This window comes from Podarcis raffonei, chromosome 1, assembly GCF_027172205.1.
Source record: "Podarcis raffonei isolate rPodRaf1 chromosome 1, rPodRaf1.pri, whole genome shotgun sequence".
Lineage (NCBI taxonomy): Eukaryota > Metazoa > Chordata > Lepidosauria > Squamata > Lacertidae > Podarcis > Podarcis raffonei.
In genome coordinates this window covers 133,909,857-133,980,932 of record NC_070602.1, presented here as the reverse complement: position 1 = coordinate 133,980,932, position 71,076 = coordinate 133,909,857, and the positions used below count along the sequence as shown (strand labels likewise).

The 71,076-nt window shown below is 42.3% G+C and overlaps 3 protein-coding genes across 10 annotated transcripts in view; 2 read left to right on the top strand and 1 right to left on the bottom strand.

The window, feature by feature from the left end:
• CREB1 (cAMP responsive element binding protein 1) overlaps window positions 1-17,672 on the top strand; it is a 26,705-nt gene extending 9,033 nt beyond the window's left edge. The window contains exons 2-10 of one of the 6 annotated variants that reach the window (XM_053363187.1): window positions 4,959-5,013; window positions 5,679-5,740; window positions 7,382-7,502; window positions 9,214-9,360; window positions 11,795-11,895; window positions 12,560-12,702; window positions 14,616-14,798; window positions 15,935-16,085; window positions 16,771-17,672. In XM_053363187.1, the coding sequence (XP_053219162.1) occupies window positions 7,389-7,502; window positions 9,214-9,360; window positions 11,795-11,895; window positions 12,560-12,702; window positions 14,616-14,798; window positions 15,935-16,085; window positions 16,771-16,915 (984 nt within the window). In that variant the 5' untranslated portion in view covers window positions 4,959-5,013; window positions 5,679-5,740; window positions 7,382-7,388 and the 3' untranslated portion in view covers window positions 16,916-17,672. Of the gene's footprint in view, window positions 1-4,958; window positions 5,014-5,678; window positions 5,744-7,380; window positions 7,503-9,213; window positions 9,361-11,794; window positions 11,896-12,559; window positions 12,703-13,265; window positions 13,723-14,615; window positions 14,799-15,934; window positions 16,086-16,770 lie in introns of those variants that run through there. The other 5 variants (XM_053363196.1, XM_053363177.1, XM_053363170.1 and 2 more) reach the window with 5 other exon arrangements.
• An 8,096-nt stretch (window positions 17,673-25,768) lies between these two features.
• On the bottom strand, window positions 25,769-32,353 carry METTL21A (methyltransferase 21A, HSPA lysine). 3 transcript variants are annotated; one of them, XM_053363147.1, is made up of 4 exons: window positions 32,167-32,353; window positions 29,551-29,705; window positions 28,186-28,297; window positions 25,769-27,032 (listed from the first exon to the last, which is right to left on the bottom strand). In XM_053363147.1, exons 1-4 carry the CDS (start codon window positions 32,237-32,239, stop codon window positions 26,635-26,637), a joined length of 738 nt encoding a protein of 245 aa, XP_053219122.1. In that variant the 5' UTR covers window positions 32,240-32,353; the 3' UTR covers window positions 25,769-26,634. The 3 variants fall into 3 exon arrangements, with proteins under 3 accessions (XP_053219122.1, XP_053219130.1, XP_053219139.1); XM_053363155.1 differs by having other exon boundaries at window positions 32,153-32,249; XM_053363164.1 differs by lacking the exon at window positions 32,167-32,353 and adding an exon at window positions 32,088-32,153.
• Window positions 32,354-34,905: 2,552 nt separating this feature from the next.
• On the top strand, window positions 34,906-67,999 carry CCNYL1 (cyclin Y like 1). The gene is made up of 10 exons (XM_053363133.1): window positions 34,906-35,272; window positions 47,744-47,818; window positions 48,649-48,683; window positions 50,274-50,374; window positions 52,448-52,483; window positions 54,453-54,504; window positions 55,127-55,246; window positions 57,000-57,166; window positions 63,084-63,246; window positions 66,008-67,999. The coding sequence occupies exons 1-10, from the start codon at window positions 35,026-35,028 to the stop codon at window positions 66,122-66,124; spliced, it is 1,113 nt and encodes a 370-aa protein (XP_053219108.1). The 5' UTR covers window positions 34,906-35,025; the 3' UTR covers window positions 66,125-67,999.
• Window positions 68,000-71,076: the final 3,077 nt, after the last annotated feature.

Below are 71,076 nucleotides of genomic sequence, written 5' to 3'. Positions count from 1 at the left end.
ACAAGCGTGCATAGGATTACATCCTCAGGTGTGTTAGATTTAAACAGGAAGTGGTTCAAAAGAGAGGCATACAGGTGAGCAACTTCAGCATCACAATCATACTGTGGATATTGTGATCAGTATTCACAATCTCCCAAGTGTGGATATTACTGGTCACAAAGGGTTACCAGCACAGTGTTTGAGTAACAATGAAAGCAAATTCACAGTAAACTGAAATCTGGGATGAATGTAATTAGAACCCAAACCTGTTCCTAACTGGCTAATTCCCTCTCTCATTTCCTGTCAACTGACCAAATTTCCCACTACCACCCAATTATCATCCTATGCCCTTTTCAGCCTCCCCCTCCCCTTTTAACATTCTATACTCCCAATGGATTTCCTTCCCCTACCCTCAAAGCTTAAACCCAAAATATGGTTCATTACACCAGTTTTGGACTATGCTGCCCTTGCTAGTCCCTGCCCTGCCTCCTGGACTGGCAGTGATCAGCACAGAAACTGATGCTGCCCATGTGTGATTTATGGGTCTGTTTGTCATTCAGAGAAGTCTCTGTCTGGAAACAAGATTAAACAGTATGTCAGAAGAGTAATAATGTGATGAACACTCCTTTAGCTTGTAGTGTATCACTGAAGGAGGATGTGAATGTTTCCGCCTGTACTTTGAACCTTAGCGGTGGGGAAGATTAAAGAGAAATTATTTATGTTATTACTTTCCAATTCGTCCATTAACCAGAATGGCTAACTTCTCATCTGGCTTGTAATCCAGTCATCTCATGTGCTCTTGGCCGGATTGAGACAGCAATTCTAGGTCTTCATTTTGCTTTTAATAATCAACAATATAAACTAGGACCATGGTGCACCATCAAGTACCTATCAAAATGATGGCAGTGTGCTGTTAATGAGTAACCACGCTAGGATTATAAAACTGATTTATGAAAGTCAGTTCCCAACATTCTGTTGCACTTTAAGTGTCACCAAGGGATGAATCCAGGTTCAAGGTGTGCAGATAGGAACAAGCTTTACTAATAGCTGGGGTTACCAGCCCCCTATTCTAATGTTCTTGAATGTACCCTGACCATCTTCCACATAATAGCTATTGTTCATTCCACAGGGACAGGTAAAGTTCTGCCATTGACATCCTGTAGCACTGCTGATTGCCCCTGATATTGGCTACAGCCAAGAAGATGAGGGGGAGAAATGTTTCTCCTGAGGTTCTGAGGGTAGGATGGCTTTTCCAATGCCTTCCCCCACAGGGGACAAGTGGGAGTGGGGGTGAAGCAAAGCTGAACATTGTTTCTTTCCCCACAAGTCCTGGTTGGAGATGGGGTAGTTTTTCCTCCTTGGCTTGCTTTGGTTGGTTGGTTGGTTTTCGATTGGGGGAAAAGATGTGTCTAGGGCAGTTGCCTTGGTGATGAATGGGAGAAGAAGAATGGGGCTGGAATTATTTATCCTTCCCTGATCCTCTTCCACTGGGTAGTCAAAGAGGAAAGTGGTGACTCTGCCATACTTTAGCACAGGAATGGGGAACCTGTGCCCCCCCCCCCGGTTTCCAACTCTTATCTTTATGTGCCCCCTTGCCCAGATTGTCCAGAGTTTGGAGCTGGGTTGTCATCAATATGCCGATGACACCCAGCTTTATCTGTTGATGGACAGCCACCCTGACTCGGCCCGGACACACTGACCAGATGCTTGGAAGCGGTGGTTGGATGGCTGCGTGGGAGCCGGTTGAGGTTAAATCCTTCAAAGACAGAGGTCCTTTGGCTGGGTTGGGACGATATGGGATTGGGGGGGCAACTCCCATCTCTTGCGGGGGCGCAATTAGTGCCAGCACCGTCCATTAAGAGTTTGGGTGTAATCTTCGACACCTCCCTTTCCATGGAGGTGTAGATTGCAGTTATAACAAAGGCGGCATTTTTCCATCTCTGCCATATCAAGCAGTTGGTCCCTTACCTTACCCATCCCAACCTGGCCACAGTGATCCATGCAACGGTCCCCTCCAGGCTTGATTATTGTAACTTGCTCTATGCAGGGTTGCCCTTGAAGCTGACCCAGAAACTCTAGCAGGTGCAGAATGCCGCGGTGAGGCTCCTTACGGGGTCCTTGCCCGGGGATCACATTCATCCAGTGCTTTACCAGCTGCACTGGCTCCCGATGGAGTACAGGGTCAGGTTTAAGGTGCTGGTTTTGACCTTTAAAGCCTTATGTGGCCTAGGATCCTCATACCTATGGGACCGCCTCTCCTAGTATGCCCCGCGGAGGACCTTAAGGTCCACAAATAACACTTTGGAGGTCCTAAGCCGCAAGGTGGTTAGATTGGTCTCAACTAGGGCCAGGGCCTTTTCAGTACTGACCCCGACTTGGTGGAATGCTCTGTCACAAAAGACCAGGGCCCTGTGGGATTTGACATCTTTCCGCAGGGCCTGCAAGACAGAGCTGTTCCAACTGGCCTTTAGTTTGGACATAGTCTGACCCTTATGTTTCCCTCCCCTTCTGGTTTTGATTTATGGGCTACTACTAAAATGAGGCTGCATTTTAAATTGTATTTTAACCCGTATTTTAATTAACTGGTGTTTTTTTCTTTTTCTTTTACATTTTATTGTAATTTTATTGGTGTTAGCTGCCCTGAGCCCGGTTCTGGCCAGGGAGAGCAGGGTATAAATATAATAATAATAATAATAATAATAATAATAATAATAATAATAATAATAATAATTACTATTATGAACCCCAGCCAGCATGACCAGTTGTCAGGGGTTATGGGAGGAATAGTCTGGCAATATCTGGAAAGCCACATTTTTAAAAAAAAACACCTTTATTTTAATTTGATAATGCATATATTACAATAATACATACAAATTACCAGGCACATTTGGGTTTTAATTTCTTACCAGACTTTAAATAGTCTGTGCATAGAAGTTATTTTTCCAGAGTGTTTGCCACATCACTTCTAGCATGGCCACCTACATCAGATCCCTTCTTAAGTGCATAATCTCCCAGTTCTTCACTTGGCTGCTCTGTAACCAGCTCTTAATCTTGGTTTCAAATCCTAGCTAAAGAGTGAACCTTGTTTTACATTAACCCAGATATAACACTGCATTATATTTAAAGGCAGCCTTGGAAACAACACTGAGCTTTTGAATGTCAGGAGGAAGGCTTCCTCAATGCCTTCTTACCTTTTGCATTCCCTGCAGGCCAAATCTGACAGGTGAGCAGGGCTGCTCACCTGGCAGGTCACCTGACATCACTGTTGTGTCATCTAACCCATTTTTCTTTGTTGGTGAGATTTTAAATCAAACTGGGCAAAGGCTTAGCACTTTGCAAGCACCAAGGATCAGCTGATGGTGCTTGCAAAGCTGTGTATCTTTGGAAGCACTGCCATGATGGGCTGTTCTTGCAAAGGCAGAAAGCTTTGCAGGCTCCAGCAATCAGCCTGTCATTGGCATTTGCAAAATGCTATGTGTTGAATAGTGGGTAGACATGGCAGACGACACAGCGATTCTCCAAAGCAGCTCTTTATTTTGTAAGCTGGAACAGAAACTGAACAGCAAACAGCTCAGCCGGCCTGCTTTTATAGGCAGCCAGCTCAACATTGTAGCAACAACAACCCAGGGTTTCCCGCCTAAAATAACTGACGTGGACCTGAGTGAAAACTATCTACAGTATCCCCCTGCTGGCCCAGGGTGAGAACTTCAGTACATAACACTATGCACTTGTGAGCACCACCAATTAGGTGCAAACTCTGCTTTCAGCAGGGAGCCACATTTCTACTTGACCCGTCCCTGATGTGGCCAGGTGGGCATGGCTTGCTGGAAACAGTCTTGTTAGTTCAATGGGGAGACCTGGCAGGTTCAATTAAACCTTCAAGGGCCCCACACCTTGTTTAGAGACGCAGAAAGATCATATCTGCTGTGGGAAGTTGTCAACCATAGAATGGCAACCCAGCTTCGTGGGTTGACAATAGTTTTTCTAACTAAGAAAAAAACATAGCATAGCTTACATAGCAACCAGGAAGTAGACAAACTAAAGATGAGAGAATCCAGAGACACAGTAGCTGGAGGAAAAGGGCAGGGCAGAGCACAAGTGTAATGGAAAAAGAGATAAGGAAAGAGGGATAGGAAAGAAGAAGGGTCTGATAAAGTGAGATCTGTGGGGAAAGCTAGCATGGCCTACAGAAATGAGAATTTTATATTGTTGGCAGGAAGAGGAGAGGGGAGAGTGGTGAGCAGACAGGGAAGGCGAAGCAAGTGAGAGCTGATAGAGGTAAGATACCGGAGAAAGTAGGGGCCTAAGGAAACAGTTGGTGATAAAACGAAGTAGGAGATGCATGTGAAGCAAACAACACATCAGGCCTAGGGAATTTTTACAGCCTTTGAGGCTCCAGTACCTTTTCCCTGCGTGGGATGGAAAAGTATGCTTTTGCCCATCACAACAGAAAAACCACATTGGTGTAATTCTTCTATGCAACTGCCAGAGGCACAGAGGCATTCTCAGCGCATGGATCATAAAACCCCAAAGGGGCAGCCATCCTCTGACGCAGGGGAGACCAAGTGAGTGAGCAGAATTTCACAGATGTAGCTGAACTATTTATCTTTAGGAAAGAGATTCAAAAATAAAAATCTGCCCATATCATAACTATACAGTTCTGGTTGCCACACCTCAAAAAGTGGAGCTGGAAAAGTTGCATCACCTCAAAATTTTGGAAGGGTCAAATCCTGTGCCTCTTGTATAATGCCAACCTAGAAGTATGAAATAATTTGAAGTAATGGCAACAAACAGCTTCCCTGCAATATTTTTCCCCTGCACTTTTTTCCTCCCTCATTATCAGAGAATTGGGGGGAAATGAGCAATAACATATTCCAAATAATTTCAGAAGTAAAAATGTTCTACTGTTAATGCACATCATGCAGTTAAAAGTGTGTTAAACATATTTCAGGGTTTCCTTTTCTCATTAACATTTTTAGAACTTGCCTTGCCCAAGAATGTGTGGTTTCGAAATTCAGTTCTTGCGTTACAAAGGTAAGAACCATGTATTTGACTCTGGTGATCTGTCCTTAGTCTCTTGATCCAAGTGCAAATCAAAATTTATTTTAATTTAATTTATGAATTCACAGCCCACTTTTCAACCAACATTCTTAAACAAATATAAGAATTACAAAATTAAAAAGTTAAAAAATAAACCATTAACAAAATTACTGTTGCAATTTCCTCTTCAGCACAAATCATAGTTTGCCATGACATCTAAATTAGAAAACCATTTAAACTATGGTTTCCCTTTCTGGTTTGGAGGGATTAATGAATCATTGCATGGCCTTCCTAGTTTGCATTAAAAGTGAGGCAGTATGCAGGACAGGGGAGCATGGTTTGGAGGTTTTCTGAAAAAGCCAGTGACAGCCTTTGCAAAAGATAACCAGACAAGGATTCAGAGTACATAGGCAGACTTGGTGAAAGGATACTCAGGGACTTAAATAGCTTTTTCTGTTCTAAGCACTTCATAGGGACGGAAGGTCAGGTTACACCAAGAGAAGGGTCGGCACAGGCAGGAATACATCCTTGTGGTGTTTTCATAATCCTTTGAAACCATGAGGGCTGAAAACATTTCTTATAGGCAAGTTGAGTTGCTGAGATTTAAACAAGAGAATCAAAGATTTCCTCAACCCAGTGGATCATGTTCCCATTCACAGCCAGGTGGACTGGAGGTGGCCATCTTTGTGAGAGCAAGTTGAAGGAGCAGACATCATTCAGGAAAGTAAATCAAATGCCTTAGTTTGTATATTAATACTTGTGCGGCAGTCATTTCACTTTTACATTTCAGGTGCAGTGCTAATACAAAGTCATAAAGTGAAATACAAATTGTATAAATAATGCTTTATGATCTATACATTAGCCTAAGAGATAGATACATGGCGGGGGGGGCATTCTCTTTTCCTTCATAAAAGTTGTTTTATTTGAGGGACATGTGCTTCATTGTTCACATAGGTGGAGCTTACAATCAAATAATAAGGTAGTATCAAGAAACTATAACGCCGCCAGCAATATACACTTTTTAATGTACTTTTCAACAAATTTCCTTGGTTAGCTGCTGATCACCTCAAATCTCAACATACTTTCAGTGAAAATGCTTCTTGCCAACTGGCAGAGATGTTTCTGACACCATTTCTCCCTCCCAAGTTTGGTTTCACTTTTATTTCAGGGGGAAACACTCTTAACATCTGGTTACAAGACCCACTCATCTTTCCTACAATGGCTAATGTGCACAGTGAAATTCTGTTGTTTCTAGTGGACTAATGTACATTCCAGCTAGATCACAAACCTTTAGGTTTGCTAAATATTAAAAACAGTTCATCAAAACCACTTCCTATCTAATTCTGTGGTTCATAGATCATTCCATTTAATTTTGGGGGCCATCAGATATTGCATTAAGGTGGATGCTGTGAAAGGAGGCAAGCGTTTGTTACGGATAGCCAACCAGTCATAGAGAATCATCGTTTCAATTGTAAAGCTCAGGCCAGAAAGTCTTGAGTTGGCATTAGCTGTAACTCAAACTTTCCAGATATATTTTTGCCATATATGCTGTAAAGTATTTTGGTACTTAACATTACTTCAGTCTTTATTATGACCAGCCATGTTAAGTGTTCTGCTTCTGGGGAAACAATCTTAAACACACTTACTAGGGAGTAAACGTTGCTGGGTGTATTTCTGAGTAAACGTGCAGAGTTGTGTTACAGCAGGAGCTGCCCATCTTTTTTTGCGTGGGGGGGGGGCGTGCTGCTTATCAGGGAACCTGATAAACCTGGGTTCACCAAACACACATACAACCTAACACATTCACTCCCCAACCATGACTCTGTAAATGCCTCTTCCACACTACAGTTAGGCTTGAAAGAAGCCGCCTGGTGTGGCCAGGAGAAGACTGCTTTCAAGCCTAAATGTCTGTGTGTGATGTTTTCAGTGGCTAGGAGTTGCAGCTGAAGAGGTAAGAGTTAACCCTTCCCCAGCTGGGACCATTTATATATACACACACACACACACACACACACACACACACACACACCTGCACTGCGGCAAAGGACAGAGTGAGGGAGAAAGGCCTTGGCAGGTGTATGTTCCTCCGTGGATGCTGGGTTGGCAGTCCTTGTGCCATTGTTTGTACTTCCCATTAGTTTGCATTATTTGCAACAAGAACTGTAATCGTTGTTACTTTATGTTGAAAGCAATCATGTAAATTAGAGGGAACTTACAGCATATCGTAAGATTTCTGGCAGATGATTGGGAATTTATTGTGCAATACAGATTCTGTAGTTGAAACTTAAGAGTGGAATATACAGAGAAATGGCAAGAAGTACACCTGCCCTGTAATAGTAATGCAAATCATTACCGTTGTAGGTAACTAAATGACCATGGAATCTGGCGCAGAGAACCAACAGAGTGGCGATGCAGCTGTTACAGAGGCAGAAAACCAACAAATGACAGTACAGGCCCAGCCACAAATCGCAACGTTAGCGCAGGTACAGAGTTGTTCTCAACTGATCTGTTGTGTCCTTAAGCAAATGTTTATAAGAGTAACTTGAACATCTCTTATGGAATCTAAAAGGTTTAAAGGTTGTCATGATTTGTTACAACTATTGCAGCTAAGAAACACTGAGGTACCACAGCAGAGAATCATGGGGGTTTTTTTTACCTCTACATGCATCCCTGTCTCTCTTCCCTTCGTGATAGACAGCAATTAAACCTGGAAGTCTCCTGCTTCATCCAAAAGAGAAAACTGTGTTTATTCACTACAGAAAAAGCTAAACACAGCTTGTTCCAAAGCTGGCAACTGTAATTTTTTCTATGTTTGGATAGAACAGGAAACCATTATTCATTGGCAGCTTCTTAATTTAGTTGCTGCATGACACAAAGGGAGATGAGAAGGAGCTGAATGCTTGAGCAAAAAGCTTGATCTTAAGCAGCCTTTAATTAACGTGTGTTTTGGTTGGAGAACAAAAAAAGACCTTATTTAAAACCACCAGTATCAATTAAATCAGGTTTTTTAAACAAATTCAACATATTAATAGAATTATGAATTTGTTATTACACAAGAGGTCTGGTTAAGCTGTGGTTTGTTAACTGTGAGTTATCTCACAGACGCCCCAACAAACAGTGGTTTGTTTCATTAATATTTGGTTTCTTTGGTTCTTTTGTTGTGCTTTTGTAGCTTAATAAGCATTAGAGATAGGTGGCCAAAAAAAACATGGTTAAGAAAGGTTCCTGGGTTTGCACCTAACAGCAAGCCATAGTTAAAACAAGTCAAGGCTCATAAGTCAATAGTAAGTCGTGCCTCCAGATAGTGGCTTCTTGTCAGTAAATAAAAAATAGTTAAGTCACTGGACAGGGTTCAGACGCTCAAACAAACCATGGCTTAATGAAAAATAATTTAGTGCACTATTTGTTAGTATATAAACTCCCATTATACATGGGAGTGCCTCTGAAGAAGGCTCAGAAATTTCAGCTGGTGCAGAATTCAGCAGCCAGGTTGCTCACTGAGCACATAACACTGATCCTGTCCCAACTGCAGTGGCTGCCAATTAGTTTCCAGGCCCAGATGCTGGTTTTGACCTATAAAACCTTCAGTGGTTCAGGACCGCAATACTTCAAGGGTTGTCTCTCCCCATATGAATTGATCCAGACTCTGCGATCATCATCTAAGGCCCTTCTTTGTATTCCTCTGCAAGAGGTCAACGGGGAGACACACAAGAATGGGCCTTTTCTGCGGAGGCTCCCCATTTGTAGAATGCTCTCCCCAGGAAGCCTCACCTGGCGCCTTCATTACCTATCTTTAGGTGTCAGACAGGTATTGCTTTTGTTTGCTACTTTGTTATGTATTTTTATATTGTAAACTGCCCTGTGATCCTCGGAAGAAGGGTTGTATGGAACATAAATAAATAAATACTAATATGAAATCTGTAACCATGTAAGTTCATTATTTGTCATAAATACATAAGATGGAAAAAGTGAAAGAGGTGTACAAAGTAAGTGTAGTCATTTATTCTTCATTAGTACCTTCGAAGAAAAGAAAATATGATATGATTGTTATAAAAAAATTGTCAACCCTTGTGACATCCTGATTCTTGTGTTGAAAAGGTTTGTTAACTCTATTAGTACATAAAAGGGAAGAATGAAGGATTTAAGACATTAGTTCTGTCGTTTTACCATAACGATTCCTACTTTCTTTCCTAGGTATCTATGCCAGCAGCTCACGCAACATCTTCTGCTCCCACCGTGACCTTAGTACAGCTGCCTAATGGGCAAACAGTTCAAGTCCATGGTGTTATCCAGGCAGCTCAGCCCTCAGTTATTCAGTCCCCACAAGTCCAAACAGTTCAGGTACGTGAAAATGCCTTTCAAATAACCATGTTATTTCCTGAAAAATAGAAACATGGCCTAAACTGTTGTATCTTGAGCTTTATTATCAGCATGCACCGTTTTAAGTTTCTGAAAAGAAATTCTAAACAATACCAATTTGCCTTTGCCATTTCATAGTTTATAGGTAGTTCATGCTATGCAAGATGAAAAAATGACTTCAAAACTGCCATGTTCAGGACAGGTCTAAAAAGTTCAAACAGGCTCTCTCTCTCCATTTCCATCTCTTCCGTTTAAAGTCACTGCACTCTTGTTTTTGTTCTTTTCCACCTCCACTGATACAGCCACAAAAATTTGGTTTCTACTGGACATAGGCATGGTCTGGCCTGAGCCACAACAGTATTTCTTGAGATAACTATTATAGCGAGAGAAGGCTGCTTGCTGAAGGATACCTGGAAGCTGTTTGGTTAGCCTTGTAAAGGAGATGTTGAAAATGTATGTATGAGGGAAAAGAGTGTTCAGGGTAGACTTCAGCTTAGTTCCAAAGAGCATCTAATCTGGCCCGTCCAAATAACCATGAAAAACCCTAAAGCCTAGCCAGTGAAGGACACAAGGCCTTGGTGGAGCGCCTGCAGCAACAGCACCGCAGGTTTAACAGAGTACAGCCAGGACAGGCAGCATTTCAGACCTCGGAGGCACCAGCTGAGGAGTATTCCCCTGTGGTTCAGTTATAGGGCCTGGCTTTATAACTCCTCCTTTTCATATCTGAAACCTTCCAAGGGGAAGCAGTCCACCATATGAGAAGAATAGCATTTCATTTAGTTTCTGCTGAAAAGGGATGTATGTTTAGGTGATTGGAAGACCTGCACATACATAGGTGTTTTCTTGAAAGAGGTGTTCATATTCTGATGTGAATCAATAACCAATTTAGAACAGCTAGTGGTGTATCCTCTACAGCAGAAAGCAGCTGCCCACCCTTGGTTTAGAATAAAAGACTTAAGCAGTTCATTATGCTGCTTAATTAGGGGTATTTAATATGGTTCTTTCCCTAAGCAGGTTCCAAAGCACTCTCAAAATCTTTCGCTATTAAGCATGACAATAGGAACAATTTAGATTGCCCTGGTGTCTTCTTCCTACAAGCATGTAGCTGGCAATTCTTGGAAACAGAATGCTGAACTAGTTGGAACTTCGGTCTGATCCAGAAGGGCCCTTCTTATGTTCTTAAAAATGTGAGATAAATGTAGGGTGCAGCCCTAAGGTCACCAAGGTGGTGTCCCGTAGGCCATAGGCTAGATCCTTCAAAGCCCTGGCCCAGCAAACATTGGAATTCTGAAGTCAGCTGGGCGAAAAAGGGGATAGCAGCTTTGATCCAGAGGCATCCTGTTCGTGTGACTTACCCTCAAATGAGGGAGAAATTTAGTCACACTCCTAAGCAGAACTAAATCTTTCCTCCTATTGTTTCCAGTGGTATGGAAATATTTTTTTAAAAAAACAAAACCAAAGTGGGAAACAGTCAAAGGGGTACCAGGGTTTTCCTCCGCCTTGTACTCCTGCCCTGCTGCCTTGAGCCATTGTGCATCCACCCAGGATTGCAGTTTTAGAGATTTCTTATTAAGAATCAGTAATCAGCAGATAGACTTCATAAGTCTGCTTATACAGTTGTGTAAGCAGTACTAGGTTTTTTAGATAATCTTGATAAGGATTGCTGTTTGCTGCTTTACAAGTCCTGTAGTTTCTTCTGCCTATACTTCCAGTCACTAAAGCTAGGTTTATGCTGTTTGTCATGTAAAACCCTCCAGAGTTCAGATGACACACAGGAATTTCTAACCATAGTGAACCAAGATAAGAAACTGATAACAAAAGTGCTTGGAATTTAGGAGGAGAAGGTTAAAGGCAAGAATGCAGTAGGAATGCTGAAATATTAAGAAGTGTTTCACAATCCTGAAATCCTGGTTATACTGAATGTTGACGACGTACCTATAGATCTTTGAGCAATTTATGTTCCACAAGTGAAGGCACCTGATAGCCTTGCCAATATCTACACATGTTTGGATTTTGCTTGTTTGTTTTTTTTAAATTTAAAAACATTATTTTCTTTTTGGGGGAAACAGACTTTTACTTACTTTTTCTTTATTGTGTTTTCATATTCACCACTCAACCAGGTTAGCAAGTGCTGGCCGGACACCACCTATGGATCCCATATCTGCCTTCTGCTACCAAGAGCGTCAATGACACCCCCTTTTTGCAGAGGCCAGGTTTTATAAAGTTCCATGTTCCTCTGAGCATGTTTGTTCAGAGTAGATAGGAGACCACAGTTTCTTACACTACTTAGGTCTTCAGATTTTCATATATAGAAGAGGACCTCATGGTGTGGGTTTGCTGACCATATTCTCACCTTTACATCTGCTTTTACTTAAATATGTTTAAAACGGTAACATTACTGTGCTCTTATACCTAGATCTCCACTATTGCAGAAAGTGAAGATTCACAGGAATCCGTGGACAGTGTCACAGACTCCCAGAAACGCAGGGAGATTCTTTCCAGACGACCTTCTTACAGGTAGGAATTTAATTTCTCTTACACACATACAGCAAATCAGCTTCTTATAATTACTGTCTAGTGACATGTCAGACAAAAGTCATTTAGCTTTCAGTTTTCTTAACAACCAGTTTCTTTGTTGTTCTACAAACTCCGGTACAAGTTATAGTCATACTGTATAACTATAATGTGTTCCAGATGTTTGGCATGGGGCTTCTCCTGACCCGGTTTGAGGAGAGGAAGCGAAGTCTTGTTAGGCTAGCACAATGATTTCGTTCAATATGGCCCAGTGCACCTAAATCAGTTGGATTATCCCAAACTGTACAATAGGATATTAATCTTGAAGTGTTGTGTTCAAATCCTGATTGGATATCCATAGGTCAAGTCCTGCTGAGGAAGTAAGGTGGTAGTTTATTCAGAGGCATTTCACATCTGCATACCTGTTGCTATAGGAGCAAATGGCAGATGAGGCTTCATGCTCCTAGCTAACCACCATAGGGAACAGGATATTGGAACAGATGGGCCCTCTGTCTGATTCAGCCAGGCTTTCCTTAGGTTCTTACCCTGCCAGTGTGACAACCTGGGCATTCCGTCCCTGCCCTTCCAGTTATACCAATTCTCCTGCCCGAAAATGCAGAAGCTACGAGAACCTGGTAAGATTTCTACAATATTCTTCCCTTTTCAGAAAAATATTGAACGACTTGTCCTCAGATGCTCCAGGAGTGCCAAGGATTGAAGAAGAAAAGTCTGAAGAGGAAGCAACAGCACCTGCCATCACGACTGTCACGGTGCCAACTCCAATTTACCAGACAAGCAGCGGGCAATACAGTATGTTGCTTGTGTTTCTCATCTGATAAGTGGAGAGGAAGAATACTTCAGAGATTTGGTTTTTAAAAGATGGCAAGAATGCTTAGTATTTATATTACGAATTTTTCCTAAGTGCTCAAAACGTGAAGCCCCACATTTGCCACTCCCAAGTTTTGAAATTGTGGTGTCAGAAATGCTGGAAGGAGAGAAACAGGAAATACTTAGGAAGAGGCCAAAAGGTAATAGAGACAGGACACGGTGCTATTTTTTTAGGAAAAAAGAACTCGCCATGAGCACCTTCCTCGTTCTCTTAAAATGGCAATGGCGCCTACCTGAAAGGTGCTGGAACCCACCTGAGAGGTGCCGTGTGAGTTCCCCCTGGGAAAAAAAGTGCCCTTTGGATGCAAAGGTTCCTACTTTCACCAAAGGCCAGCTTCCTGATCTGGCAAAATAAACAACACTTCCTTGATGCAATGGATCGGTAGAACAGGGGGTTTCTTGAGCAGCACACGAAGAAGTGAGCAGAGCCAACAAAGTCTGTGTATTCTGAAGGTCTTTTTTCAGCCCAAGCACCCTTCACTTGTCCTAGCTGAAGGTATATTATTGGCGGGTAGGGGGGGTTGCCCGTACATAGAACACCTTTGTCCTACTTCCTCAGTGCGGGATACCGTGCCAGCTTGTGCCATTATGACTACGAAGGACGAGCTGACTCAAGCAGTTGAGGTGGTAGTTTATCAAGTGATAAGGTGATTGCATTCCAGTTTAACTCCTATTGACGCTGGTTCTGTGATCATTGCTTTGCAGTAGCTATTGCATGCAAGTATGCTTCCATGTTCCAGTTGCAGTTTTCATGTGAGAAGCATTGCCATGTGGATTGTCCTTACTCAGTAAACTTTCAGGGCTGGAGTTGGGGGGGGGGGCAGATGAAGAGCATGGTGCTTGCAACTGTTTTTTGCCCTGGTCCCCAGTGTGGTCCTGATTTTCTTTTAGGGACTGGTGTTGCTGATATCAACCATCAATATGGCAATGCTCTGCATGCAGGTATTGTCTGCATGAATGGACTGGTGTAAATGTGGAGGAGCTGAGGAGTCTTGTGCTAGAAGCGCTGAATGAGGGGACCATGTGTGAACGGTATTTGTGCTGCCGTCTGGATGAGGTGGAACAGACCGAGGGGCTTCATGAAAGAGAATAGACTCATGAAATATAAACCAGAAGAGAAACTGTATGTGAAGAACGAAAAGGAACTGAGATTAAGAGACGGAGGAATGCTAGAATGGAGATCTGAGAAAGGGGTGTAGATTAAAGCATAACCGTGCAGGGTAGAGAAGAGGGGGAAACAAAATGAAAAAACAAAAAACCTTAATCATTAGAATGGGCAGAGCTTGATAGAGGCATGACAGAAGTAGATTGATAACTTTGATGAGCTTTATGTCATTCGTTATTTGTAACTAGTATTCTGTTGACCTACACATTTTTTCACATTACTGAAAATCTCACATAGTAAATACCTCATGATCACCAAAATCAGTATTTAGAGGGCCTCATTGTTACTCTTGAAATGTAAGTTGTAAATATTTATTTTGCCCATAAAGTAGATATTTTCACTCTGCAAGAGGAAATTATTATCTAAATTAGGTTGTTAAAAAAAACACCATGGTTGCAAGGAATAGAAACATAACTGGCAAGTTGATGACAGTTTTTTAACATTGGCCTGTGAGGTGATCGCAGTCCCAGCTGCTGGGGTTTCAGTCTCAGGGCAGTATCTCCCTGGACTGGCAACGGTAATGGGTGAAATTTCTGTGGCGCCACATCCATAAAAAACAAGTGTCTCGAAACGGACTTAATTTTCAAATTGTTGGTTTGACTAAAGGACTGAGGACAGTTGTGTGTATGGCAATATTCTCATATGCTAACTCGCATCTGCCTGCTTTCAGTTGCCATCACCCAGGGAGGTGCAATCCAGCTGGCTAATAATGGCACCGATGGAGTCCAAGGCCTGCAGACGCTCACCATGACCAATGCCGCTGCAACGCAGCCTGGTACCACCATTTTACAGTACGCACAGACCACGGATGGGCAGCAGATTCTCGTGCCCAGCAACCAAGTTGTTGTACAAGGTAAAGAAGAGCAGTTTTAAGCAATTTGCTCAAGTTTAGCACTAGACATGTGCCGTGTGTGGAATTTCCCTCCCCCATAGGGAATCATTGTGCACATGTAATATTTGTGAAGCAAATACTTTCAAGCAAATACCTGTTTCTAAGGAAGCTGCAATACACTCTGCTGTTCTAGCAATAGTGGGCAATAGACTAAAGTAATGGGCCAGAATTCTGAATGCTAATAGCTAGACAATAGCATAGTTTTGTTTTGGGTTTTTAAAAAGTGTCCTTCCTTCAAGGTTTTGTTTATGGTGCTGCCAAGTAATCTTTGGCAACAGTAACCTATCAAAGGTGGGGACATTACTTTTGGAGCAAAGAGCTATCCAAAAGCTAATTTGCTAGGTGGGGGTGCCCAAGCTAGAGTTTACTCTTCTTGCTCCTTGAAAGTCCCTAGGGTTACTTTTAAGTTTAATTGAACATGACTGTTCACTAACCCACACAAAAACAATTATGTGCCTGGCCAAGCCTGATGAAAAAAGAGCAATGGCTTTGAAGAATAATATGTGGGAAATAAGGAGTCAGGGAGAAACACGGGAGGAAACAGCTGTGTGCGGCAGAAGCCTATAATTTGACAAAGGTTCTGGGTAGGAGGAGCAGTAGCAGTGGCTGCAGATAGGGATGGTGGGGACTGGGAAAGGGTTGATCGTGAAGAGTCAGGAGGGGCCCTGTGGAAGAAGCAGTGCTGGCAGCCTGGAAGTGGGCTGATGTATTGAATTGGAGAAGGGTCTGCGCTAGAGAAGTAGAAGAGAGAGCTAGGGTGCGAGGAGGCCATATGAAACAGGATCAGAAAGTAAGAACGGGCAGGGATGAGCAAAGCAACAGAGGCAAGTAAGATGGAAGAAAGAGGCAGGTGCATCATGGACATGTTACATAAACATAAATACGTACATTTAGCCCAGCCACACAGGCAGAAGCTTTACACATTTCCAGCACAGCACGGAAGCAACACAAAGGTGTCATCAACCGTGCAGCTTCAGGTAATGAGGGGAGAGGTTCTTTGTTTGAAATGACAGGTCCCCTTTCCCCCCCGCAGTGTAGGCTTCCAGAGCTGTCAGAGCTAATACCCCTGCATTCCCTGATCCTTTTTTTCCTCTTAGCTGCCTCAGGAGATGTCCAGACCTACCAAATTCGCACAGCACCTACAAGCACCATTGCACCTGGTGTCGTGATGGCATCCTCCCCAGCACTTCCCACTCAGCCAGCAGAGGAAGCAGCGCGGAAGAGAGAAGTCCGCCTAATGAAGAACAGGTTTGTGTGCTCTGGAGGACGGAGGTGGACCAGCAGACCCGCCCCCCACAGTCCTGCAGAAGGATTTGTTACCAGGTGGAGCTGAGGGTGTGGAAGAAATTTGGCTGTGCCTGAAAAATAAAATAAGCAGAAATGTGGCTCCTAAAGGTAGCTTCAATACACACCAGTCTGTATCCCTCAGCATGAAGGGCAAGAAAAGTTGTGGTGTGTAGTACCTTCCTCCTCTCACCACACCCCAAAATTACCTAGCTAAAAAAATCAGTCCGAAAAGGAAAATAACACCAAATGCAAAATATATAATAATAATAATAATAATAATAATAATAATAATAATAATAATAATAATAATTTTTAAAAATTATATCCCTCCCTCCCCAACCGAAGCTGGGCTCAGAGCAGCTAACAACAGTAAATATACCATACAGTTGATCCATACAGTTGAATGGCATATGTGAAATTACCTCCCATTGCTTCAGATGGTTCCTGATACGTTAGGCAAGCAATAGTGATTTGCCACTACCACAAGGAAGCCTGTTGCTCACCTGTCCATAAAGAAGAATTGTGTTTATTTTACTCCCAAACAAACAAAAAATATTATACTATTCAGTTAGTTCTGCCTCAGTTTTATCTGTTTAAAATCAGTGAACATATTGACTTGAACTTTAATATTCTGTTTTGCCTACAGGGAAGCAGCACGCGAGTGCCGCAGGAAGAAAAAGGAATATGTCAAATGTCTAGAAAACAGAGTGGCTGTGCTTGAAAACCAAAACAAGACATTGATTGAAGAGCTAAAAGCACTTAAGGACCTTTATTGCCACAAATCGGATTAATTTTAGATCCCCATTTTTGGTTTGTTAATGTCAGAGAAAGACTGCTTTGGTGACTGCCAGAAAGACAAAGTGGACTTTTTATTTTCTAAACATTTCTCTCTCTTTTTTTTTCTACGCGCAAAACTGCCTGAAAGCAACTGCAGAATTTTATTCGTCTGTGCTTTGCATTAAACTGTGAATGTTGAAACACCTGCCTCCACTTCTCCCCCACCTTCCCTCTCCCTTCCCCCGAATTATTTTCACCACAGTGCATCCTGGTTAAGAAGAAAGAAAACAGACTTCCTCATCTCCCATCTTCTTCAAGGAATAATAACGTTCACTTCTGAAGCTGGGTTTTGTTTTTTGTGTTCACACGCAGAGGGGGTTATTTCATAATGCTTTCAAGAATTAAAACACAGAGCTCGTCTGAATCCCTCAGAGATGGTTATCCCGAGGCTCTGCCCTGAAGTATTATGTGGGCTGGATGCGTACCCAAGGTATGCTCTGAGGAAGCTATGGTTGCCAAATTGTCGCATGGTTTCAAATGTCCATTATCAAACTTTACAGTTGCAGCTACGTGGTAGAATGATGCCAAAAGACATGTACTTCAGGTATGTAGGTATGTACACAGTAGGAATTAAATGAGCATATAGAGAAGTGTTGGGGAGAAGGTGGGATAGTCACCTGTAACCTCCATCTGTTTTTTAGATAGTTTTCTATATGATAAAAAATTATTCCATTGATTTCCTGTTTTTTTATATAAAAAAAGGAGATTTCATGTGTTCAGTCTTTTGATTGCCCGTAAAGAAATCATCTAACGCTTATGATATCCTAAGGGGACATGGACTCCTAGCAAGCAGTAGAGCAGGAACGGTAACGTTCTGCTTTAGCTTAGAAGTCCATGAGATTATCATAAAGAATAATTCATTAAAACACCATTTTTGTTTTGCATTATCCAGAGGCGATGTTATACAAGGCAACCACTAGCAGTGCATACTTTAGTGAAGAAAGAAGTGAATGTTAACTTTTTTGTGCAGATGACCTGGTAAAGAATTATTATTTTTTTAATCTCCCTATTGTGCACACAGATGGTGTGAAATTGAACTTTGCTGACTTGTTAAACCTAAGTCATCAGCCAGACCTGTATCCCAGTTAAGCTATCTGATTTCAGTAGGATTCTGTGTCATTTAGGTATCAAGCTGGATCTAAGTAAAAGTTTCTCATCTGCAGACATTCAAACCCTAAGGAGTAAAAAGAAAAAACTTCCCCTAAAGTATGTTGCAGGAATCAGTAATGTGATTAATCAATATAATATGATTTAAGGCAGCAAATAAGCCATTCAACATTAGAAATTCCTTTGTTCAAGCTACTTTGGCTATTTAGAGGTGGAATCAGTTCTCCAGAGGCAAAATGGACTTATTTAAGAGAACATGAAGTTATTTTGAATCTCTAATCCCAGCAGTTATTTTGATCCTCATCTATAAAAGCCTGCACATAAAATAAGACTGCTCCTGAAAGAATATTAATTCACAGATCTTCTTAAAGGTGATAAAACCAACATGGCCTATTGCAATGTTTTATCAGTTAAATCTAACACCTGTGGCAATAATCTGTAGCTAGTAATTTTACTTAATAGTGCATTTGTTTTTTATGAAAATAAGTGCAAATCTTGATAATTTACCCTTTTATCAGATGAAGACAAAATTTGTTTGCATGGCATTGTCACAAAATCTTTAGAATTAAAGAATATAAAAAGTTATCAAGCCTCATATTTTAAGCAGCTTATTTTTATTTGCAAGGCAAACTTTTCCTCCTGCTATTGGATAAAATAATACAGACATTTTGAACAAAAATAAGTCCTGCCATTTTAGAAACCCTTTAATTCTTACATCATAATAGTTTTTAAACAAAAGCAGATTCCTACAAAGAAATGGGATGATAGATTATGGAGAACTCAAATCCACAATTTTTACCTGCCTTGTGAGGTTTGTTCCCCTCACCCCCCAAAATTTTGGTAGAATCATGATCTCTGCTGATTTTCTCAAATTGCTAACCTCATTGAAAACCATTGTATGTGTTGATCTTGGTTTGAGAAAGCCTCTTTCAAAGCTGGCTGTGGATGTGTCAGGTAATCTGTTTAAACATTATGTAATAATCTAAAATTCGTTCATCAGGAAAGCAACCACCATAACTCTCTGCTTGCTGTGTTCTTGGCATCTCCTGCAATTAGCTGAGAGAGCTGCATTTCAGCAAGAGAGATCAGCAGACAAATGGGTTGTGGTGGGGCTGACCCTACGCTTAATTTCAGCCTTTCCCAGGTTCCATTCGGTCAAAGGAGGCTCAACATGAACTGCTTGCAGAATCTAGTGTGGCTCGCCTATAGGTCAATTCAGGGTTTTCATTCTGGAATCTTTCACCAGCAATAAAATAACATCTGTCAGTTTTTACTTACCCAATACCGAGATATCTGGCATTTCTTATGAAATACAATTTCCTATTTCTTATGTTTTCGGTAACCCAAGTTCAGACTTTACTGGTATGTCCTTTGTAATTCTGACAGCCAAAAGGAACTGAAGAGAATGCGAAAAACAAGCAAACCTTTATTTTGTATATTGCTAATTTATTGAACAAAAAGCAAGATTGTCTTACCTGGTAGTTTTGCATTTGGGCCCCTTTGCTGCTCAACAGAAATTTTGCTAAAATACTAAGTTGGTTGCCAGGCTTAATTGGGGGACAAAAAGGTGTAGAAAGGGCTAGCTCCATTGTAGTCATCATACATAGGTCTGGTTTCAAGTACAGTTTCTATCTTTTACAAAATAAAAGGTACCATGTAGGCAATTGAAATATTGCCCAGGGTGCTCTTCTAACGGATATTCTTGGAAAATGCGTATGTATAAAATATGTACATATATAAAATATATATACACAGTATATAATCTATAGCTCTGAGAGCTTTTAAGTCAGGAATGCTGAGTATTATAGTATATTGAGGTCAGAAAAAAGTTTTACTCTGTGTGTGTGAGAGAGAGAATGTGCATGCGTGTTAATACACACGCTTCAGCCTCTTGTTTGAGCTACATTCTTCTGGCGCTTATTGATATGTTGTATTGTTGTTCACTTACCCATATTTAGTGATTTTATTTCACTGCAATTTGTATTTTTTTAGAAAGTGAATTATGGAATTATGTCAGCCGTTTTAAGCTCCTCTCTTCCCCCAGATTCTTCACTTTGTGCTTTGTCTCTTCGGCAGCTATACATTAAGGCAAAAAAAAATAAAACAAAAGGAAAATATTTGCTTTATACAAAGGGAACTAATGACCCACCCACCCACCCCCTTTTTTTGTGAGAAAAATATTTTTCCAGTTTTCTTGCTTCTGTGTGGTTTCTATTATCTTAACTCCAGCTATTGTCAGCAGCTTTGCTTGAGTGTGAAAGCACACATCCATCTAAACAAGCCTGGTGGTTCTATAGCATCTCTATTTCAGAAACAATTATCTGAAGCTAAATAATCCCCAGTAAGATGAGAACTTTTGCGGTATGACCAAAATCAGTTTTGGTAATGAGCTCAAATACATGACCTGCAGCCTTGGGTGCTGTTGAAGGCTAGAATGTACAACTACATGCTGCAGGTGGAGATGGAATGTTTGATTGTGCTCCCACATGTATTTTTAAAAATCCTGCCCATAAAAAACTAGTGTTATGGAGAAGGGTATACTATAGCCTTCCACTGACATGTTTGGGCATGTTGTGATGAGGCAAACATTTCAATTGCCATCTGCAGTGTGAAGTGGCAGTACAGTCACAGTTCAAATTTTGCCTTTGAGGGTATTGATCATGCAGCTTGGCTCTTATTCTGAAGAGCGCCTAGCATATTTATTGTGGTCCTACTATTTGTATATATCTCATTACTTTTAGCTAATCCACTGACTCTCAGGATAAACTTTAAAAGAGGCAATTCTTGCGGGGGGATCTGCAGGGCAGGACCAAAAATCTACAGGCCAGTGGAAGTTAGGAAGATTACAGTCCTTTTAATGACATTAGAAATGTGGCAGAGGATTGTATTTAATTATTGGAACAATCATATGAGAAAAGGGGAAACTAAATTTTGGTGATACTAAATTCATTTTGTAGTTTGTGAATAGAACTGAACATTTCAAGGATCGAATCCAGATGAAAAAAATGTAAGCTGCATGGATTTGTTTTCCTTAAAGAGTGAAGCTACATAACACACCCAGATTTATCAGAAAGCACAACTCCTGAGTATTTCAGGCTGGCAATTAAGATGTGTTGATGTAAAGTTAAAGACTCTTAAAATGGGTTTATTTTTATAGACTATAAACCCATGGTTGCATACTTTATGCCTATGGATAGATTTTATCAAGTCTTCTAAATTTTCTAGATATAAAGTACACCAACCTCTGTTCTGAGCACATTGAGAAGCACAGCCAGCTTGGAACTGTTAAATATATGGTGCTGAAATTTTAGCAGTGCACTGTCTTGTGATACGTTCATCTTCCACGCTGACTATAACTTAAGAATTATTGCATGGCTTCACTGCAAGACGAGAAATCCGTAGACGGCATATCAGAATGCAATCCCAAATATTTCATTCTAATATATTTGCATCCTGAAACATTGGAACCTCAAAATGTATGTAAACCATAGTCGTAGGTGAACAGACAGGCTTTTTTTTTTAATAGCACAAATGTATTTTTGGTACTGCAAATGCAGGTCCCTGCTAGCTTGAAGTGAGCGGTCGTACATTTTAAAGTCATGTTTACAGAGTCAGAAATGATGAGGGTTTGTTCAGGATTGTTATTTTGAATCCCTTCCTTGCTTATACCTGCAAGGAATCTCACCTCATCTTACTGTACCCTTTTACTCACTTTCTCAGGGTTTGTGTGCACACGTACGTTTTCACCAATGCAGCATTTATTTCCGGGATGCTTGGCGTCAAGGGGATGTGTAGCTTACCCCAGTGTAATGAGACAACTGAGAACAACTACGCTGGGATTTAGCTCATTAATTTATGGATACGTGGCTGCAAAAATTAAGCACCGAGGTCCTATGGTTGCCATTCTTTTGCAGCGCTTTCTGAATATGACCCAGTCGCCACTGCCTACCACAATAACTATGCTGTATTGTTTACATGTGGCCTCTTAGCCTCACATTGAACCCAAGGCACATCAAACCTCTCTAATTATCTGGAGGTTCTCCTCACTTGAATTTCTCCTCCTGATTGACCTGTTGATAATGGAATCAAGTTAGAGGTTGGTGCAGATTTAAAAAGAACCATTGGCTGTATCATTCTAAGCAAGATACTACTGTATCAGTCAGTCACTTGAGCCAGGGCCACATATTGATTTGATGGACAATCTGAGGCAGTAAGAAAGAGGAGAGGAGACCTAACAATTTGATGGTATTCAATAAGGTCATGGTAAATAATTGGGAGATTGTTTTTAAAATGTTTTCTACCAGTTGCACTTGAGCCAGATACCACTCCATATCTGTGTAATAGAATTATTTCTGTTTTGAAATAAGAAGAAACTAAATGCTAGACCTTCAGTTCCATTTACAACCCTACTACTTTATGTATGGCCATTCTGCTTGCAAGAACACACAGAGAGAAAGTTGTGCAAGTGAAGCACCTTCTCTAAAGCTCCTTCGTTACGTTTGGAAGGCAGTTTACACATGAAGAAATCACAATGCAAAATTCCAAGTTTCTGGAATGGGGATGGCTATGCTATTTTTATTTAAGAGAAACTAAAATTCACCCCCATTTCTGATTCTTCACCCAAAACAATCAGCACAAAACAGGGTATTGAACTTTGAAAAAAGTTTTCTCTTGAAATTAAATTGCTGAGCAAAGAAATATGAACTGGGGATGGGTTAATTTCATTTGAGAATCCTCTATTTCCTAGAAACATCCCTGTTTTAATTTTGTAATTATTGTTTTGTGCGTTTATTCCCCCACCCCATGTACTGAGTTACACTGCTTTTTATTAACATTGTGTACATACTAACTGCTTTGTGTTTCAGAATGCTAGTAATTGCTTTGTATATTAAAGTGATCCTTGTGAATTTGTGAATTGTCATAAAAGTGCTTTTTCTTACTGTAAAGTTTGTGGTATAAACTGTCATAACACCCTTTTTACACATTTATGTGCAGACACATAAACATGCTTTTAAAATCATTTTGAAGTCTCTTTTCTTCAGAGAAGGAGGGTCATTTATCTTGATGCTGTTGACGTCAGCAATACTTGCCGCTTGACCACTTAAGAGCAAAACAATAAAATAGAAATGCTCTGAGGGCCCAATCATATGTATACTTTCTGTCAAGCTGGCGAGGGACCCTAGGATACGGCCTAAAGGCTGCTTTGGAGGCAGAGACAGGTAGGCTATCAGGAGAGTTTATGCCACCAGATGTACTTCAGAACACCTGCGGAAAGCTCCCCTAATCTAGATGTAGCAGGGGCCCAAGGGGACATGGGGAACGGTAGAGATGGGCACAAAAGTGCCACATCTAATTCCCATTCATGTCCCTGGCACACCCACAAAAATGATGTTACCTTTCGTTATTAATGGGGAGGGAGAAATGGGGGGGGCTGCTCCCTTGACTAGAAAATGGAGACACTGGGCTGAAGAAACCGTAGCCCCTCCTAACCTCTCAGCTCCACATTTTGCACCAGAATAATAGCACAGATCTCTTGTGCCACTTTCCTCAGAATGGCGCTGATAATGCCAAGGTTGCAGGCTTTTCCCCGCATAAAGGTGCGTTGCAGGCAGTTGGACTAGATGATTCTGAAGGTCCCTTCTACGATTCTACAAAAGCTTCCAGAGGTAGATGCCTATTATCTCTGCCAGGGTGGGGTGGGGCAGGTCATATGGCTTTTTCAGCACGTGCTCTGCTGAACCTTAGATCCAGCTCAAACTAAGCATATGCCCTAGGATGGACTGTCGAATCCTACAGCACAAAAGTGCTCCACAGGTTACAGATTGCGATGGAATGGATTTACTTAGGCTGGAAAAGCTGAAGACCGAATTTGTGAACTGATTCAGTTCTAAATCCCAGAAAGAGCTCTTTCAAAAAAAACCAAAAAACTTCAGTTACTTTAAACAGCTGCTTTTATTGCTGTTAGGTAGTGCCTGAACCAAAAAGGATGCGGGTGGTGCTGTGGTCTAAACTAGAGCCTAGGGCTTGCCGATGAGAAGGTCGGTGGTTCGAATCCCCACAGCAGGGTGAGCTCCCATTGCTTGGTCCCTGCTCCTGCCTACCTAGCAATTTGAAAGCACGTCAAAGTACAAGTAGATAAATAGGGAAGGTAAACAGCGTTTCCGTGTGCTGCTCTGGTTACGCCAGAAGCGGCTTAGTCATGCTGGCCACATGACCTGGAAGCTGTCTGCGGACAAACGCCAGCTCCCTTGGCCTATAGAGTGAGATGAGCGCCACAACCCCAGAGTCGTCCGTGACTGTACTTAATGGTCAGGGGTCCCTTTACCTTTACCTAGTGCCTGAACCATAGGAACCAAAGAATGGTGCAGCTTAAAAATGAGATTGTGTAGCTCTTTAAAGATTTGTTCACCCTTGTTACATTTGAACAGTTGATTTCAAGATTGTGCTTTCCACTCTAGGAAGTTTTGGGAGTCCAAAAGCATCCTCTTACATGCAGGACGGGAGTTGTTTTGTGTTCAGCTAGGGACACTCTTGTGCCTCTTGGATGGTTTTGGTCCAGATGTTCTCTTCTACTGCTGCATGTGGAAGTACAAGGACTGCTGCAGAACCTCTCAACTAGAGAATTGCTCTTCTGCTCCCACTGCACATGCAGCTCTTTTCAATTTGCTCACCGTACTTGGGATCCACTCCAAGGGACCACAACGCAATTGTGAAAATTCTGGCTTTCTGGTTAGAAGTTGCACTCTCTGCTGATTGGGATGGAATTTGGCAACTCACTCTGGAGGCATGTTTAAGTGGAGGAGTTCAGATTCAGAAGTCACGTGAGATTACCTCTTGAGTACACCTGCCTGATTGTATCCTTCTGTTGAAAAACTAATCAAACATGGGACATTTCTTTGCAAAACATCAAACATTTTTATTGACTTTCTACTTCTGTGGAATGATTTACAACTATCAAATATTACTATCTCTATCAGGCAGTAACAACTTATTTGTAAGAACTTCTTCCACATGAGAATAAGAATACTGGAACTTTGCACCAGAATTTTACAAGTCACTAAGCAGATAGTGCACTTTATTGATCAGATCACTTTCCAATTGCAATGATAGACAATGGACGGCACACTCACTTTCCGCTCTCTTCATCACATGATCTTTGGGTAAGAAATGGATTCATCTTTTTCTTTTGATAATTTCAGAAGTAAATCTAATCTCATGGAAAGCTTTTGAGGGAAGGATCTATTTTTGAATTGCAACAGAAGAAGAAGAGTTTGGATTTGATATCCCGCCTTTCACTCCCCTTCAGGAGTCTCAAAGCAGCTTAACAATCTCCTTTCCCTTCCTCCCCCACAACAAACACTCTGTGAGGTGAGTGGGGCTGAAAGCATCACGACTTTAAATTACACCTTAACTAATTCCAAATTTCGAGACAAACTTTAAAGACAAACTTACATGCTATATATGTAATAAGTTTACTGGGAACAGAACTTTATTTGGACATAGACACCCATAGACTTTCTGGACATTAAAAAAACTATTCAAAGAAGATCTTACTGTATACGTACTTGATGACCTTGAAATTACGTTTGAAAAAGACTTCAGTTATTAGTTGACTTCTGGCTTATTTATGATATCACAGTTTTTACTGTATTTGGACTTGCATACTGATAACTGATGCTGGATTGGGGGTGGTTCAGAGGGAAAACTTTATTAAATATAGATTAGTGATTTACTTAACTAATGTATTACAATTTTACTTTTCGATAAAATAATAGGGATCCACTTAAGAGAATAAACACAGATTTGTATCATCTTTAGACTTGATAAATAAACTTACTGGACAGCCTGAATGTGCACTGATGAATTATAAACTTGATTATTGAAAAACAACTAATGAAGAATATTTGTGAACATATTACAGAATGAATTTCTAAGGAACTAGGCAACTCTAAATAATAATGATGTTAGACTAATTAGTCTCATGCGAAATATCTAGAAGAATTTAAACATTCTATTAGGAATGCCAATCAATAACTCCCCTTATGTTTTGGTATATTATTTCTCTATAGAATGATTGATCATTGTTCCAGTTAGCCTGATAGAAAATTGCTAACTGATCCATTCTCTCTAAGTACACAAACAGCAAAACTGGTTTGTTTTTACATAATATAGCCAAATATTTCCTTGTGGATATCACATCCCCGCCCCCAATGCACTGCATAATTCAGATTTGCTGTTCCATTGGGGGAAGTGCCCTGAGATATAGTTCTGAGCAGTATAGCTTAACACCAGCGGGAAACAGAGGTAAACTGTCACTATTATTAATCTAATTGGATTTTTCCATTTACTTGAAGCCAGCAGGTCCTACGTTTCCTCAGTGGAAGGCTTGGCCCTTGCACACTAATAATTCATTGGTCCATTTATAATTTATTTGGATTACCTGAGTTACCATGATCGGGATGGGAAAAAACAGGAGGAATGGCTGGATGAAAGGCCTAAATTCAGTTGTTTGATCCAGGTATGATTGCAAGTGGCGGGAATGAGCATACAAAAGCTCACAAACTAATCACAGATCTGCTTTCTGGGCTTTCCTCTGTGCTCTGAATATATGCACATCATTACTAGGGTCATAGTGCACCTCGTATACTGAAAACCGCTCCTTCAACATCTTCAGGAAGTTGTGGTCTCGCTCATAACGGAGGCGGCATGATAGTAGGATCACCGTCTGTTCAGAGCAGAGATGGTCCAGCGTTTCAAGAAGATCGGCAAACGTTTCTTCCAGGTAAACAATGTCTGCTCCCAAGATAAAGTCATATCCTCCTGAAGAGAAGCTCCCCAAGTCTCGGCCCCAAGTCAGTTCCTTTACTGCTGTCCTTGGCCGGATGTCAGCAGGTAAATTAGCTTGGACGTTTGACTCCAGTAGAGCCAAGGCTGCCTTCCTGTCTGTGATTGTCACTTGAGCACCTAACGTGCCAAAAAAGAGGAGGAGGAGGAGGAGGAGGAGGAGGAGGAGGAGAAGGAGAAGGAGAAGGAGAAGGAGAAGGAGAAGGAGAAGGAGAAGGAGGAGAAATCAAACGCGTGAAGACAAATTGCCGGTGTCCAGCACAACTTTCAAAACACAGGTTCATTTCCCCAAACAACAAAACCATTTCTCGGGTTGATTCCTATGTAAACTCATGTTCGGAATTATTATTATTAATGTTCAGTACGGCCCAGTCATGTCATTCAGCCAAGCTATCCAGACCAAGAGAGTGTTCTAATGCTCAATAAAAGAATATGCTACCATATTTCTATCACTGCATTGCTATGTTAATCCATTATGAGCAAGTCCCTGTTAATAACCTTGCAGCCCCATTCTGGGTCAGCTGAAGTTTCTAGATCATTTCAAGGCAGCCCCACAAACGCCATGCAGCAGTAATTCAAGTGGTTGCATTTCAAGAGTTGAAAGGTTATCTTGGTTTAGAGTCATAAATGGTATATCAACTGAAGATGAGTTGGACTGGACTTGCACCCAGATATGTGTATATAGGACTGCAGTCTGAAAAGGCAAAATCTTGGGATGGCTGCAAAATAAACATGTCTGGTATAGGATCCCCCAACACCCCCCCAAAAAAGGTAAAAGGTAAAGGTACCCCTGCCCGTACGGGCCAGTCTTGCCAGACTCTAGGGTTGCGCACTCATCTCACTCTATAGGCCGGGAGCCAGCGCTGTCCGCAGACACTTCCGGGTCACGTGGCCAGCGTGACAAGCTGCATCTGGCGAGCCAGCGCAGCACACGGAACGCCGTTTACCTTCCCGCTGGTAAGCGGTCCCTATTTATCTACTTGCACCTGGGGGTGCTTTCGAACTGCTAGGTTGGCAGGCGCTGGGACCGAACAATGGGAGCGCACCCCGCCGCGGGGATTCGAACCGCCGACCATGCGATCGGCAAGTCCTAGGCACTGAGGTTTTACCCACAGCGCCACCCGCGTCCCTCCCCCCCAAAAAAACCCACACAATAAAAAGGGATTTGTGCTCTGCAGTGAACAACACCCAAGGAAAACAATGTAACTCAGAATTACTGTCAGATGAACTTAATAGGCCACATCAGCACCAGTTTCTGCGAAGAGAAACTTACCAAGCAATGCAGCTACAATTCCCAGCAAGCCTGTTCCGGCTCCTAACTCAATCACCAAGCGTCCTTGTAGATCAATGCCTCCCATCTCCAAGAAAGTACACAAAACCACAGCCTGGGCACCCGAAAGAGGGAAAAAATCTAATTAAAAAGAATGCTTATTTAGGTTAATGCCAAATCACAGCATTGCTCATGTGGGTCACATGACAAACATGCAAAAAAGTTGAGGGCAGCAAACCGCTGTGAAGTGCAGGCAGACCAGAATATTATTCTTCTTCTTCGGACCTAAATACTCAGGGGGACTGGAGAGGTTAAAACTAGGAGTCTGGGTGTCCCTGCCTCAAATGAGGATTTAACTGCAAATTATTAATTTCTAGTGAAGTTACTCTGCTCAGCGGATTGTGAGCTATTTAAAACTGTACTTTTTGATAAATATACACTAAAGAATTCAGTCTCCTTGAGGGCTGTACTAATGATCTATTTGTTTGGCTACTCATAAATTTATCTTCTTCAGGTAGGAAAGTTAGGTGTTAAAACTGATTTTTTTGAAGGAAGGTACACATCCAATGAGATTTCACATCCCTGAACAGATCACACCTTGTTAAGAGATGATGAAAGAACTAATCCTTCTGTTGTGCACAATAAAATGAGGACAGCTTACAACAAGAGCGTTTTTCCAGCGCTCAACAGAAAAACAAGAAATATCAGGGTTTTATTTTTTATTTTTTTTAATGTGGCATCACCAATGGTTCATTCCGTAAAGACTGTACCATCAGTACCCAAACAGACAGCAGTGGGATCCTATACATGTCTATTCAGAAACAGGTTCTGTTGAGTTCAACATGACTTACTCTCAGGTAAGAGTGTCTATGACTACAGTGAAGTATACTGTCATCTGAAACTATGCCAAAACATTAAAAACACAGTATACAGTGCATTATAAATGTGTAAGGTGTTTCTTTAAACATTTACAGTATGACTTTCATCCTCCATTGTCTCTTTTGAAATGTGTGGCTTTGAAGATCAACAGTTCAGTGTGCAGTGAACATCCATATCAGGTTTTATCAGTTTCTCTGCTACCCAAATAATAGTTTAAGCAACACCACAAATACAGATAGGATTATTAGGACAACTAGATTAGATCATCGTTACGATGGCAGGACTACTATAATTTGGAGGTAAATCCTACTATATCCATTATTAGTAAGCACGCACAGGATCAGGCTACAAAAGCATTGAAGAACTACTGATTTAGGAATTGGGGTGGGGGCTGGACAAGTGACTATTCATGCCCACCTTTAAACAGCAAAGGATCATCTTTAAATAGCAACAGTGTCAGAAAACGAGTAAGTGCAAAATTATACGGACCGCATCCCAAACAACAGCTGCAACACCCAGCTGCTTCCAGTTCTGCTGGATCTCGATGGTGTGGTTGGCAAAACAGTATGTAGAGGAAGACTTGTGCAACTTCTGCATCCCCCAAGCAGCCGTGTCATCGTAAGGAACCAAGGCCATCTTTTCGTCTGCCAAACCAAATAGAAGTATAGCATTAGGGGGAAAGTTTGTACAAAAGGCTCTTCCTATTTCTTCAAATTCCATCAGCAAAGGTTGAGTTTTGCCCGACTCCACAATTCACTTATTCTGATTTTACACTCACTCCATGCCAAATGTTTTACTGAAACGTAAAATATTCACACTAGGAATTTATCTCTGAGTTTTACTTCAGTTGTGGAAAGCAAACTACCAGTGCTTCTGGAAGATGCCAAGAATTCTTCTCTATAGGCGACCTCCTTACATTTGCTTGATGCTTAGCTAGCAGTCAGGACTATTTTCATTTTATCTTCATCTTCCCATGCATGTAAAAACAGAACCAAATTAAATCAAAGAAAAATAAAATGTATTTCATGACTTTGATCTTACAAATTTCTATCCAGGGATTATTATTGACGAAACTGGGCATACATGGATACAGTATTCCTGTCCCAAAACGTTAAGTATTAGAAGTCTGCTTTAACAAGTGAATTTTAAAGCCTGTCTGAACAACACATGAAGAGAGGGAGCCTGATGGATCTCACCAGAGAAGGCATGTCCAAGCACCGTGCCACCACTAAAAAGGGCCATGAAACCACGCTTTGAATTTCTACTCATGATGGGACATAGAAAAGGCTCTGAGGCTGAGCTCATGGCCTGATCAGTTTCATATGGGAGAAAGTTGGGTCAACTAAGGCTCTAAACAGTTTAATAGCAACATTTTGAAATTCAGCCTTTTTAAAAAAGGAAACTGAAGATGAAGTAAGATCAGAGGTATACGTTCTGACATTCCAGCCAGTTGAATTTTGGACCAATTGCAATTGAATGAGCAGTGATTAAAGGCAGATCCTCATGGAAAGAAGTCATACAACCTGGAAGATTGCATGAGTGATTATGCTCAGGTCCAAATTCCCTAAGAAAGATTACAGCTAGCAAACTAACCTGAAAAATGACTCTCGTCCAGCACTGATACTGGATATCCAGAATCGCTACCCTAAGCTGCATATCTGATCTTGCAGAAGGAGTACGACTCCACCCAGAACAGGGTTGTATACCTAATTCCTGGTTGGAAGAATTTCTGATCAAAAGGACATCAGCTTCATGCGATTATTTGCCACCAACCATTCCTGAACTGACACTGGGCACTGATTTAGAGTTTCCATCACCTCACAGGGATGAGAAGGTGAGAAAGAAAGGGAGAGAAGTATCTCCTCAGCATACTCATGATCTCAGACAGCAGTTTCATGTATCTTGTGAGCTCCTGCGCTGAAGAGCGGTATATAACCCTTAATAAATAATTGCATGTGCATGTCTAAAAGCACGAGAGACAGCTTAGTATCCTTTGGCACCCCACAAACCAAATCCTATACGGCAGGACAGCAGTCCCACAATTATTATTGTGCAATTTTACTTTCGCACATGGGGGCCCAGAACATAACTCCTCCCTATAAGTGGGGAGTCATCTATATTTGCACACAACCACCCTGTGAGGTGGGTTGTCAAAAATTCAGTTTTCACAAATGTGGGGGCCCTGGAGGCAGGAAGTGCCACCTTACCTGGTTCTTTTACACATTGATGGGATGGAGGTGGGCACATACCTGATGTTTTCCTTTCCCACAGGAGGTTGGATGGATGGATGGATGGATAGATAGATATATAGATAGAATTGTAGAGTTTGAAGGGACCCTTAGGATCATCTAGTCCAACCCCCTGCAAGGCAGGACTATGCATCTGTTCCATGTGGGGATCGAACCTGCAACCGTGGCATTATCGGCACCACACTCTAACCACCTGAGCTGTGTGTTGTGTGTGATCCAATGAAAAAGGCTATTTGTGTATTTCTCTTATTAACTGTAACCTGGAGAAACCATAGCCTATTTAATGAAAGGGCTGATGCTGTGCTGTTTGCATTGCAATTATTTGTATGGTTTTAACAGATCTTACATATAAGAAAGAGAGAGAGAGAGAGAGAGAGAAATTTTTAATTCTATCCATGTTTCATTGTTTCTTGGTTGTTTCTGCTCACACACACACACACACACACACACCGTTTTTAGCTGTTCTTATTTTATCTGTAAGCTGCCCTGCCAAGGAAACGGGCAGGGTTAATAAAAATAAAGAGAATAGATTCCCTGTAGCTCATGCATCTTTTTTTGGCTTGGTGATTTAACTCTGCCATTAGACGAAGTGTGTCTGTGCTATGCTAACAGCATGTCTGTTATTCTTGAATAAAAATTATATTATTTGGAATTGAAGAACAAAAACGCCTAGCTCGTTTTCCTGCAGACGTTAATTTTCTATGCTCGCCCTACCCTTGGTTTAATAATAATAATAATAATAATAATAATAATAATAATAATAATATATTGGTTAACCTTCAGGAGAGGGGTACCTGGCCTCCCTCCCTTCTTGTTGCTAGGATACCCAACACTCCCCCCACCCTCCTTTGCTCACGTGACGCGGGGTCTACGGAGACCTTCCACTTGTCCCGGGAACCAACTTTCGGCGGCGCGGGAGCAGCGAGCATGCGCACAGCAGCCAGCACGGCCGGACTACAGGCATAGAAGGAAAAACGTGTAGAGGTATGCACTCGGCTTTAACTTCCGGTTACGATTTCTTTTCTTTCTTTTTTTCAGTTGAGTCATCGTTCTGCCCCTTCCTGCTCTACAATTCGTTTACAGTATTCTGATTCTGCATGGACTAAAACCGGAAGAGTTACACACAGAGCTTTAACTACCGGTTATAATGTCTTCTCTCCTTTTTTAAAAAGCAAAGGCGCCAATGATTCTTATTTACTGTACTTACTGGTTGCCTCTTTGCAGCAGGAGGAATCGCGCCCTGGGTTTTTTTTCTTTTTAATAATCAGTTTTCTTATGCAATTAAAGAAGAACTGGATTGGCTGCGAAGTAGAAGCATGGGAGGTTCCCCAAAGCACCCTCTTTGGATCTCGTAATTTTTTAAGCTCTGCAGTCTCTCTGCGCACAAGTAGCATAGGTTTGCAATTATGATAATTATGATAATAAAAACTTAAAGAAGAACTGCATTGGCTGCGAAGTAGAAGCATGGGAGGCGGTTCCCCAAAGCACCCTCTTTGCAAATATCTCGTCACTTTTTGAGCTCTGCAGTCTCTCTGCGCGCAAGTAGCATAGGATGCCAGGCGCGTTCCTGCAGTTGCACTCAGGTCTAACGTGGGGAAAGAGTGCCTAGGGCGTGTCAGACAAGGCACAGGGATGCCTGCCTCTAGTTACAGCATTGCTTGAATGGTCTTGGAGGTCAGATCCACGCACGTGCCTCCCGCCTGCCCCCCAATGTTTCCTCTACAAATCCCCCTTGCCGAATTGGAGGGGCTGCTGATCTCCCCCCCCCACACACCCTTGTTCCCAATGTAGATCTTCATTCGCCTCTTCCTTCCCGGCGCTGGGGGGAGACATCATTTTGTGGCACTCTCTCTGCACTAAATATTCTCCACCTTTCTCCTCAAAGCTGCTGTTCCTCCCTCCGCACAACTTCAAATCTTCAAATATCCCAAGGTTCTGCCGCCTTATGGAGGATGGTGCAAGCTTGGGTTTTTTTCTCCCGCTCCGGAGGGCAGGACTCGAACCCATGGCCTCAAGTTACCAGAAGGGAAATTCTGACTAGACATCAATAAGAACTTTAGTGTGGTAAGAATCGTCCCATAGTGGAAAGGTGGTGGACGGTCTCCTTCCTTGGAGGGTTCGAAGCAGAAGTTGGATAACCATCTGTCATTGATGCTGCAGCTGAGATTCTTTCATTGTAGGGGGTTGGACTAGATGACCCTTGGGAACCCTTCTAACTCTAGAGTATGAATCATTGATGCCTATAATTCTTGGGCTCCATGATCCCTGCAGATGGTGACAGCAGCCACGAAATTAAAAGACGCCTGCTTCTTGGGAGAAAAGCAATGACAAACCTAGACAGCATCTTAAAAAGCAGAGACATCACCTTACCAACAAAGGTTCGTATAGTTAAAGCCATGGTTTTCCCAGTAGTGATGTATGGAAGCGAGAGCTGGACCATAAAGAAGGCTGATCGCTGAAGAATGGATGCTTTTGAATATGGTGCTGGAGGAGACTCTGGAGAGTCCCATGGATGAAACCTCTCCATTCTGAAGGAAATCAGCCCTGAGTGCTCACTGGAAGCACTCAGGGCTGATTTCCTTAAGAATGGAGAGGTTTGATCTTCTTGCAGTCCATGGGACTCTCAAGAGTCTCCTCCAGCACCATAATTCAAAAGCATCAATTCTTTGGCGATCAGCTTTCTTTATGGTCCAGCTCTCACTTCCATACATCACTATTGGGAAAACCATGGCTTTAACTATACAGTGGTACCTCGGGATGCGAACGGGATCCGTTCCGGAGCCCCGTTCGCATCCTGAATGGAACGCAATATGCGATGGTGCGTCTGCACGTGCGCGGGTTGCATTTTGGCACTTCTGCGCATGACATCATTTTGATGGTCTGCGCATGTGCGCGCGGCAAAACCTGGAAGTAGCACAACCTGAATTTGCCTAACCCGAAGCGTATTCATCCTGAGGTATGACTGTACGGACCTTTGTTGGCAAGGTGATGTCTCTGCTTTTTAAGATGCTGTCTAGGTTTGTCATTGCTATTCTCCCAAGAAGCAATATATAGATGATAGATAGATAGATAGATAGATAGATAGATAGATATAGAGTGTGTGTGTGTGTGTGTATATATATATATATATATATGTATATTATATATATGTATGTGTGTGTGTGTGTGTGCCTATGTATGTGCATAAATATGTGTGCGTGCATCTGGCTGTGTGTACATATATGTGCCTATGCCTGTGCATATATTTATGTGCGCCCGCGCATATCCGCTTCTCGACCCCGCCCCCATCACGTGGCCCGGTTCCTGCCGCCCCGCCCCCGTCCCCCCCTTAGCCTTCAGATGCTACGTCGCAGGCGCGCGGGCGGGGCGAGGCGGGGGTGGGGTTTGTCACGTGGGGGCGTGGAGCGCGGCCGGCGGTTGGCTGGCGCGTGCGCAAGGGCGCCGCCGCCGCCGCTCCCTCCTCCTCCTCCGCCGCCGCCGCGGGGACCGTTGGGAAAGCGGCTTCTTCCCGGGTCTTCCGGCTGCGGCTGCTGAGGGGGCGGCGGGAGCGGCTGGTTGGCGAGCGGGGCCGGGCGAGGGCGGCGAGGCGGCAACGGCGGCGGCGTGACAATGAGGCGACGCTGCTGCTGCTGCTGCTGCTGGCGTCGCCGAGGCCTTCTATAGCCGGGCTCGGGCCCAGCCCAGGCGGCGGCGGCGGCGGCTCTCCCGCTCGGCCATGGGGAACACCGTCACCTGCTGCGTCTCTCCCGGCGCCAGCCCCAAGCTCGGCCGGGTCCGCGGCTCGGCGCTGAGGGCGGCGTCCGCCGGAGGGGGCGGGAGCGGGGCGGCGGCGGCGGCGGCCGTGGGGCTCGAGCGGAGGGCGGGCAACTACCGGGAGGTCACTGAGGCCGAGTCGGGGGACTCGGATCCCGGCGGGGGCGGCCCCCACCTGCAGCACATCAGCGACCGCGAGTTCCCGGATGGTGAGTGAGGGAGAGGGGCGTGGGGGGCGTGGAAGTGCCGCTTCCCCCGGAGTGAAGCCTCTCTCGTTCCGTGGCTTCTCCGTGTTATCCCAGGAGCCTTCAGAATGACCCTTACTCGAAAGTAGGTCCAGCTTTGATCAGCAAGGCTGTTATTTCCAAATCCCCGCTGGGTGAGCTCCCTACAGCTTTTCTCAAACTCCGGTCCCCAGATGTTTTGGGACTACAACTCCCATCAGCCCTAAGGATGGCTCGCAAAATTTAAGTTGGAAGGGACCTCAGGGTCAATCTAATCACCAGCCTTCTGGTTAGCAGCCGGATTAACCCATCGTGCAAGGAAGGGGGCACAAAGGTTTCACGTGCCTGTGATAGCATAGTTCTTGCGCCCAGTGTTTGAAATTAACGAAGCACATTTTGCACCTGACTATTGGTCACTTGCGACCAAGTGAAGATGCCAGGATGGCGCCTGACATGCCAGGGATCTGGACTGTTTTCATACATTTCATTGGATCTGGACTGTTTTCATACATTAAAATCACATCCTGTAGAATACTAACCACTATATTTTATCTGCACAATCAGAATGAATTTCAGGAACAAAAAGGCTTTTTCTGTGCAGCCTGAGTAGGAGCAGTGAGCAATGTTGTAGTTAATTGTTGTAGCTTGTCTTCAGTTACCCCACCCCACTCCCTGCTCACAGTTGTGAAGAATATTCCTACATTATGAACAGTCAGTGTCACCATTAAGAAAAAGAGGTAGGAATAGACCAATATATATGTGGACTGTTCCTGGATCAAGTGACTTTTCTTCTTTAAGTTCTCAAGGTTCTTAACCTAGCTCAAAGTTGTCATCTGAACTAGCGAGATGTTTAACTGGTAATCAATCACAGCCTGTCCATCCTTTGAAAAATAAGGCTTTAGACCCATCTTGCTCCAAAATGGCAACAAGGCATTTCGTTTTGGCAACTGCAACCTTGGATTAAGGAGCCATTTGGCACCTAGTTTATACAACTGAGTTTCTGACACTGGTCACAAAGGGTTAACAGCACAATGTTTATTTGAGTAACAATGAAAGCAAATTCACAGTAAACTGAAATCTGGGGTGAATGTAATTAGAACTAGTAATCTCCCAAACCTATTCCTAACTGGCTAATCTTTCCTGTCAACTGACCAAAGTTCCCACTGCCACCCAATTATCCTATGCCCTTTTCAGCCTCCCCCTCCCCTTTTAACATTCTGTACTCCCTATGGATTTCCTTCCCCTACCCTCAAAGCTCAAACTCAAAATATGGTTCATTACACCAGTTTTGGACTATGCTGCCCTTGCTAGTCCCTGGCCTGCCTCCGGGACTGGCGGTGATCAGCGCAGAAACTGATGCTGTCTGTGTGTGATTTGTGGGTCTGTTTGTCATTCAGAGAAATCTCTGTCTGGAAACAAGCTTAAATAGTATGTCAGAAGAGTAATAATGTGATGAACACTCCTTTAGCTTGTAGTGTATCACTGAAGGAGGATGTGAATGTTTCCGCCTGTACTTTGAACCTTAGAGGTGGGGAAGTTTAAAGAGAAATTATTTATGTTTATTACTTTCCAATTCGTCCATTAACCAGAATGGCTAACTTCTCATCAGGCTTGTAATCCAGTCATCTCATGTGCTCTTGGCCGGATTGAGACAGCAATTCTAGGTCTTCATTTTGCTTTTAGTAATCATCAGTATAAACTAGGACCATGGTGCACCATCAAGTTCCCAACATTCTGTTCCACTTAAGTGTCACCAAGGGATGAATCCAGGTTCAAGGTGTACAGATAGGAGCACTGTTTGTGCCTGCTTGAAGACTTGGAGTCTAAATGCAAAGCTGAGAAGGGGTAGCTTAATTCCAAGTGAGAAGTGGGAATGCAGAACAGCTCAGAAGTGGAGTACTTCACTGCTGAATTTAATGGGAAAGTAGTCATTGCTACTTGGGGGGAAATGGGTGTGGATAACCCTTCTGTTTCCCTTAGAAGATGGGCAGTAGTTGCTGAAGTGGAACAATGGAAAAGATTGATAATAAAAGTTCCTGCAGAAGAAGAGATGACTTGGTGGGTTGGTCTTGAAGTCCTTGTTCTTGTTGTGTTTCCTTCTGGTAGCAGGTCCCAATTACAGGAGTGCCACCCCCACTTATTTATTTTTAAAAATATATGATGTTTGTTTACTTCATTAAAACTATTGTGGGTTTATTATGTAGGGTCCCTGGGCTTCTCCCCTATAATTCCAGAACTGGTAGTAGATAGCTGTGTTTTGAAAACTTTTCTTGCTATCTTTCTTAGTATCAGCCATTGTTTTTCGTTGTCTTCATGGAGATTTTTTGCTGCGTCTGATAGGTTGAAACAGTACCTTTTCTAATACTGGGGCTGTTTAGAAAAGCTAAATGGCAGCAGCTCTCATTGCACACAGGCTGCATAGTGTTGCTGCTTGTCTTTCAAACGTCCAGTTTATGGTAATCTGTTCTTCTTTCTTCCAAAAGCTATCTTATAGAGAGAGCTGCGATCCAGCCTCAAAGTTAGTGTTCACACTTCTCTTATGGTCTTCTAGTAAGTGATGCATTGAGAGCAGTTGGATAATTTTTATACAGTATACAACCATATAGTATAACTTAGCCCCAGATGAGCAACAGCTGTCCATTAATAATGGGAACAAGCACAACACTTTTCCAGAGTGATCTGGCCATTTTGTGGAGTTATATACTGTATACACTTCCACTTCTTGGCATATAATATTGGGGGGTAGACTTTAACATTTGTGTATATTTTACTAATCTGGCAAAGCATCTTTGGATTACATTGAAGTAGTTTGTACTCCAGTATGAAAGAAGGGATTCGGATCTCAACTAGAGGATCTGAGCAACTCTTGGAGAAATCTAACCCTTCTCCCCTATTTCCCTGGCAATTCCTTTGAACGTGACTTGTTTATTTTAACAAGAAACTGCCTTTGTATTGGAACTGCAGTTGTGATGGCATCTTCCTATAATGATGTTTGGAAGCAAAATATGCAATGTAAGCAAATACATTCCATCTTAAATTTGTATGATGCATACCAATCCCAGAACTTATTTCTTGATGGGGACACTTGATACCTTTTTAAAACTGAGACATGCTGCTTCTAATAACTAATATGTAGTTATGAATTGTGATACAAAAGTTATGTTCAGAGTGCAAGTTGCAAGACAAGTTTGAGTGTCTTAACCACTGAATTTTCTGTGTGTTTATTGGAAGGAAGGAAAAGGGTGGTGGAACAATGGAATTCTGGAGGCTAATTTAAAAATGACATAATATAGCTAGACAATGGCAAGCTATATCCAGACCAACAGGAAGTTAAGTTACAGCAGTAAAGTCAGACATCGGCAACCCACTCCCACCCAGCTCTTGCTCCATGCAGGTTTCCTGGGGGGGGGGGGGGATTAAGTTATGTTTGCTTCCTGAACCAAAGGAATAATACTAAACTTAGTTGTACCTATCAGAAGAGTACTTTGACATGGGAAAATATTTATCAGTCTTACTCAGTTATAGTAGCGTTCTGATTTGTGAACAGTCTTATTGGTTAATCTTCTTGATTGACTGGTTCGGAATATAGTAAGTGAAGAATGATAAATGTGGCCAAATTCTTCAAATGATGGCTAGCCATCTGTGTGGTTGCCTTGCTGTATGAGTTTTTTGACTATCATAATGGCACAAACAATTTCTTCGTTCTGTTTCAGAAAAAGTGCAGTGGGGGCTTCAGTAAATTTTTATTGATAATATTTTAGTTTTACCTCTGTTTTCCAAGGTGAATGAACAACACTTAGGTCAATTTAGTTTCACACTAAATATTAACATTAAAAACCAATAATCAGGAGAATCGTAATATACAGTTAGCAACATAAAATTCCATAAATACCTGGATAGTAAAAATTACAGGCTCAGAAACTTCTAAATGCAGTAATAATAGCAGCAGAGAAAAGCAGGCGCAATAAAAAGGAGCAATAAAAACAGCGGGAGTAGATAAAATTAAACTACAATGTTGTTAGAAAAGGGAAACCGTTCCTTGTTAAAAATTGCAAGCGTACAACTCTGCAAAACAGTACGGGTGAAGAAAGGGGAAGCAAACCTAACACTTCACAGTTACCTTCAAAGTATTCAGAAGGGTTAATGCTTAGTGCTGAGCAGCTTTTTCTCCTGGAGTAGCTGTGACAAGTCTAGGAGTGAAACAGGCTACAGCTTGCTCTTGCAACAGAGCAGACGTGAACAAACACCAGGCCTTTCTCACAAGGCACCTCTCAGAGGAAAGGATCTGCAATACTATCAGTTCCAGCTCGAAAATATAAAATTACATGTGGGCTTTAGGCCCAGTTTTGGAAGGGTTGTCCTGTGGGATGAAATATGTGGTAGTAGTAAGGAGCAAGAGGAATATAACTGTGTTGATTCCTTTGGACCTCTAGGCAGCTTTCAACATTGCCATCCTTCTGGTTAGACTATTTTGTGTTGGAAGAATTGCATTGCGGTGGCTCCACTCCTGCTTGGATTGTTGAGACCCTGCTGGCATTGAGGGGGTTATTGCTCTGCTCCTTGGCAAGTGTGTTATGGGATCCCACAGGGTTCTTACATTATCTCCCATACTGGTTAATATCTACATGAAATTGCTTAGAGAAGTCATCCACAAATTTAACACTGGTGTCGTCAGTAGACACAGATGACACCCAGCTCTATCTCTCCTTTTCATCTTTCATCAGTGCCTAGGTACAGTAATGCCCAAATCCAGATAAGATGATGGTTCTGTTAGGTGGTGGTTCACCTGCCTGATTGAGGACTTTAACTTGTTCTGGAAGGCGTTGCATCCACTGTAAGGATCCGATTCACAGTAGATCATAGGTCTGGTGTTATCACTGTCGATGCAAGTAGCCTCAGTGACATGAAGTGCCCTTTATCAGCTGTAGCCCTCTCTGGACAGAGATAACCTTGCTACAGTTACCTGTGTTCTTTCTTATAACCTACTGCTTGGAGTAATGTGATATACCAGTGTTAGAAACTGAGATATGATAGCTAGGAGCTAAATGGTACTTTAAACCTAGGTTATGGGTACAACAATGGAATGTCTAGGCATGGTTTTTTAATACCAAGAATACAAAGCTGAAAATGAATGAACTGCAGCTAAAATATTACGTTCATTTTTCACATGGTCTAGTCCTTCCCCGACCCACCCCCCCTAATATTCTGAAGAGGGTCTCTTCTCCAGTCTTCAGAGAATAACTGGAAGTGGGGAGGCAGAAGAAGGTCCTCCTTTCCTTCCACTCTGCAGTTTTAATCTGAAATCTTAGGCGCAGTACTGCGCCCAGAGCTCAGAATCTGTTCGCGCTAATGGACTTCCCTGTTGCAAATTGTGCCTAGAACAACGGGAGTTTCGAACCCTGTATTATACACAAGGCTGCCTCTGAAAAAGATCTGGAAACAACATCAAACATCTGGAAACAACCCAATCCTAAACAAGGCAGCAGGGTATCAGGGACCCAGCAATCACATCATATTACTGTGGTGTATTCCCACCTGCACTGGCTGCTATCCTTCTCTGAGTTCCACTGCTTCATGGGGTGTGCCAGATGGCTACTGGAGAGAGAATATTTTTGGTACTGGTGCCCTGGTTATGGAATGCCCTCAAAGTAGTACCACCAGCCCCTGCCGGGGGTGCAGGCCTCGAGGGGCACAAAATCACCTCTCAAGACTAGGGAACGTATGACGTATGTGTGTTTGGCGACACTGTGTGGCAATACACTGCGGCACAAAGGCGTGCACTTTTTTCCATCCTCAGTCCGGACACTTCAAGTACTTGGGATGCATAACATGTAACAATTGGGTTGTGCAAAATGTTATGTCTAATGTGGCTATTGTAAAGTGATTCCCCCTCACCCTGGTGGCGGCAGGTGGGACCCTATGTACGCCTCTGGCCCTCCTCAGAGAGACTTGCCTGTGCAAGTGCTCAAGTCATCCTTTTGATTGCAGGGTTTATATTTTCCTTTATATTTTATACAAAATTCATTAGATCTTTTATTGTGTTTTAATGCTAGTCTTACGGCTTGCTGACGGTGGTTTATCACTTCTTTTACTGTGATTATTTGTCTTGTCTTGTTGCTTGTTTTTAATTAATATTTGGGCAGAGGCTATTATTTAAAGAAGCTGATCTTCCTACAATCCTACACACATTAAAGTAAATCCTACTGAAGCCAGTGAGACTTGCTGATGAAATATGCATAAAATCCAACTGTAAGAGACCTAAGGAAAGACAGACAAAACGGAAATGGCAGGGAATTCAATACACTTTCCTTGTTCATGAGAATGATGGGCAACTAAACTTACAATATACAGGCATAGCTCACTTCATTGCGCGTTGCAGATATTGTTACCTTATGAGGATGCGGGTGCAGCTGCAGGCAGCCTTACCATTTCCAGGGGAAGGAAGCCCCCTACCACCACTGCCCCTCTTCTGGTTATGAGAGTGGAGCCGGCTGGAGCTGGGGTTTTGCCCTCCCACCCATGCAGCCAAGGTGGCCTAGGACCCTTATACCTACAGGACTGCCTCTCCCGGTATGCCCCACGGAGAGCCTCAAGGTCCATAAATAGCAACACCCTAGTGGTCCCGGGCCCTAAGGAAGTTAGATTGGCTTCAACCAGAGCCAGGGCCTTTTCAACTCTGGCTCCAGCCTGGGGGAACGCTCTGCCTCACGAGACCAGGGCCCTGCAGGATCTGATTTCTTTCCGCAGGGCCTGTAAGACAGAGTTGTTCTGCCTGGCCTTTGGCTTGGAGCCAATTTGATTCTCTCCCCATCTTTCTTTTTTCTTTTCCTTTCTCCTCCTGCGATGAGGTTTCAATATTTTAATTTTGTGTTTTAATTTTGTTTTTAAGTTGTATTCATTCAATTTGTTTTTATTACTGCTTGTTAGCTGCCCTGAGCCCGGCCTTGGCTGGGGAGGGCGGGGTATAAATAAAAATTATTATTATTATTATTAATAGACTACTACAGTATAGTGTAAACATAACTTTTATATGTACTGGGATGTACAGTATGCCTATATAAGCATTTAATCTCGGTTGGGTTGCCATTGCACTTTGCTGTTTTCCTGTAAGTCATGGGGCCAAGCTAGTCCAAAGCAAAGGACAGCTAGTTTTACATATTCTGTAAAAGTTAGCCTACAATATCTAATAGGAAAAGCAACTGGTCTTTTGAGTTATATCCGAGTCATTTAAGACGGCTTTTAAAGTCTACAACCAATTCTGAAAAATAGTTCAGACAGTTTTAGCCATCTAAATCAGGGATCAGCAACCTTTTTCAGCCGTGGGGCCAGTCCACCGTCCCTCAGACCATGTGGTGGGCCAGACTATATTTTGAAAAGAAAAAGAAAAAAGAACAAATAACCCACAAATAACCCAGTGATTCATTTTAAATAAAAGCACACATTCTACTCATGTAAAAACACCAGGCAGGCCCCACAAATAACCCAGAGGTGCATTTTAAATAAAAGGACACATTCTATTCATGTAAAAACACGCTGTTTCCCAGGCCATCCACGGGCCGGATTGACAAGGCGATTGGGCTGCATCTGGTTGCCTACCCCTGATCTAAATGTTTTTGGAAAGCGCAGCTGGGTTTTTGATTCAGTGGACCTTTTTTTCATTCGGTTTTGCTTTCTTCCTTAGGGCTAGGAAATATGTGGCTGAAGTTCTATAATGTCTTTAGAATTTGGGAGTTATTACTCCAGAGGATGGATAAAAATCATTGGCTTGGCTTAAATTTTGGTTGCAAAACAGTGGGAAGAGGCATGCATGTTTGGGTTAAGCATTATAAATGTCATAATAGGCCATGTGTTGTCTTATGGCAAATCATGAATACTTATGACTCTTTGAACCAAACATTTTGGATGCTTCTTCAGTGAGATCGAAAGTAAATGGCTTTTGTTGTGTAACTTCTACCCCAGTTTCCAGAAAGTTAGGGTGCTTAGGACAGGATTATAAAATGGGCTTGAACACATCCAGTGGCTTGATTTAAATCTGTGGTTTTAACTTGCTTAAGTAAAGATTAATTTAAATCAATTTCCCCATTGTCTAAAACATACTTCCTGAACAGCCATACCCACTACTTGGTTGCTATGGCAGTTAAAACACTTCAATTAAATAAAGCCTTTATACTACCTAGAAGCATAATCCGAAACCTTTGGTCATACAGCATGCATTCTTTGTACACTCCACAATTGCATCTCTTTTAAAACAAGGGAAGTGATTGTGAAGCTACTGGATTTTTGTCTGGCTGTGTTCACATAGCAGCATCACTCACCTGAAGACAAGAGCCACAATCCAGTACAGAATTAAATACATTAGATTGTGGCCTAGGTCTTCAGAATTTTCCAGAAGAAACTGGACCAGTGTTCTTGCACATTAGATAGAAAGTGGATGTCTTTCTTTTTAGTTGATAGTTACAAATGTCAATCATTTCTTCAACAATAAATGTGTTCCATTGTATCGTAATTATAAGGTGTCAGATTTTTTTCCAGGCAATATTTATTTTCATACTGATTCTGTAAGTGTTTGTGAGTGTGCATCACAATTGGGCTTTAAGAACTGTAGAATTTAACATGCTTTATTACATTACAGATTTTATTTCAAATCAAGCTATCTTCAGAAGTGAACAACATTATTAAAAATTACAAATCCATCTTAAAAAAAAATGCAGTGAAATAAATGGGTTTGGCACCCTATGGCAAGCCTTTTAGAAGCTTTTTATTATAAAATGTCATAAGATTTGGCAGCAGCTTACGACAGCAGGTGCTGCATTGGAACTAAGAAAAGTAATTCAGGAAAGTTGTTAAAAACCGACCAACTTTAAAATATTAGTATGTGTTATGTAGAACCTTTATAATCTGAGCTGGTTCACATGGTATGCTAAACTATGAAGTACAGGCAATACCTGATTCAGTCATGACAGCCAGATAGGTGGCTGTGCAACAAACTTTAGCTGCAGCTCATGGTTAGTGAGGACCCACTTACCTGGAAGAAACCCCATTAAATTCAGTAGGACTTCTGAGTCAATATCATTACGTTTTTAGTGTCCTTGCATGTCTGCATGGAGCGAAATGGAAATTAACTTCTACATATGTGCAGTCCACCTTCTGAGCTTACACGTACTATGAACTGATCTTCCTTTAAGTTTCATAATAATAATTCTGTGTGTGTTCATGTGCAAATCTGTGTTTCTCTGTACAGTACTTTTAAAAAATCAAGTTCCTGTAAATCGTGAAGTGCATGAGGTATGCAGGCTGTATCAGTAGAGGTTTGGGATTTAACTTCTACTTCATTGTAAACCAAAATTACTCTGATGTAATTGTATACTAACCAAATGAGTGAATGGAAAGCTTGACTTAAACCAATAATTGTTTCCTCTCTTTTGGTGACTTAAATTAATTTCCTAACCCTCACCCCCATTCTGATGGGAGATTTGATATAGAGCTTGCAATATAATAATGACTGTTTCTACATATGACCTCTTTTTAATTCAGGTGTAGGGCAGCAGTGCCATTTCATCTGTTCCCTGAAGGACTATGTGGATGAGCAAACTGTCTGAAACTATTTCACCGTTACTGGTACTTATAAGTGCTTTTGCCCTTACTTTGTATGGACAGTGGAGTCATCCATCAGTGTCCTGCTGAACGGCCGGGGAGGAAATTTAAGTCATTCCAAAGCAGATGATTATATGATATAATAGCTTGCTTTTGTGCTGCATGAGATTGTTAGGATGGAGAAAGCAATACTTTTGTTCCCTTTTGTAACAGGACTTTGCTTGTTATGAGACGTTCAGGAACCTGATGTTCAAGGACCTACCATTTGGGGTCAGTTCAGAGACAGAAGAATAAAGAGATGGAGCTTTCCTCCATCTCTTTTCCAGTTGCATATTTCAATGCCTCCCTTTCTCTACCATTCACTGAGGCCCAACTTAAACAAGATGCAGGACATAGGTTTAGCACCTACGTGTCTCCAATCACACCAGTCATTTTCAGATTGTTGGCTTGTTCACGTGTTACATTAGCAGGTCAATTATTAGCGGGCAAGGCAGACACACAGTTTGTGTTCCAACACTATATGCAAATAGGCAAACAAACATGCTGCGTGTGTGGAAACATGACAGGGTGTGGGGGGAATGTTCCAACACTACAATGCTTGGACAGAAATGTAACAATGTCATTCATGCATTTGCTATCCAACTTCAGCTCAGAATTATGCAAGGATATCCTGCATTGCAGAGGGTTGGCCTAGATGACCCTCGGGGTCCCTTCCAACTCTATGATTTATGATTATAGCCATGTTAGTATGTCAAAGAGAGAAACTGCAGTGCCTTAGAGAGGAAATTGTCTCACTGCAGCATAAACTTTCACTGTCAGCCGTCCAAAGGCATACCAGTATGTCTACAATTTAAATCCCTTGGAGCAGCTGTTCCTGCTTGGCAGAGACTTGGGCCATGCTGCTGAAGATTCCCCTCTGGTAAACGGCAGTGTATTCTGTTAATCTGCAGCACATGTGGTTCTTTTGTATTTAAGTCCGTCTGTAAAATTACTGCTGAAGTATAAGTGAATCCTGTGTCTATATAGCATAGGTCATTTTGTGGCCAACTATCTTTGCAAGCGTGCCAGAAATCAAGACCCAAGTGCGAGAGTCACTCTGGCACACACTATAACACATAAAACAGCTGCTACACATTTGTGGTATGTTTTTGCCTCTAGTGAACTGGGCTGGGGGAAAGGCCGCTAGGTAGGGTAGGAAAGGGGTGTGTGTGTGTGTGTGTGTATCCATTATTCAAAGCTATTCAAAAAGTCTATTCATTATTTTTTAAAGTTAAGACTTAAAAAGTAATCCTGACCTGAGATGACCTCATAGCATCGAAAATGCCTTGTGTTTGGGTTCCCCCAACTCAGTATCCTTTATATGAATTTCTTAAGTTTCAGTATTTACAAGCTTTCTGGTGACTCATGTCTCTTAGAAGTAAACCCAACTTCAATGATCTAAGTGTGAAATAATGTGTTTTAATGTATGTTTCCCATTCATACTTGGAAAGTGTTCTTAACCAACTTCTTGAAATTCTTGGGGACTGCCTGTAGATTTTTAAAGGTTTGGCATAATTAAAGCTACTTTCTTTGTTTACTCAGAGAGGAAAACTAAACTACTGGTGAACAGCTGGATGCTTTTAGGAAGCCATCTAGTATTAGTCTAGCTTGTCCACACAATGTACTTGAAATAGCCGGTCTAGCATGGCAATATTAGAAATTCAGATACATAATCTAATCGCCAAATGGCACTTTAAACCTAGGTTGCACTCGCCACAACAGAATGTCTAGGTGCTCTTTTCTTTTGGCAATAGGATTTATTATTAACAAATTCAATATTCAAGGAAGATATTTCAGAAGTGACATTTTGCTTTAACCAGTCACCAACCTGGCATCCGGAGATCTTCACGTGGTGGCTATTGGACCTGCACCAGTCACAAAATGCACCTGGCTAATTTCTAACACTGGGCAATATGTGTTATATATCTAATGAGGGCCGCTCATGCAGAAGAGCTGAGGCAGTATTGATGGTCTAGCACATGGTATCACTATGGTATCACATGATTGACAGGTGGGTTGCCCCATCCACATGTCGAAATCCCTTGCACTTGTGCAAGGGATTTCACAATGCTGTTTGCAGTAGTCTCTTCCCATCTCTTTTAAAGATTGCTACAGCAGTCTTCAAAGGCGGTTGGGAGACTACTGCAAATAATGTTCAGCACATGCTTTCCAGCAGTCTCTTGCCCCCCACTTTAAAGATTGCTCTGGTGCTCTTTAAAGTGTGGGGGGGGAGCTCTTTCGAAGAGTGCTGCAAAGCAAGTGCCAGCTTCTTCATCATTGTGTGACAGAACAGTTCCTGTCAGAGCCTGTATCTAAAGCAGACATTGGTTCTTTTTTAATACCCCCTCCCCAAAATATGTTGATCTTCTTCAAAGGTTGAAACAATTGGCATGGAGCAGACTTTCCAAGAACATCCTGTCCATTAGTTGATGTCACCAGTGACATCAGCTGATGGGCAGTTGGCTTAGAGAAATGGCAAACACAGATTGGCCCATTGGCCAGAGTTCCCCACCCCTGATCTATTCAGAGCAGGCTGATGACTCGGACTTTAAATCCAACTGAATGGGGTAAATACCAGTTCAGTATGCTCAACATTAGTGGTGTTATTGTTGTTGTTGTTGTTATTATTATTATTCTAAGATATGGTTCTTCTAGTGTTTGAATGTATGAAAATGTACTATATAGATACTAATTATGTAACTGTTGGGAAGTATGGGATAGGTAGGATGTCTAGGAGTAAGTTCACTTTTCTTGGAATGTAGATGTGTTTCCCAAAATAAATCCAAACCTAGGAATAGCATCCCTTCTGTTTCTTTGTTTCAGATTTAGCATTGGAGTCAAATCCATCTGACCATCCTAGAGCAAGCACAATTTTCTTGAGCAAATCCCAAACAGATGGTAAGCTATCTTTTGCTCTCTTAAAACGAAGGAGGGGAGGATATGATAGAGTGGATGGATTTTGATTGAGAAATGCCGCTGTCTCCTTCCACTTCCGTCAAAATACTGACTCTACGTCAACATTTTAAGCTGCTCTTTCTTCATAGCCATTTTCCAAGGCATTTAAAAATATGCTTTTAATTCATCCATTCTTTTGAAACACTCGCCACTCATTAGAATGAATAGGAATGATTGCATTTCTTATTTAGGAATGGTTTAGGATGGTTGTCCCATGACCAGTGCTTGGAAAAAAAATCTACTTAGGTTTATCCTGGCAGAGTGTGTGCCTTGTAGCTTGAAGCTCAGTAGCTTTAGATAACACAACTCGTAACAGCATTTATTTTTGTAATCACATGTTCTTCGTGGTATAAAATTTCAGTGCCGTTGGATTAGCTCAAACTTAGCAAGTAAATGCTTAAAGCAGTGCTCTCTAGTGATGAAATACCAAGAGTCTTGAATGCATTTTTCCCCACTGGAGGAACTGCTGCAGTAACTCCCTAGTCTTTGCAGAGCAGAAGGTTCTGTTGCTTTGAGTGGCACTAACTCTGTGTCAACCTTTCTTGTATTGGGAGTAAATGTTAGGTTTCCCAAAAAAGTAGCATAAAGTTGACACACCCTGGAAGTGATAAACTGTGCTCAACTGAAAACTGAATTATTGTCGGATAAATCATGGGTGGTATTTGTTGGGTTTGATTGTATACTCCTAGCAGTTAAACAGATTGCATTCTAAAATACAGAATGTGTTTAGAAGTTGAAGCATTCATTAATAAAAGTGTTCACTCCCTTTTCAGTGAGAGAGAAGAGGAAAAGCAACCACATCAACCATGTAAGTACATCTAGCAAATGAAGAACGTTTAAGCAAAAGCCCAGCTAGTTACATGCAGAAAATGGCAGCAGTGAGCTTAAGAGTTTCACTCCTTACTATTCCAACAGCTTACTTCAAACGTTTAAACCATTCACTGCATATTTAAGTTCTTGCATTGCAGGGGGTTGGACTAGATGACCCTTTGGGGCATTTCCAGCTCTGCAATTCTATGATCCTCAAGTTTCCTTTTTCTATAGCGCAGTAGAACACAATCCTAGCTGCTGTTGTTGACTGCACAATATCTCAGTCTAAGCACTCACATGATATAATCGTTTCAAGTGCAAAAGCATATTTAATAAGTGAGCATGAAATTTGTCTCCCACATGGCTAATGCTGTGGTGGAGAGGGAGCGTTAATGTGTGATTCAGTGGGAGCTAGAGAAGAGGGTCACCTGTGACTAATGGGATTAGTGGTGAATAATCCGTTCAGCATGTCACTTCCATATTTTTTTGCCTGCCAACACTTGATAGAACAAGTGCTCTGTGCTCCCGTTTCCCTTCTGTTTCAGAAACACTTTGCAGCCAAAGTAGAATGGGAGTAAACTCTTAAGCAGAAGGTAGTTCATGTTTAATTTCCGTTGAACAGCCTGTTAACAGCCAGTTGCTGGAATTCCTGCAGAGTACAGGACTGGGTGGGCCTCAGTCTGAACATTGCATCTTCAGGAACAGTGGAATTTTTCTGAATTACTTAAGACAAATTAATTATATTTTAAATGTTAAGATCCTGAGGATGTGCTTTGTTTGTTTAAACAACCCACAGGGATTCTAGTACAGTAACAACAAAATATTCTGCAAAATATTCTGCTTTAAGACATCTGCTACCAACTTTCACACGCATTCCAAGAATTGTTTGGTGGGATAAGGAGCCTTTTGATGCTCATAGCTTATAACTGTCAAAGTATAATATTAATGGCACATGGTTGTGTAATGTAATGTGCTCATGCTCACTCTCCTAAGGTTGCCATATTCCCAAAAGTGAAAATCCAGACAGAGTTGTTGAGCTTTGGTTGCTGTTTTTTCCCTGATTCCGCAAAAAAATTGCCCTGACACTCCTAAAATGTCTGGGTGTATCCAGGAAAATCTGGATGTATGGCAGCCCTACGCTCTTTTCCCAAAAACTAAACACAATTAATCATTGGCTTTAAATGGGGGAACATCTTAAGTAACCCAGAATACCTTCCTTGAGCTTCAGCAGAGTCGTTTAGCTTCTCTATGACACACTGCTGGCATGTGTTCTCCTCCTCAAACATGTCATTTCATGTGTATTTCCCCCTGCTCTTTACAATAGTAGCCACAAGGGAGTCCAGACCTGGATAAGGACTTGTGATGGACGGGTGGTGTGTGTGTGTGTGAGAGAGAGAGAGAGAGAGAGATATTTTCTTCTGTGCCATTCAAGTATTTTTCTCTAATGTATCTTTGTTTTTTTTAATAGCATTTTAATGCATAATTCTTAAATATGTAGGTTTGGATGTGGGTGCTTACTGTAAACCCATAAATTGTTGTATTGGAAATCATTTTTAAGAACACTTCTGCTTTCCCCTCCTTCTTACAGGTTTCTCCAGGGCAGCTTACAAAAAAGTATAGTTCATGTTCAACAATATTTATTGATGACAGCACAGTAAGCCAGCCTAATCTTAGGAGCACAATAAAATGGTAAGTACCACTGAGTCTTTAGGGAGAAGGTATACTGATGAACCATGTTCACCTCCTCTGGAGAGACCAGAGGAGTCAGTATTCTGTCGAACGAGTTCTAGTGAAAGTGATTGATTCTGATTTTTATAAGTTGAGCAGGAAAGTTTTCTTTGCCCCCAAAGTACACGAAGTAAAATGCAGCAGTTTTATGAAACCTTTGCTCTGGTAACATTCTGTATAAAACACAGAGTAAATTGTAGCCTCTTGGGTTGGCCTGCCATCTAGTGGCATCAAATTATTCCTTAACCACAGTACTTGATTCCAGAATTCTTTGATTCAGGGAAAAGTTACCTAATAGGTAAACTTTTTTTTTATCTTCATCTGTCTTGTTTCTCTTACGTAGACTCCAGAGCTCTCATACTCCAGTTTCTATTTTTGCCCTCTCAGAGAATTGGATATAAAATTGGCTTGTAACTTAGCTGATAAAATATTGGAGTGCTTGAGACAATACAGTAATTAGGAATTAGGAACACAAAGCACAGATTTGCCATAGATTGGCTCATGTAAGTCACACAGTGTGTTTAGACCATAGAGAGCTGATGAGGCCTGCAGGAGGAAGTTGGATTCGCAGCTGAAGCTGAAAAGTAGTGGAGATTTTAAGTACAACATCATGCATCATTTCAGATTGGGTCCCTTGACTCAGGGTTGCCAGAATAGCAGCAATGAGGGAAGAGTGTTGGAAGTACCCTTCATTTTTTTAAAATAAATATTTATTGAAATTTTCAAAAAATAAAGAAAAAACAAAAAAAACAATTAAAAACACATAAAATTTACATTCCTTACTATCAATAACCAATTTCCTTGACTTCCCCACACCTCCCCTTCTTGTATTCCAGTTCCAATTTTTAGCTCAGCAAGTTCTTGTCCCGGAAGTACCCTTCATTTCCCCCCTTGAATATTTATTTCCCCTTAGAATTAATTTCCTATACTGTTGTTTGGCTCATTGACTTATTTTTATCCCTGTCGTATAATGAAATTATACTATAGCTTAAAGGTAGAATGGGGGGCACACTATAAATGGAAAAGAGGTTTATTAAAGAGAACTGTATACTGTTGAAACTCTCCAGCATTGTAGGGTGAGCTGCTTAAAATACAGGGCAAGCTGCTTAAGGGATGATTCCATGCAAATGGATTTAGCCCATTTATAGGTGTGGCCTCTTAGAAGTGGAGCCACCACCACCCTGACACAGTTTCCTCTACCTTGGTAATAGAATCTGTGCACCATGAGCATAAATATTCTCAGGGCTTTCAGACTGGAGCGAGTGAAGAGTTGATCTTGCACAGTGGATGTAGGAGGTCAGAGCTTCCCCCTCTGATTCCTCAGCTGGGCTGTGTGGTGTGGGAAGCCTAAGGAGGCATGGGCGATGGTGTTCTGTAGCTGTCAGAGCATCAGCCTCTTTTCCTCTTTTGTCTAATGAACCTTCCCCTACCTCCCACCAGCTGAATGCAGCAAGGACAACATCTCAGTCTCTGCACTGGCAGCATCAAGATGTGCCCACAGGTCTGCCTAGAGAGAGCAGCATCCAGTTGCTTGGAAAAGGAGGAGGCACAGTCACTAACCCACCTATCTTGTCTTACCGCAAAAAAAGAAAAATGGCCAGAAGGTTTTAGCCTACATTATCAGTGTGTTGATAGCCTGTATCCCTCCTCATATTCAGTGTTATTCAATAGTCTAGTGATATTTGTGTACCGCTTGGGGTCTCTTGGCCAAGTCGTCTACACAAGATAATTTTGTTGGTCATTTTCTTACTAAATAGATTACAGGTTTAATCCAGATGCTCCATTATACGATCCAGTTCCTGGCATTATAAATATTTTTTTAGTCTTAGTTCAGGCAGCCTTGTATTAGAGCATGTTGAATTTCAGTATGTATATCTTTAAATGAGTTCAGTTGAAAAAGGGAAAGAAGAAGAGGCAAAAGTTTCTAATGTGGTTTTTGTCATAAAATCTGTTTTTATCTCTAACAGCAATCTTGTATCAAAATTAAACTTGCAGAACCACTAACAATGAAATGACTTTTCTCTCTCCTCACAGTGTTACATTAGCAATATACTATCACATAAAGAACAGGTGAGCACCACTTAAAACTCTTGTTGTGCAAGTCATTGCAGTGATGACGACTACAGCTTAGCCATTGGTTACTGAAGTAGCTGTAGCTTATGTGTTTTATTAATTGGGGCTCTCACATTGGAGAGGCAATGCTGTTAAGAATCAAAAATTTGTTGCGTGAATATGAAATAGCAAGATTTTAAAATGGTATTAGCTACATTTTTCATACCTAAGAAATTGCTGGTGGCTGTAAAGAGCCCTGGGGAATTGAGAGAAACAAATGCACACACAGACTTACCAAATTAAGGTCTTGGAAACAAAAATTAAAGTGCAACAGGTGCAAGTTTTGCATTCAGTAACTTAATTTTTATTATTATTTTATGCCACCTTCTGTGCATAATGACTTCATAGATAGGGCTGGGTTGCAAATGCGTGCTCCTTGTCTCCCCACTTTCTATGGCTGTTGATGAGCTACTTCACTGCAGGAGATTAATGTTAAATATAGCTCTCTGGGGATGAAGGGAGTCTCTTTGAAGGCAGGAGCCACAGTAACAGTCATAACACAAGCTTTGTATGGGCTTCTTTGAGGTTTTGCATCCCTTGCAATATATGCATATTGCAATTTGTGGCTATGGGCTCAAAATGTGTTTGCAGGAGGGATGTGTCTTTGCTCCATATGGTTTCTTTAGCACCCCAGGTTGTAACCAGAGTTGTCGAATGGAAGTCTGCTTATGCAAGGTGTCCATTGCCCAATTTCCACTTAGTCCTCCTTTGCACTCCAACCCTTGGTACCACATCCCACCCCATTCAGGAGAGTCCTCCGATTTTTCTGGGGGCACAGGAGGCTATAGCGAGGAAGAGATAGGAAAGCTGTGTTCTACTCACACTACTCAAGATCCAGCCACTGGATCCACAGACAAACACACACCCTTCTGAACATATGCTTACTATTACTCATTTGCCCAGACATCTTGTCTCACCTTACGGGACGCGGGTGGCGCTGTGGGTAAAAGCCTCAGCGCCTAGGGCTTGCCAATCGAACGGTCAGCGGTTCGAATCCCCGTGGCGGGGTGCGTTCCCGCTGCTCGGTCCCAGCGCCTGCCAACCTAGCAGTTCGAAAGCACCCCCGGGTGCAAGTAGATAAATAGGGACCGCTTACGGGCGGGAAGGTAAACGGCGTTTCCGTGTGCTGCGCTGGCTCGCCAGATGCAGCTTTGTCACGCTGGCCACGTGACCCGGAAGTGTCTCCGGACAGCGCTGGCCCCCGGCCTCTTGAGTGAGATGGGCGCACAACCCCAGAGTCTGTCAAGACTGGCCCGTACGGGCAGGGGTACCTTTACCTTTACCTTGTCTCACCTTAATGCAAGTGCTTGCTAAAAACTTCAAATTTGGCTTATGCTGAGTATCTTGGCATTGAAAACAAGTCTACAAAAGTTATTGATTGAGGGGTGTTTGTTTGTTTGTTTGTTTGTTTGTTTGTTTGTTGGGTGTAGATGTTTTGCTTGTTTTGTTTGATGACATTGCCAGTTTTGTTCCGTGAAAGGGGTATATTGTGGTTCCCAAGACAGTTTCTTAGATTTTCAACAACTGCAAAGCATACTGTAATGCTGCTGTTTAAAGTTTATTACAGTCATACCGTGGTTGCCGAATGCCTTGGAACTCATACGTATTGGCTCCCGGACAAACGAAAGCAGCGTCTTGGTTTTCAAACAGTTCCGGAAGTCGAACGGACTCCCGGAACGCATTGTGTTTGAGAACCAAGGTACAACTGTATATAGTTTTATAGCATTTTTGAGTTAGCTTTTAGAAGTGCACAACATGGAGGAGAGAGAGCGGGCAAAGGAGATAAAGAACAAGGTATTGCCATATTACCAATTACATGGGTAGTACTCATCCTATGATGTATTAAAATGCTTCTTATAGGAATGCAAATGCTTATCTTTCAAAAAGCTTTACTAACAGCAGTAACATACATTCTCCTGTGTTGCAGGGATTCTGATAGATCACTGGATATTTTTGATGAGAAATCACATCCACTCACGGTAAATTTGATTACCTTAGTTTGACTTGATTGCTTCAGTGCATCCCATATGAACAGGAATAAACCTTGATACCTAGGAAACTGGTGTCTATTTCAACTTGCTTATAAGGAAAGCCAGATTTTCAGGAAAATAAGAAAGATTTCTTGTCTCTTAGCTTCTGTGGAAAGAAACATTTCAGTCTATGCAAAACTAGATTGCTATTTGGCTTCTTATACTTTAAAAAGTGATGCTGCAGAATGTAATCCCTGGAAGAGCAGTGTTGGACTTCTATAGCTTTGAGCTGGAATCCAAAGAGGGGTATTTATGAAAAATATTTACCCATGCTCATGAGTCAGTTTCTCCCTTCTGGTGGTAGCTTCTTGAGTCCCCATAGAATATAGTTCTAGATTGTGTCCCCTATTTTTGAGAGCAGCTAGGGAGCTCCAGTAGGAAGAGGCCTTTAAGGAGCTCCTGTGAGCACTCAGCCATTTGGATTCCAGCCTTTGTACATAACCCACTGACCTAGTCATGCAGGATATTTTCACAGTACTAACAGCATGATCCTGTGCATGTTTACTCAGAAATAAGTCCCGCTGTATTCAGTTTAACTTTTAAATTACTTCTGAACTGTGTCCTGTTTCAGCGTGAAGAGGTTCCAGATGACTACTTTAAACATGACCCTGATCACAAGCACATCTATCGCTTTGTACGTACCCTGTTTAGTGCAGCGCAGCTGACGGCTGAATGTGCAATAGTGACACTGGTAAGCCCAGTTACCACCATCTTGCATTTAATTATTTTTTTTAAATCAGGTTTTGTGAGTTAGATTCATAAGAGTCATAGGACTGTAGAGTAGGAAGGGACCCAAAGGGCATTCAAACCCAATTCCCTGCAATGCAGGAATTAGAGATGGAATTAAGTATGTCTCATGTAATGACTCCTTGTCATTTTTACCTTCATTTTTACCTTGCAGCAGTCAGAACTTGATACAAGAAATGCACTAGGTTGATTGCAGCAGTGCCAATAAGCTTGCACCCAAGCTGCCTGTTTGATAACTGTTAGACAAATCCATTGCAGAGGTGGGGGGCCTGTTGCCTTCCAGGTGTTCTTGGACTTTGACTCCCTTCATCCCTGTCCATTTGGCATGCCAGTGGGAGTCCAATCACATGTGAGGCTACTTGATTCTCCCATCCCTTCAGTTCTCTTGTGCTGCAGAAATAGAGAGTAAATGCATTGGGCTACATCTTCTGAATTTGGAATACTTGTGCAGGTAAGTAGCTGTCCTGTAGCCAGTAAGTCTTGTCATGACTCAGAATTGAGGCCCTGTTTCAGTGTAAGATTTGCCTCCTCTGCTGTGTTTTTGGGATGGTTCCTGTGAAGGCCTGCAGGTGAAAAATTCCACACAACCTTCAGGAATCTTTCAATAAACTAGAACTGCCAGAAACGGAATATTCTGCTTCCAGTGCCTTTCTGTATTGAAACAATTCCTGACAGCACTATCTGTGTGTGTAAGACTCTAGGAATTCTTCTGAAAGCGTTCTGTCGTGTAAGAAAGCAACCCTTAAAAAAATTGGTCACTTAAACATTAAAAAGTACTTCTGCCACTAGTTGGCGCTGTTTCACCATGGAAAGGAGCAAAAGTTTTCAGTCAGTTGGGAGTTACCTTTCCCCCCTTCTGTACATGATCTTGAAGCTGAAAATATGGCAGTGCTGTGAGGTTGCTTGATTCTAATGTATTTTAGCTAATGGAGTTATTTTATATTGGTGAATAAAACATATATGTAGATGTGTATCTTGAATGTACAGTGAGTGCAAACACACATGAACAGGGAGCATCTCAGTAATGAAGTTTGCAGTGATGCTGAATAGTTTTGATTAGTCTTGGTTAAGAAAAATACGAATTCTTAAAACGTGCGATACTTTTTAAATTCATCTTCACTTTACAATGTCCACCCTTCATAGTGAGTGCATTATGTTTGGTCTGCTTGAAAACAAAAACATTTCTTGTGATGTAGATGGAAGAGATTGCAGGAAATGAGACTAAAACTACTCCTTCAGGTGTTTGACTACATCATAGATTTTACTTGATTGAAACATTTACTGTGCATGCCTTATTAGCCCTATTCTGGTGTCCTTTGCTCCCGTGTTGAACAACATGGAAGCAAGGATCAAGATCACGCCGAGTAGCCCTGCCCTTGGCTTTGTGTGTTTCTGCTTTGACGGCTTTGTGCTCAGTGCAAACATCAGTAGCAAGGGGAACCTCACACATATAACCCCGAACTGTTATAGATTCTGGGGAAGCCTTCTCACATACAAGCATAGTTGTGAAACTCTTTGCTACAGATGTTAATGCTGTGTGCATGGACATCAGAGGAGACATGCACAATGTTGAGGGCAAAGGGCTAATCTTAGCAGCCCCACTTCTCATTTCCATGTTGCTCAATATGGGAGCAAAGAACACCCAAAGAGGACTCTTGGGTCATTACAATCTTAAGAACAGTTTTCTTCATCTGCAGGTTTACTTGGAAAGGCTCTTAACCTATGCAGAGATTGACATTTGCCCAAGTAACTGGAAGAGAATAGTTCTAGGTGCTATTCTGCTAGCTTCTAAGGTGTGGGATGATCAGGCCGTGTGGAATGTGGATTACTGCCAAATACTGAAGGATATTACAGTTGAAGACATGTAAGTTGCAAGCTTTAGTTAAATTTGCTCATCTGTGTCTTAGCCCAGATAGTTTGAAAATACGCCTTTACTCCATTATATATTTAGTATGTAATATGCCTTCAACTAATTCAAATCAGGTTTTGAATAGTGTGCATGTGACTTCTTGTGGTTTTCTTTGTGTAACAGTAGTTCGTGAGCACAATTTTTATCAGACCCTGTAAGTTGCAATGAGCAGTTTGACCCGGGCCTATTAATATGATGCTTGCTCTTTAACACTTTTTGCGGAGGGAGGGAGACAGACACAAATCCAAGCTTGTTTGGCTTTCACTTTAATAGAGCTCTGGTCTTGGAAAAAATGTGAGGACTTCTGCTTGCTATTCACTAACTTAGGCTGAACAGTGTGGAATTTCATTGGTCTTGTTTATCAGAATGAGCCACTGGTACATAGTGTTGGGGAGGATTTGGTGTTCATGGTGCACGTTGGTACCAATGACATGGGAAAGTGACATCCTGGAAGCTAAATTTAAGTTGCTAGGTTGGATGCTGATAGTCTGGACCTCCTTTGGCATCCAAGGGTCCAACCATCTCCCTAGACTGTTTCCTGCTACAGATACATTTAAAGAATTTTTTCTTGTTGGTCTTAATGTTTTCAGCCATGTGTTCCTCAAATTATTTTTTAAAAATTCCTTACTGTCTGCTTGCATTTGGGGGAGGGGGGGGGCTTCGTGTTCCATTTTGTTTCCTTCATTTGGACAAGGCTTAAGGAAGCCGCCTTGCCTCCAATAGCTTCTTTGACCCTTGAATGTTAAACAGAACTGGCCGTGATGGACCAGGAATGAGACCTTCACAATAGACAGCTCAATGAAGATGTTGCAGCAGCCATGAAAAAGGCAAATTCCCTGCTAGGGATCATTAGGAAACAAATTGAAAATAACGCTGCGGATATCATAATGCCACTATAGAAATCTATGGTGCGACTGCATTTAGAATACTTTGTACAGTTCTTCTCACCTCATGTCAAAAAGGATATTGTGTAGTTGGAAAAGGTTGAAATCAGGGCCTCCAAAATGATCAAGGGGATGGAGCGACTCCCCCTGTGAAGAAAGGTTGCAGTGGATTAAGATTTTTTTTTTTTTAGTTTAGAGAGAGGCCTGGTAATCGGTGACATGGTAGAACTTTATAAAATTATGCGTGGCATGGAGGAAGTTCCCCTCCCCCCCCCCATAACACCAGAACTTGTGGACATCCAGTGGCACTGAATGTTGGAAGGTACAGAACAATTTTTTTTTAAGTCCTTCTTCAAGCAAAACTGTGAAACTCACTTCCGCAGTGATGGCCAGCAGCCTGGATGGCTTTAGAAGAGGATTAGACAAATTGCTGGAAGAGAGGGCTGCTGATGTGCTCAGGTGCTGCTTGCAGGTTTCCCACAGGTATCTGTGAGAACAGAATGTTAGACTAGATGGGCTATTGGCTTGATCCAGAAGGCTCTTCTTAGGGTCTTAAAGAGCCTCATGCCCAAGACTGTCACCCAGCTCCTCCAGTGCAGCAGCTGAATTTTGCTTCCATTATAGATTAAGCACAGCTTGTTGTGTTGTCCAAACCTTGGAAAATTGTGGTCAACCTTAACTATGGCTTCTTAAAACAATCCAGGTTCAAACTTTTTGTTGATCTTAAAATGGAAGTAGAAACTTCTGCATCCTTTGTGACTACAGCACCATATTCACTTAGCTATGGTTTAGCGTTATTGTGTTGTTTCTGAAATTAATTCTCAAACTTGTAAAAACAGAACGCAAAATATTCAGAGGTGACCCCCAAAGCGAAATGTATTTTTCTTTTTAAAAAACTATTTTTTTACCTTGTACTTGTAAATGTTAACTCTGAATCTTGAGACAAGCATCTAGGAAGGCGTTGTCCAGCCGCAGCAAGTTGCCCTTTTTCTAGAGCGTGCATTGAGAAGCATGACTTTTAATTTGTGATAAGATGCTTAATGAAAAAGAGAAGTGCTATAGGCAGATGAGGGAGTTAATTGGGTTTCTTAAAAGATCTGCCTCTTAGTTTAGAGAGGGGGGAAAGATGTATAAAGCTGGCCAACAGAATAATGCATCAGAATTTTCCTTGCACTGCACTTCTGATTCTGTAACAAGAAATCTGAAATGAGGAAAAAGGAATATGTTGTTTGTTGAAACCCTTTGCCATATAAATAGCTGCTTTAATGGAGTGTCTTAATAAGAGTGGGAAAAACCTCTAGCCATGCAGCTGCTAATCCTGTAGATTACAGTGTGCATAAAAGAGGGGACATGCTGTTCATTCTTGGGCTACATGTGATAGTAAATAAAGCAACACAAACACATGGGGCCTTTTTGCCTTTCCTAGCTTCTAAACCCTTATTAATAGACTTGTTAATCCGGCAAAGTATTGTAATTTTTACACAATTAAAATGTATTAGCGAGCTCTGTACAAAAGGGGCAAATGAAGCCCTGATCAGCTGATCATCCAAACATTATCTGATTTACATTTCTATAAGCTTTATGACCATATGAGCAGGAAATTAATTCTGGCAGGGGGCTTAATGGTCCTCCTGTCCATCCTGCTCGAAGCAGAGCACACAAAGCTCCTATTCTCATTGAGACTTGCCATCTAGATGATACATTCCTCTTTGTTTTCTGTCTCTTCAACTAAAATGCCAATATAAAAAAGAACGGTATTTCTCCTCATCTCCCCCCACCCTGCAAATCTTTGTGAGTGAGGAAGAGTTAACAAGAAATTGAAAATTTGACATGCAATTGTGAGTTATGCAGCTCCCGTTTATGGGGAAAGCTCTGTTGTCTGGAGTCGATAGGCAGCTTTTGATTTGCTCAGAGTTAATGGAGGTGGGGTGAGTTTTTTGTTTTTGTTTTAACCAGATTTGCTTGAAACTGGTTTAAATATGGTGATAAATATGGGCTGTCTGGGCTGGCGGCAGTGTCATAAGGCAACAACTGTTGTCACTGGGATGTGCCTCTGGGCCTGACGTTTCGCCTCTCCTCTCCTTTCTACACCTTTGCCTTGCGCTTCCCATCATCTCTTGGACCTCTGTGGGGAGTACTAGCATATTTCATTCAACTCTGCATGCTCAGAAGTACTAGAAAGCCCAGTGCTTTGTTCTGGTTTCTTACGCGGCAGCAAACACTTTGGGCATAGCTTTTTAAAACATTTTGTCGGTCATATGAAAATCAGCCCTTGTTAATGTTGACATTTCATGTGTTCGGGTTTGAAGACATTTCTTCCCATCCTTGTGACTTTGCTAATCTGGGCTAGGGGATTACCCGTATTTTTCGCACCATAGAATCATAGAATCATAGAATCATAGAATCATAGAGTTGGAAGAGACCACAAGGGCCATCGAGTCCAACCCCCTGCCAAGCAGGAAACACCATCAGAGCACTCCTGACATATGGTTGTCAAGCCTCTGCTTAAAGACCTCCAAAGAAGGAGACTCCACCACACTCCTTGGCAGCAAATTCCACTGTCGAACAGCTCTTACTGTCAGGAAGTTCTTCCTAATGTTTAGGTGGAATCTTCTTTCTTGTAGTTTGGATCCATTGCTCCGTGTCTGCTTCTCTGGAGCAGCAGAAAACAACCTTTCTCCCTCCTCTATGTGACATCCTTTTATATATTTGAACATGGCTATCATATCACCCCTTAACCTCCTCTTCTCCAGGCTAAACATGCCCAGCTCCCTTAGCCGTTCCTCATAAGGCATCGTTTCCAGGCCTTTGACCATTTTGGTTGCCCTCCTCTGGACACGTTCCAGTTTGTCAATGTCCTTCTTGAACTGTGGTGCCCAGAACTGGACACAGTACTCCAGGTGAGGTCTGACCAGAGCAGAATACAGTGGCACTATTACTTCCCTTGATCTAGATGCGATACTCCTATTGATGCAGCCCAGAATTGCATTGGCTTTTTTAGCTGCCGCGTCACACTGTTGGCTCATGTCAAGTTTGTGGTCAACCAAGACTCCTAGATCCTTTTCACATGTAGTGCTCTCAAGCCAGGTGTCACCCATCTTGTATTTGTGCCTCTCATTTTTTTTGCCCAAGTGCAATACTTTACATTTCTCCCTGTTAAAATTCATCTTGTTTGTTTTGGCCCAGTTCTCTAATCTGTCAAGGTCGTTTTGAAGTGTGTTCCTGTCCTCTGGGGTGTTAGCCACCCCTCCCAGTTTGGTGTCATCTGCAAATTTGATCAGGATGCCCTTGAGTCCATCATCCAAGTCGTTGATAAAGATGTTGAATAAGACCATAGGACGCACCGGACAATAGGACGCACCTTGTTTTAGAGGGGGGAGAACAAGGGAAAAAATTCTTCCGCTCTCTGCCCAGCGCCCCTTCAGTGAAGCGGCAGGAGGCGCTGCGCAGAGAGTGGGAGAATTTTCCCCCTCTTGTTTTCCCGCTCTAAAACAAGGTGCTGTTTAAGGTGCGTTCAGGCGGCTACCTTGGAAGCCTGGAGAGCGAGAGGGGTCAGGCTTCAGGTTCCTTTCGACCATAAGTGCGCGTCACCTCTCCAGCCGGGAGAGGGTTGCGGGGGGCTGCTTTAGCCCCGCGCGCTCTCTCCCGGCTGGAGAGGTGACGCTCGGCTATGGAGGCTCCTGCCATAGGCGCGCGCCACCTCTCCAGCCGGGAGAGGGTCGCGGGGGGCTGCTTTAGCCCTGCGCACACTCTCCTGGCTGGAGAGGTGACACGCGGCTTTAGAGGCTCCTGCCATAGCCCCACGTTACCTCTCCAGCCGGGAGAGGGTCACAGGGCTATGGCGTCTTCGCTCCATAGGACGCACACACATTTCCCCTTCATTTTTGAAGGGGAAAAGTGCGTCCTATAGAGCGAAAAATACGGTATTCTGTATTTCATTAGGAGATGAGTAAATGAGTTTAGTGTGCTAATAGGGTCTTAACGCTCTACTGTATTTTAAATGTAAATGCATAATAGTTGGAAAAGCACACAATTTGAATTGGCAAAAAAAATAGGCACATTCAAATAAATGCACATTCAAATAAATGCAATGTACCACACATTGTAAATCTGTATTCGACCGAAAGTAGAACCATGCCTTTTGACATTTGGACCAATGGAGATGTTGCTACGTATCAACTCATAGTAAGATTCTGTTTGGGATATGAAGCAAGTATTACTTTTGAGACCCATTGCCGGTTCTGATTTTTTGCAAGCACTCTTCTAACCATTCTGAAGAGGTGCTGCCCCGCACCTGAATCCATAGGATAGATTTCAGAAAAATAGCATGGAAGGCAGCCTTTAAAGAATTCCTCCTCCTGTCTTGTGCTGATATATATCCTCCCGGGAGTCTCGGGGCGAAGAACTCCTTCGCCTACCTAATGCTGCTTGCTTGCTTATTTATTTATTGCTGGAGATGAATCCATGTTGCCTCAAGAGGCTTTTTACTCCTAGATAATAGCAGCAGCAGCTCTTCAGAGATCCATTTGTTGCCGTGGTGATATGCCTACTTCTTTTGTTGGTCCGCCTCTACTTCAACAAACCCCCTTCCTGTTATCAACCTGGTGAAAATGTCTGCAAGTTCTTCAGAGCTAATCAACAGCACACATCATTCTTTTCATCTGATAACTATAGCGCAGGGTCTTGTAAGAATGAGAATGGAGTATGAATTGTGTACAGCTGTGCTAATGGAACTCTAAAGGACAGGGCTTCTAAGTCAGCAAAGTGAGTGCATGACAGAACATAACCTTTTCTCCCAAGCTGGAGGTCCCAGAATTCAAATTGCATCTAACATGAGCACATTCACTTTGTCCCATTAAAAAAAATAAAAATGCTTCAGATACAATCAACATTCATTTTCGGGGGGGGGGGGGTGTTGCTTGCGACACTGAATAATATTAAGATGCTTATTTTGTCTGTTTCTGTCAACCCCTTTCCTTTTACCCTAGGAATGAAATGGAAAGACACTTCTTGGAGCTACTGCAGTTCAATATCAATGTTCCTGCCAGTGTTTACGCCAAATACTACTTTGACCTTCGCTCCTTAGCAGATGACAACAACCTGAACTTTCTGCTGGAGCCCCTTAGTAAAGAGCGAGCACAGAAACTAGAGGTAATGGTCCGAGACTTGGTGTGCTGGGTACTTGGTTTGCGTAACAACAGCTTCTGTCCCTTCTTAATCACATTAGTGTGGCTTGCTAAGCTTTTTTGGTTTTGTTTCATTGGAGGGTTTAACCTCTTAGTTGCAGGAATCCTTCTTTTAAAGGTAATCCTTTCTTAGGAGAAGAGTAAGAAAGAATAGAAAGGTCAAGAAACCAGACAGAGTTGATTAAGACAATTATGACTCTGTGTGCTGACCGACACATTCTGTTCATAATTTTTTTTTTTATAATATTTTTATTGAACAATTTTTTATATAACAGAAACAAAACATACATGAACAAACATTCAACAATAATAAAACATAAAACAAGTACCATTTCATAACCCAATTTCTAAACCTTACTTCCTCGACCTCCTCTTACTTCCCGTTTCTGTATTCCAAATTCTTACAGTTATTCAGCGAAATCTTACCTTATTTTATCATAAATTTATGCTGATCACCCTTATTCTCTTTGTCATAACCATTACTAATAGTAACCATTTGTTTTAATCCAACATCATTCTAACTGTCTCCAATTTTATAATATTTCTTTAAATAGTCCTTGAACTTTTTCCATTCTTCTTCCGCCGCTTCTCTTCCCTGGTCTCGGATTCTGCTCGTCATCTCTGCCAAGCTCATATAGTCCATCACCTTCATCTGCCATTCTTCCAGTGTGGGTAGATCCTGTGTCTTCCAGTACTTTGCAATAAGTATTCTAGCTGCTGTTGTAGCATACATAAAAAAAGTTGTATCTGTCTTTAATACCCCCTGGCCGACAATACCCAAGAGAAAGGCCTCTGGTTTCTTGGGGAACATTCTGTTCATAATTGTATATTACTACATACAGTCTTTAAAAAAAGGTAAAGGGACCCCTGACCATTAGGTCCAGTCGTGACCAACTCTGGGGTTGCGGCGCTCATCTCGCTTTATTGGCCGAGGGAGCCGGCGTACAGCTTCCAGGTCATGTGGCCAGCATGACTAAGCCACTTCTGGTGAACCAGAGCAGCGCACGGAAACGCCATTTACCTTCCCACAGGAGCGGTACCTACTTATCTACTTGCACTTCGTGCTTTTGAACTGCTAGGTGGGCAGGAGCTGGGACCGAAGAACGGGAGCTCACCCCGTCACGGGGATTCAAACCACCGACCTTCTGGTCGGCAAGTCCTAGTCTCTGTGGTTTAACCCACAGCGCCACCCACGTCCCGTTTACATACAGTCTTTAAGGTGTCACTAATGATAACCTGAAGAAAGCATGGCAGAGTCTCTTCTTGATCACTTCACTTTGTTAACTTAGGGAAGAAAAGGACACGTGAATAACATTAACTCACACCCACCTGCAGGTTCCATATGTCGCAGTCCATATGATGAACTTGTGTGTGTGTGTGTGTGTGCGCGCGCCCCCAGTCCATTCCAGTCCAATGCATGTCTGAAGTAAGTCCCTCTGGGTTCTGTTGGGCTTATTTCCCAGTAAGTGGATATAGGATTGCAGTCTCAGTGAACTTTGGTTATCTACTTCCAAAAGGTGACTTTGCTTTGAGCCTCCAAGAAGAAAGGGTCAACCTGTTGGAATAATTTCTGTGTTCCTTATACTTGTTCCTGATGCTATACATTTCTCTCTCTCTCTCTCTCTCTCTCTCTCTCTCTCTCTCTCTCTCTCTCTCTCTCAGCTGTTTCACTTATTGTGAGAAAAAATACATAATTCCACCCTAGAAAGACATGCATGATTTGTACGGACTGAAGTGTGTAGTGCAAGTGTTTTTTCTCAGCTGCAATTATACAAATGGAATGTGGTGCAGTGGTTATGCTAAGGCTCAGGACACCTTGGTTATGTGGGGCATATCTGACTCCTCCTACCTGGAGGGCTCTCTGTGCAAACAGTGTGCAGAATAATCTTCAGTTGGAGGGAAAGAGGAGGTCCCTTCACATATCCAGGACAATGTGAGCCAGTTTGGAAGTCAAGTAGAACTTCTGATGGAGTGGTGTGGCTTCTCATATCAGGATATATGTTATCAAAACAAGAACTTGAAAGGGGTTGAACGTAGTCCCTGCCAACATAGCTGAATGCCCGTTGCTTCTTCTGAAGTTGTGAAAAAGATATGTAGTGAACTTGGCAAGACAGAGTGAACTACAGTGCTGCTTTGGGTGCTAAACACACCTATTCTTAACCTTAAACTCTTCTTAACCTGAAGCACCACTTTAGCTAATGGGGCTCCTGCTGCCGCCGTGCCACCGGAGCACAATTTCTGATCTCATCCTGAAGCAAAGTTCTTAACCTGAAGCACTATTTCTGGGTTAGCAGAGTCTGTAACCTGAAGCGTATGTAACCTGAAGCATATGTACCCCAAGGTACCACTGTATATTGAATGTGCAGCCCTCTAAAGGGACAGTGAAGTTATTTGCTGAAAAGGAGTGTCTGAAATCTTCACCAAATGCAATTAAAGTGTCCATTTTCAGGCAGGTGTGGGATGCCTTTAGATATTTATGGACGCTGCTGCTTAAAGAATGTTTCCGTTTGAGAATTGAAAAACCTAGTTAGTAAATTGGCCTGGAGCCTGCAGAAGAAGCATTCAGATCAATATGAGCCTAGGTTTGTGATTGGTTTTCCCCCCCTGCTACTTCTGAATCAGTAAAGTGAGAGGTAATACAATTAAACAGATGCTGAGATGGGGTGCCTGAGATCCTGGTTCTCGTCCTACTGAGCTCATATTTCTGGCTTGAACATGTTTTCTAGGCTATCTCCAGGCTGTGTGAGGACAAATACAAAGATTTGTCAAAAGCTGCTATGAGACGATCATTCAGTGCTGATAACTTAGTTGGGATCCGCCGTACTAACGCCATCCTCTCTTGAGCAAGATGGAAAGCTGCGATCTTGTGGCGCCAGGATTCCTGTCGGCCGGGGATACCACCTCCACTCCAAGCTCACAAGTCAATGGCGATGGCGTCTTCCAGCCAGCGGACGGGGTGAGCACAGCAAGCCAAGGGAGCCCAGAGCCAGAGGAGCATGATTCCAGGCGGAGGGGGGGAGAGATGGAACCTCTTTCAAATGGGCACACTCCATTAAAAACCAAGAGGTTCAAAAACTTTTGAGTCTTCCCCCCTTTTCTCCTCACTGACCCTCACCCCCCCAAAAAAAACCCCCACAGATGTTTGCTTACTGTGTAGGCCTATAGCTGTGAACTATGTGAGTTTTTAATAATGACTAGTTTTACATTTTAGAATTTGAACATTAACACGACAGTAGTCGCGACGTTCTTCCCCCTCTCAGTCATCCAGGACCAGACTGCAGTTGCCTTTCAGTGCAGTGTTAAATGCTAACACAGTATAAAACCAGTCTGGGACTAATGCTACGGCATTGACCAGTGAAGGGTTCTTCCCTCCCTCCCCTCACCACACATTTACTAGCAAGACTCTTGATTCCTACACTGGAGTTCAGTCAAAAGACCAAGGAGCTGCTGAGCAGCAAGCTGTGCTAACTCTTTAAATGCAAAACCCGCCACTTGAGATGGTCAAGGGACTGGAAACCTTTGGGGACAGGAGCAGAGAAATGGTCTTCTGTGTTCACTGATTTGAAAGCCAGTTGGTCAGGGTCCATTTCTTGTCAACTATGGTGCTCTCACGTTCTTATACTTCTAGTTGAGCCCTGGGAGAGACACAGTCTGCATAATACACTTTCTTTTGCCTGAAGCGCTGAATAGAGCTGCATTGAAAGCTTAGCCTGAACAAATGTACTGACTTGGCGATGAACAGACAATAAGGCTGCTCTGCTAAACTCTTCCACTACAAACAATGGATATGGAGCAAGGTTTGCTTTTGTCCCGTGCTGCCAAAAAGCTTTAAATTCACAATGGAGAACTATTTTGAAGGTGCTGGACGTGTTGATGAGGGAGGTATGATGATCTTCAGTTCATATCATTACTCTTTTGAAAACACTTTTTTCCCTTTTAAAACCTAGTATATAATGTTCCTTGCTCTGGAAGTGAACTTCTAAACATTGGCTTTTTGTGTAAATTAATTTTGCTTGTCCAGAATGGGAATTTGGGGTGAATCAAGTTTTCTGCTCCTAAAAGTAGGAAGCAACCTGGATTACAAACCTTCACCACTCCAAGTCAAATGATCTAAACAGTTGATACATTGAAAGCAGTCCCTATTGCAATCTGGTACCTTTTGCTATTACTTCATATCCAGCCCAACTTGCTTCTTGAATTGTCAGTGGCACTTGGACTGTTAGGCCCCATCTGCATTTAAAGCAGTATCATACCACTTTAAACTGCCATTTCCCCCAAAGAATTCTGGGAAATGTGGTTTGTTAAGGGTGCTGAGATTCCTTAGTAGACCCCTTTTCTCCCTACAGAGCTACAATTCTCAGAGTGGTTTAGCAGTCACTCCCTCTTTCCAGGGACCTCTGGGAATTGTAGCTCCTTGAAGAGAATGAGGGTCTTCTAACAACATTCAGCACCTTAAGAAACTACGGCTCTCAGCATCCTTCGGGGGATGCCATGACTGTTTAAAGTGGTAGGAAACTGTTTTAAATGCAAAGTGCAGATGGAGCCAAAGTCTCATGCTGTATTTTAACCTACCAGCTCTAGGCAGGCATTCTACAGAGTCTGTGATTTCAGGTATTAATCACAATTCAGTTTTGAAACAAATGCTACATCTTCAGGTGGCTTTCCTTTCTCATGTTTGTATTAAAAGAGAAGCTAATAATAAACTCTATTTTAATTAAGATCAGGTGGAGTTAGTGTGCTTTGTATGTCTCGGTCCCAAGTTTCTCGGATAAAAATGTTTCTTGGGAGGAAATGTAGAAGAGCCCTGAACCTAGGTGCACTGAAATAGTCTTTAGTGGTGCCTGCTAGATTGCATCCAATGTCTCAATGTTACTACAAAAGTTTTCTGCCTGATTTTTCAGTCCAGAAGACTCAATCCAGAGCAGTCTACGCTAATCAAACAATGAAATCAGTAGTACCAAATCAACGACACACAACAGCCTCTGCATAAAGCAATAAAAACAACTGGATATAAACATTCACAGGATCTAGAAGGCTAGATCAGGATGTGGAAACTGGCTCTTCAAAATGATCATGGGCTCCAGCTCCAGCCAGCATTCCCAGTTAGCAGCAATAATGGGAGTTATAATCCAGCTATATCTAGAGGGCCATAAGTTCCCCATTCATGGTCTGGACAAATAAAGCCAAAAAACGCTTCTCAACCTCAGAGGTGTCCTGCAGAGAGCATGCCATACATGGAGACAGCACCACTGAAATGATGCAATAGCCAGCTACCACACTCTTCTCCTCTGAAGGTAAGGGGGACTTAGAGAAAGGCCTCTGAGCATTGTGACTTTTTAATGTTGTCTCCCACCTTACTACTAGGCACGAGGAAAATAAGGGGGGAAATTGTTTTGTCAAAAGCATATTCTCAGTGGAGAGTCTACTAGTTTTGCCACTGTGTGTGTACTTACTTGGGAGTAACTTCCCAAATTCATTCCTGGAATGTGAAGCAAGCTGGAAATGCCATTCCAAGATGTCTAATGTTGTCCAGCTAGCCTTTAAGTAAAAAACTTAAAGTAAATTATTAAACTAATTTCTGTCCACCAAAACACAATCAAGCTTTCCATGAACTCTTCAAGCTGATCATAGTGCAGCTTCAAGTAATAAAACTGCAAAAATGTTCTTTCCATTGGGAGCACACCAGGTATTCATGTCCAGTATGCATCCAGCAAGGCGCCAGGCTTGAATTGCACTTTATTCAAAAAGTGCTTGTTCAACAGGTGGGTGTGAGTAGGGACAAGCTTAGTGAGAAAGTAGGGCTTGAAGGAAAAGGGTAGACTCCATTAGCATCTATCATAACATTTTGCAACAGCACCCTGCACGTAGCTGCAAGGGGGAGTGTGTGTGCATTTTCACTTACCAAATAAACGGTTGCCACTGTTTGGAGAGGAGGGTGAGATGTCACACAGTTTACAATGAAAAGGTATATTCAGAAAGTAGAAACCGTACAGTAAATGGAACATCTCACACCCTGCCAAATTCATCTATGTTCTCAAAGTGCTGTAGTGAAATTCCATTTGAGTTGCTGATTCAGTTACTATGTGATAACGTCCTTCTGATACAGGAAAGAGCTCTTGACAGCGAATGGCGAACCAGCAATGTACGTGCTAGTTTCAGCGCAAAGTGTTTCTCGTATGCTCACTTTGCCACGTGAAGATACGTTTTTGAAGAGGAGCCCAACCTTGCCCATTCATTCATATGTGCTTAATAGGAAGTTCAGGGACTGGTCAGTGTTCAGCTCACTTGATTGCTGCTGCCATATTGCCTCTTGTGTATAACCGTTTGTTTTTGTCTCCAAGGCAATTACATATTGAAACCTCTTCAAACAGGTTTGCCAGGTAAAAGGACCTGCACTTGAACAGCAGAATAAATGTTAAGGGCTGCTGCTTGTTGCCGGGTAAGCAGGTAGGTGTGAAGGAAGGGAAAGGAGAGAGGGGAGTGTTCCAGTAAAGGTGAACAAGTACCTGCTAAAAGGCTTTGTTCTTAAGTGATGAAACTGTTGCTCCTTGTACTGGTGCGGTTGCTTCTAGGGAGAGGGGTGCCCAGTGACCAAAAGTGGCAAAAGCTTGGGTCTAATTGTGAGTGGTGCTTTTTCCAGACATAGCAGGGCACCTGGGTGCTGTAGGCAACCTATAGGAAAAATGGTAAATCTCTTCTTGATGTGCTGGACTCAGCCTCCACCTGACACTTGAGTAACAACAGGAATCTGTTTGATGGTTAATGGGTCTGTATTTCTATGACCTTAAGGCACTTGGGCATGTGTGGGTTTGAATTACATTTCTCAAGGAAGCTAGGAGCCGATTAACGTGGGTATTGTGGTGGTCTGTATGGGACTGATTCAAGGTCATCTGGCAAGATGCAGGGCTTGAGCACAGATCTTGAACTTGGGGGCACCAAGCCTCTCATTCTTGACCTTTTCCACTTGCCCTGCATCCTTCTGATCCGTTGCTTCCTGTGTCTGAAATGGGGTAGTGGGGGGGGGGCAGCAGCGATGCTGTTGAGAAGATTGTTTCGCCACCAAGATAATGGAAGATGGTACACTAGAACATAGACGTGTTTTAGATGTTAATCACTAATCCTGCCCCCCTCCCAAAAAAATCAAAAGCAGTGACTTCAGTTCGTATCAGGTGTTTTCTGAGCATTTGCCGGACTTGAGTTTTTTGTGCCCCTCTTCATAGAATCTTCATGTAATGTTAGCTTCTGAAAGCTCTGCTTGTTTTCTGGAGTGAACAAGCAGCAGAATTCAGTGTGGGCTTAAACTGGTGAATGGAGGCAGGTCTCTGTATATATGTGCAGAAAGGCATAATGAGCAAGCTGGACAAACCACCATCTATGACAGCTAAAAAATGAGATGCTTGCAGCATTCACAAGGTTGCTTCTGGTAGGGAGCCAGGTTCCTGGGTTAGTACATAACTGCCTTTTTTACTTTTTCTTCCTAGGAAAGAAAAGCCCAGCTCCAGATTCTTCTCCGCTTCCTAACATAGATACAGGGATAGCTTCAAGCTTTGCAGCTTGAAACACGCTTAGGGGAGGGGAGTGTTCTGTGTTTGCCTAGCTCTCTAGGCAATGCAGCAGTAACAGCAGCAATCTTCCTTCTAAAAAACTGTAAGACATGTCTGGATCTTTCTCACACACAGTTATCTCTGTGTGCGCAAGTGCTGAGCATTATCATAAGTGAGCATACTAACCCCTTCCTTCCTTGTATTTTAAGTCTCTTCCTGAGCTCTTCCAAAGATTTATGACCGAAAGAGGG

Coding starts and splice junctions, on each gene's coding strand:
- METTL21A (XM_053363147.1), bottom strand. CDS start 32,239: ATGCTCGCTGCTCCCGCGCCGCCGAAAGTTGGTTCCCGGGACAAGTGG. Junction 28,298..29,550: donor CAGCTGTTGTTTGGGATGCG/GTCCGTATAATT, acceptor TCGGGTGCCCAG/GCTGTGGTTTTGTGTACTTT. Junction 27,033..28,185: donor AATTGTAGCTGCATTGCTTG/GTAAGTTTCTCT, acceptor TTGGCACGTTAG/GTGCTCAAGTGACAATCACA.
- CCNYL1 (XM_053363133.1), top strand. CDS start 35,026: ATGGGGAACACCGTCACCTGCTGCGTCTCTCCCGGCGCCAGCCCCAAG. Junction 48,684..50,273: donor AAAGCAACCACATCAACCAT/GTAAGTACATCT, acceptor TCCTTCTTACAG/GTTTCTCCAGGGCAGCTTAC. Junction 57,167..63,083: donor GATATTACAGTTGAAGACAT/GTAAGTTGCAAG, acceptor CTTTTACCCTAG/GAATGAAATGGAAAGACACT.